The following is a 72,089-nucleotide window of genomic DNA, read 5'->3' as shown; positions in this document are numbered from 1 at the left end:
GTTTGGCTTTTTTTTAATATTCTACATACAAATAGGATTGAACGGTATTTGTCTTTCTGACTTATTTCACTTAGCACAATGCCCTCAAGGCCCATGTTGTTGCAAAAGGCAGGATTTCGTTTTTCTTATGGTTGACTAATATTCCATTGTTTATATATATACCACCTTTTCTTTCTTTTTTTTTTTTAGATTTTATCCATTTATTTGACACACAGAGATCACAAGCAGGCAGAGAGGCAGGCAGAGAGAGAGGAGGAAGCAGGCTCCCTGCGGAGCAGAGAGCCCGATGCGGGGCTCGATCCCAGGACCCTGAGATCATGAGCTGGGCTGAAGGCAGAGGCTTTAACCCACTGAACCACCCAGGCGCCCCCCACCTTTTCTTTATCTGTTCATCCACTGACAGAAACTTAGGTGTCTTGGCTACTGAGAATAATACTGCAGTGAATATGGTAATGCAAAACCTCTTTGACATCTTGCTTTCATTTCCCTTGGACATACACACCGAAGTGAGACTGCCGGATCATATGACAATTCTATTTTTAAATTCCTGAGGAACTTCCATACTTTTTCCATAACAGTTGCACCGACTCACATGCCCACCAAGAGTGCGAAAGGGTTCCCTTTTTCTCCACATCCTACCAAAGCTTTCTCCGTGTTTTTGAGGACAGCTGTCCTAACAGGTGTGAGGTGATAATTCACTGAAGTTTTGATTTGCACCTGACGACCAGTGAGGTTGAACATCTTTTCATGTAGGTCTTCTTTTGGTACATATTTCTTGATGCCGGCTCAACAGTCTTGAAGTCTACAGAGTCTCTGCCTAAATGATCCCCTTTTCTGCAATACTGAGTATCTAGGGAAGAGTCCTCCCCTTCTCTAAATCCCTAGACCATTTTCATACCTCTTCAGGGCCTAATTATTCCAACCACTGTCCTACAAGTTATATAAGACACAAAAATAGTGTAAGACACGTGGTTCCTGACCTTGTGGAGTTTACTTCAGATCTCATTTTATGTGAGAATCATAGAGGCTCAAAATTAACCACCCACTTCTGTGACAAGTGATCTAAGAGGTCTCTCTTCATCTTGAGATGGACTTTCTGCATGTCCTTGTCAATAGGAAGATTTGAGAAAAGATTAATAGCATTAATAAGGGAACAATGACCTCTGTCAGGGGTGACTCAAGGGCACATGAGACCTCTGAGCATCAGTGATGCGGTTGAACCTGTGGCTTAACGAGAAACACGGCAGGTCTTGCATTCCTGTGGGTCTCTATAAATAACAGCTTCCTCACATTCACCCAAAACGTGCTGTGCTTCCAAAGGTTGAGGAGAAAACAGTTTTTTGACACGGTCTAGAAACCAGCTGTGCAATTAACTGGAAATTTTTAGTTTGGGGCAGTTTGAAGAGAGTTTGGGGCGGTCAAGATGGAGTCTGGGGCACTTGTTATTTAGGTCAACCTACGAGACTTCCAGTGGTACGTGTGTGACTTTGGGGGCTGGGAGTATGCGGGTGCGGGAAGGTTCACGCCTGACTTACAGAGCAGTTGTGACCCCTGAAAGTGAGCACACGCCACAACAGCCCTTCAGGGTGTCACGATGCAATGACCGGTCCTGTAGTCTCCATCCCTGGGAAAGCTGGGCTGAGCCCGGGCAAGCCCAGAATGAGAACGCTCGGGACTCGGCCAGTTCCTGTGGGACAATTATTACATCAACATTTGCAAAGGTGCCGCACAGATTATGAACCAGTATCACACACACGGTTTAACTCCCCAGTTTCCTGTGAGTGGCGATCCCTGTCTCCATTCTATGGATGCAGAAACCACAGCTCAGAGGCGGAGGGAGAGTGGTTTCCCCAAGATCCTATAGTTCATAAACGGCAGAACAGGGTCCCCAACACATATCCTCCTTGATTCAAATTCCATGTTCTTCTCTTCCTCCTAACACTCAATCCCCCTGGCTCCCATAAGTGGTAGTAAAGAAGTTCCAGTCAAAAATTAAAGGTGGAAAACACAGTGAAGGTTTTCCAGGTTGGCTAAACCACTGCAGCAAGTGACATTATAGTGTCAGCAACCCAGCAGGCCATCCTCCAAGTCCGCCCTGTTGGGTGTGACATGCCTTGTCCCGGAGGGTAAACCCAGCATCACGAATTCCTATCAGAAGAGCACATCCGGACACGGGAACAGGACTCAGCACCAAAGAGAAATGAGCTATTAGGCCATGAAAAGACACAGAGGAATCCTAAATGCATATTATTACGTGAGAGAAGCCCGTGAGAAAAGGATTCCAACCACGTGACGTTTGGAAGAGGCAAAACGATGGAAGCAATGAAAAGACCATTGGTTGCCAGGGGTTGGTTCCCCTTTGGGGGAAGGAGGGATAAAGATGGCAGAGCACAGAGAGGCACCTGGGTGGCTCAGTGGGTTAAGCATCTGCCTTCAGCTCAGGTCATGATCCCAGGGTCCTGGGATCGAGCCCCGCATCGGGCTCTCTGCTCAGAAGGGAGCCTGCTTCCTCCTCTCTCTCTGCCTGCCTCTCTGCCTACTTGTGATCTCTCTCTCTGTGAAATAAATAAATAAAATCTTTAAAAAAAAAAAAAAAGAAGGCAGAGCACAGAGGATTTGTAGGGCAGTGAAAGTATTCTCTGTGCTATGATAAAGGTGGATATGTATCATGATATCTTTGTCCAAGAACACAGAATGAACCACACCATTCATGTAAACCACGGACTGAGGGTGATAATGGTTGTCCACATGGGTTCATCAACCAGAACAGATCCATCACTTTGGTTGGGGGGAGGGGGGTACTGACGGCGGGGGAGGGAGCACGGGGGCAGGCAGGAGACATAAGGGAAATCTTGGTACCTTCCTGTTACATTTTATCTAAGAAAATAAAGCCTATTTAAAAAAAAATAGGTTCATATACCTTCATTATTCCAAACATAGTTAAAAAATTCTCCAATGACTGACTTGTATAGCAGTTTTTAAATTCATAAACTTTTAAATTCAAAACAGAATCATATAGGAGTCACCCCAGAACCTCATCCTGGCTTTTTTTCTAACTGGAAACCTTCTACTGTCCCATCTTCTCAGGAGCAAGGGGCCATTTTGAGAATCTGTTCCCGGGATTTGGAAAGTCTTTCCCCGGTCCAGAAGTTGTATGTGAACCTCCTAGCCGAAGTGAGTTGCTGCTGTTGGAACATCACCCCAGTAGGGAACCATTCAGAGGTCCAAGCTCCGCCTTCACAACCCCACGCCCCAAGATGAGTAGGAGAGAGTCTGCGGGACTGTCTCTTGGAAGTGGAAGCACATTGCCAGTTGCATGACTCATCCCGGCCCAGCAGGCATCTGCTTCTCCCGCCAGAATATGGATTCTTCTCCTCCTCCCTCCCCATCCACTCCTGAAAAACACCTCCTAATGACCGTGGATGGTGCCCAAGAGAGGAGGAGGAGGGAGTCACCTTCCTGACCCGACAAGCAATCTGTTCACACCTGGCAGCGTGAGCCTTGATTATCCTCAAGTCAGGTTGTAGAACGACACATGTCTCTAATTTTCACAAAGCAAAGGAGCTCTTGTCTGGAATAAATGAGATAGATAAATTAGAGGGGGAAGGGAAAGAGTCAAAGGTGTCTCTCCCTACTTTTCATCTGTGGCGATCTGGCGCTCTAATCTATTGTACAAATGTCTGCACACAGCATGCCAGCACTTGCTTGTAAACTCACAGGAGCACTATCACCTGGAGACAATGAATAATGTCTGTTTCATGCCTTTCGCCCCTAATATACTTTTTGTTTTGAAGGCATCATATGGATTAAGTTAGTAACACCCATCCTCACGTTTTCAAGACACTATCTCCCCCTAAATCATCTCTTTTTGGAGCTTGACAGGTTATCGCACCTTGTCTCATTTCATGCTGCAGCTTCCCACGAGAAGATTAGTCTTGCTTCACAAATCACAGGCTCCTTTCCGGAGTGAAACACCTTCAAAATTAGAGCAACTTTCCCCAGGGGGTATCAGAGTTCCTTCTGCCCTGGTCTGGGGTGCTCTGCCACGGGCCCTCACCGCTCTGAAGCACCACGCCTTGGATCGCCTCCTTGGTGGAGGCTCCGGACCAACAGCCAGAGGAGGATTCACCCAGCGCATGATAACTTTATCTCCCCTTTCCACGGGGTGTGCTTGGGGTTGCCTCGGCGTCCTGAGCCTGAGAGTTAAAAAACAGATCGTCGGCATCTTCCCACTGGCTCTGTGGTTCACGGAGTTCGAGCACAATTGCTTGCACCTTGCCCACTCATTCCAAGCCATGGTTAGACCAAACACAACCAGATGCAGAAACACCCGTGTAAACACACACCCCGGAAGAGTCACAGAATTTGACTGCTGCTCCGCACTGTTCCTAGGACACACTTTGTACTGGTAGCCGCTATCGCTTTTGCCTGCTCAATATCCATCCCTTTGTCTTGTGGAATCGCCACCTCGGTTTCTCCTGGGGAATCTCATCCTAATTGATACAATTTGCTTGGAGCCCACCCACCTCTTGATCCTCGCACTGACGGTGAGCATTTGAGCAGACCCAGCCAGTAAGAGGACTCCATCATCCTGGCCACGGTGATTCATTCGGTGACAGACACGTGTCTGAGAACTTCTTCAGGAACCATCAGGAAAGAGATGTTCCCTTTCCACAGGGGTGGCTAAGCTGGTAAAATGCAGGTCTGGACCTACCGGTAGACATCTTGCCACCACAGGGCTGGGCGGAGGAGATGCTATGCGAGAACGGTGTGGTTGACACAAGTGAGAGACATAGAGGACGGCACCTGGATCCAGCCTTATCTGAAGTCAGTACCACATTTGCATCACAAGAACCAGTAAACTTCCTTTCTTTCTAAAAGGTTTTAGCTGGATTTCTCTCTGGAGCCAGGAGAGTTCTGATAAACTCACTACCCAATAACTTGAAGGAAATAAAAGATATCAGTTGTAGATATCAGTTGTCCTAAATAATTCATGGATCACTTATTCAAAAGCATGTACTGAACACCTGTGTCAAGTTCTATGCTTGATGTTAGGGACCCAGAGACATGACACAATCCTTGCCTTAAAGATTTCACAATCTAGTACCCGATTTGGCAACAAAATCCAGTCTCAAGACCTCAAATGGCAGTGGGGACTCTTGAGTTTATTTTTATTAAGAAATTCAATAGCGGGGCAGCTGGGTGGCTCAGCGGGTTGAGCCGCAGCCTTCGGCTCGGGTCATGATCTCGGGGTCCTGGGATCGAGTCCCGCATCGGGCTCTCTGCTCAGCAGCGAGCCTGCTTCCCTCTCTCTCTCTCTGCCTGCCTCTCTGTCTACTTGTGATCTCAGTCTGTCAAATAAATAAATAAAATCTTTAAAAAAAAAAAAAAGAAAGAAATTCAATAGCATGGATGGGCATAAGGATCTAGCAAATTTATGGAACCTGGCTGGGTGTGCCAGTATACAACCTGCATTTATTACATGCTATTGTGATAAGAGATAAATGCCTATCTAATAAATTCTGGAAAGACGTCTCTGGTGACCACAGGTTGCTTATGTGTACAAAGGGTCCTTTCCTTCCGATACTGACTTTGCAGAACCATGTCCACCGTTGCTTACAGTCTTGGGTGTTCTTTTCCACAATAGAGTAAGGATATACCTGCAAAAATCATTGCTTATAACTTCAAATCACACAAAAATAATAATAACAAATGACTTCTGTCTGGGTCTTTCCTGAAATGAACATGGTGTTGTTTATTTTAAACCAATCAGAATTTTGTCAATTTATGAAATGCTTTCCCTCATATAACAAAGATGTGTGCACAAATACTCTAAAACTGTTTCATAACATAATAATAAGCAGATTCATGAAGAGAGCAGAGTACCTTTAGCTCCACAGTAGCAATGAGAACTCGAACATCATTAGGTCTGACAGGACAAAACATGAAGGGTATGAAAAACAGCATTCCTGTCATTAAGCAGACTGATTCCAATTTTATGAAAAGAGAAAGAAGAAGGATATATACCAGAACATTAGCAATGGTTCTCTCCAGGTAGAGGAATGGAGATCATTTCTGTTTTCTTATTTATCCTTTCCTGAATTTTTACAAGTTCTATAGTTAACAGCATTATCTTTAATAAAGGAATCAACAGTATTCATTTAGAGTGTGAAAACACAAAAAATTTTTTAAAGATAGGAAAAAAAAATCTGGGAAATAGTGTGTGCGATGGTGAAACCTCCCGACTACTAACACAAAGTCATCAAAATTAAATGAGATCCTCACCTTCTGAAACACCTGCCCTTCTGGAAAGCACCAGAACACTGGCACAGGGAAGGAGAGGAAATAAGAAAGGAGAACAGACGACAGGTCAGCACTTTTCAAATGACAGTCTGCAACAGAATCACCAGGGCACTTGAAAGGGAAGATTTGTGACAATCACCCCAGACCTGTTGGACCAGGTCTCTGAGGGTCAAACCCAGGAACCTGCACTGCACAAATGCCCCCCCGCCTCGTAAATCGGATGCCTGCTAACACCTAAGAACCACTGGAAAGATAAAGGAGGCTCCTTCAGGCTCCTTAAGGATTCACCAAGCCTCTGCTTTAGTGATTTCAAAACTGAAATATAAAGCTTAACTCAGTAGAAGGAGAAAAATTCAATCAATCAGAACCATCACCAGGTTCCCACTTTGCTCTCTATTGTGTCGACATAATCTACACCATATGCCAAAGACGTAACATTTGCTATCCCAGCCCCCATAAATCCATCAGCCCCTCATTGGATGATAGAGTGGAATCTTCCTTATGAAAGCGTATTTGACAAGTTCTAATAATTGATGGTTAACATGTTTCCCGGAACAAGACTATCATCAGTGAGTGTTCGATCCAACCCAATTAGTTCTGAACATATTTGTTAGTCCTCTTTCCAGCATTTTCAAAGGATAGCACTATAACGTTTAGTCATTTCAATACTTTGCCTATTCTTTCCCATCTTTTCAGTGGACGTTTTCCACCAAAATAAATGACTCTCCACACTGGTCCGTGCCTTGCTCCCTAGACTTGGTACATACACTCCCATCTCTTGCTTCCCGTGGATGGCCCCACGTTCCTCCGTTCTGGATATGCTCTTTCAAGGCTCTCTCCATTCAGACTTGGCCACCTGGAGCAGAAACCCAATGACAGTGGCTTAACCCAAGAGGCAATGTCTTTTCTCGCCCAGCGAGAAGTCCAGAAGTACACCTCCCGGGGCTGGTCCAGATACTCAAGGACGTCACTTAGGATGCAGACCCCTTCCCTCCTCCTGCTGCAGCCTGCCTGGCGTATAGCTCTCGTCCTCTTAGCTGTAAGGCAGCTAGTTCACCTCTGAACACACTATGTGCTTTTCAGACAAAAAGATGGAGGCAGGAAAACGTCTTTTATGCTAGCTAAACCTGATCTTTTTAAATTTTTTATTTTTTTACTTTTCAGTGTACTAGAATTTGTTGTTTATACACCACACCCAGTGCTCCATGCAGTACGTGCCCTCCACAATACCCACCACCAGACTGGCCCAACCTCCCACCCACCCCGGCCCTTCACAACCCTCAGATTGTTTTTCAGAGTCCATAGTCTCTCATGGTTCATCTCCCCCTCCAATTTCCCTCATATTTTTTAGATTGTTAATATTTTCTTTTGCTTTTAGATTTTATTTATACTCATGTTAGTTAAAATACGGTGTTATTATTATTCATTATTATTAGTTTATTTTTATTATTATTGTTATTAGTTATTATTAGTTTCAGGGGTAGAATTTAGGGATTCACCAGTTGCGTGTAACTCTGGAAAACAATATGAAGGTTTCTTTTTATCTTTGTTAAAAAGGAAACAAAAAAGGTATGATCCAGCAACTCTGCTTCTGAGGATATATCCAAAGGAAACACAGTCACTATGTCTTAATTACAATAGCCAAGACACGCACACAACCTAAGTGCCCACCGACAAACGAACAGATGAAGAAAGTGTGGTGTATATGTACAATGGATTATTATTCAGCCATAAGAAGGGGAAATCCTGCCACCTACGCCAACACGGATGGACTCTGGGGGCGTTACGTTAAGTGAAGTAAGTCAGCCAGGGCAAGACAAATAGTGAACAATTTCACCTACATGTGAATTCTAAGCAAACTCACAGAAAGAAGCTAGATTTGTGGTTGCCAGCGGCAGGGGTCAGAGGTCAGGAAACTGGGCGAAGGTGTTCAAAAGGTTCAGAACTTTAGTTAAAAGAAAAGTAAGTCCTCGGGATGTAATGTACAACATGATAACTAGAATTAACCCTGCTGCATGGTATGTTGAAGGTTGCTAAGAGTAGATCCTGAAAGTTTTCATCACAAGGGGGGAAACACATTTGCAACTCTAAGAGGTAATGGACGGTAAGAAAACCTATGGTGGTCATCGTTTTGCTAGGTATACACACGTCAAGTCACTGTATGACACATCTTAAACTCATACGGTGCTGTACCTCAGATAGACTTCTATAAAAAGTAGGGGAGAAACCTCCTGGGAGAACTTTGTTTTCCATCTAATGGCCAGGAATATACAACCCTGCTATCCAAGCTGCAAGGGACTAATTTGTTAGCTGGAGTTGACTAATAACAAAACCAGGGAGGAAGGATAGAGAGGTGGCAACCAGCCGTTTCTGCCACAATGTCATACTCACATCGGCAATGACATCTTTTTGGACTCCTTTTGCACAAAGATCTGCCCCACTGCAAAAATTCCTCAGCATTCACTCTCTGCTCCTTTCCCAATTGCTGCCCATCCATGATACTGAATCCGATACAGAGTTTTACCTACGTCCACAAACAGTAGGCCTGAACGTCAACCTAAAAACCTGATATATAAAATAATCTTCTTCCATTTTCTTTAACTCTGATTCAGTCCAACTCTTGACTTCATCCATGGGTATCAGTCATGAATGGAAGCAAAGGATATTCCTAGGTCACACCCAAAGACACAAGATGTTCTCATGAGTCACTCAGCACATCACAGTCCCTACCGACAGCCGTATTGTCCAATCCTAGTCTACTCCACTGGGTTTGGGAGCTCTGGATGCTAGTCACACATGGCTTCTGGAATTCTCACAGAAGTAAGAGCACAGAGCCAGCCTCACTAAGGGTGCTAAGCAGTTACTTCCTCTGACATCATGCACCAGAACAGAACAGGAGATAGGGCCCACTGTTCTTTTACCCACCGCTCATTTTTTGGTGGGAGCGGGGAGGGAGGAGAACCAAGAGTCTCACAAAAATCCCTTTCTGTTTTCTTCAAAGTAATACAGCAGAAAGTTCTTTCCCATCCACTCTGACTCCCTGAGCCTAGCACTTAGGAAAAGTAAAGGAAGAAATAGATGTGTCTTCAAGTTAGCTTCTGCGTTAAGACATGTAGGGGGCTGAGAGGGGCTTAACTACCTCTGCAGATTAGGTGAAGGAAAAATACAGGAGGGGGATGAAAATATATCTCTTACCATAGTTTCCTGAGACATTGGTATGACTTACATCCACAACCAAGGAGAAGTTCCCAACGCCCTTACAAGACACACTTTGGTCTTTCACACCCAACATGATGTCATGAGCATAGTAACTCCATCCATGTTTATCCTGTAATAACTAGTCACTCTAAGTTCTGCTCGGTCACGTGAGCAAGAAATGAGGAGTATTTTTATAGTGTCTGAAGATGGTGTAGACCTCTACTAATCTAACATGGTTAGGCCTCAGATGTACATTTTCCCAGATTCAGTTGAGAGTATCAAGCAATGTCATAAAGAGAGGCTGGAAGTCTTAAACTCAGTGAGCAATGATTAAGAGGGCCATGAATAGGAAGGTCATGAAAACGAAAACAAAGATAGGCCCGGCCAGTTGTGTAATACAGAGAAAGCATGTAGATTTCAGACATCAGAAAGACTTGGCTTAAAATTAGCAAGACAGGAAACAACGTGTGTTGGCGAGGATGTGGAGAAAGGGGAACTCTCTTATACTGTTGGTGGGAATGCAAGTTGGTGAAGTCAAGCAGAGAGAGTCAAGTATCATATGGTCTCACTTACTTGTAGAGCATAACAAAGAACATGGAGGACATGGGGAGATGGAGAGGAGAAGGGAGTTGAGGGAAATTGGAAGGGGAGATGAACCATGAGAGACTATGGACTCTGAAAAACAATCTGAGGGTTTTGAAGGGGCGGGGGGTTGGGGAACAAGGTGGTGGGTAATAGGGAGGGCACGTATTGCATGGAGCACTGGGTGTGGTGCAAAAACAATGAATACTGTTACGCTGAAAATTAAAAAAAAAAAAAGAAAGACCTGGCTTTAAATTTCAGCCCATGAATGAATTACTGAACCTCTCTGATCCTGTTTTCTCAACTGTGAAGTCAGGACAAAACTTTGAGCACTTTTAACCAGCATGTGTTACCTATCGCAAAGGAGGATGAATGTCATGAAGACTAAAATAAGAAAGCATGTAATAACACATGGCCCATTGCCCAGGAGTTGGTAGACTCTACAGGAAATATTTGCTTCCCCTTCTGCTTTTCCTCCTCCTGTGATCTACTCTGAGTTTGGGCTCCTAAGCAGGTCGTGACACTGTCAAAACGACTGCCTTTTGATTCAGTATCCTGTCTGATTAACATTATAAGCATCAAAACTAGGATTCCCATGGAGACGAACCCCAGGGTCATCGATGGTGTAATTCCTCCTCCCTCTGGGCACTTCCCTTTGCGTGTTCCAGAACCTTCTCAAAAACCACCTCTGAAATTAAGCTTAGCTAACATCTTCATCCAAACCCTCTCCTTGGATTCCCCCTATTTCTCTTGGTCTTACAAACAGAGTCACCTGGGCTTCTGCCCAGCCCCAGGCACTAGACCTGCCAATTTTTCCTTCCTAGAACGTCTCCTAGTTACCCATTCTGTTCATTTCCTTCTGCCACTTCCTGAGGGCTCGCTCCCTCCACCTCACAACTAAAGTGTTGCCAAAGCTTCTTTGCTGCTTTGCTCACGGTGATGCTTGATTCGAGAACCATCTTTCCACCGTGTTCAAGTCGCTGAGCCTTGCCAGAGGAAAGAAGACGCGTCTTTCACGTCTCATGTGCATCTAGCAAGTGCGGGGACACGTGGTGCCTGGAGCAGTACCTGAGCCATTTGCACGTCGCCCAGTGTGCGTGACGCCAGCCGCGCGTTGCAACGGGGAGCCATGCAGGCAGGAAGCCGTGCTTTCCGTTTCTATCGCATTTGTTCTAGCAGTTTGTTCACTAGACCACAAGCACACCTTCCAAAAACACATTCTTTAAAAATAGGTGTACTTTTTTTTATTTGAGAAAAAAAAAATTTTTTTTAATCTCTTGGCATTTCTGTTCTGATTTCAACTGGTAAGGTTTTATTTGAATCTCCTTAAAAGTTAGGTCCAAATACATTCTCCCCCTCACAGTCCTATCTTTCGCTCTTCACTGGTAAGTTTTGTTGATCCTGCCTAAGAACCAACACGGTCAACATCTTTTCCCTTTGAGCAACTTAACGAGCCAGGACAACAGCCTCGGTCTAAAATGGGAGCGTGTGTATTTTCTGATGCTTCTAGCAGACCTCATGCTGAGGTTTCCTTTTCCCTGATCTAACATGTGAAAATGGTGCTGGTGAAAAAGTCAGGCTCGCCCAGAAGCATAGCCAAAGGATGGCTTGTTCATCTCCTCTCGCTTCTCAGTACAAAGTCTGCCCAGCCTTGTTACCGGCTTTATGTAATGTTTCAGAGACAAATAAAATATTTGGGGACGTTTGCTCTGTAAACAGCACTTTGCGAACAACTTAAAAAAGAGCTTCGTGTCTATCCATAAACACCTCCTCTGTGATTGCAACAAGGGTCATGGTTGTAAACAGTTTATGCTCAATTACTTGATCAAAAGTCATTGAAATAAAGTGTATTCTGGTCTCTCTTTGTGCCTGTGCACACCACGCAATGTTCCCTTCCCTAGCAGAAAAGGGCCTTTTAACCCACTGCAGAGAGACTTGTTCCCAAATGTTTCTAATTCAGCTAAACATCTTGATAGGAAATATCATAAATTATATGTATAGGCCTGTCAGTACAATTTTCAACAGGAGTAACGTGAGTTCAGTTTGAAATAAAATGAAAACTTCAGACCAATTTTTGAACTTGCTACCCCGAGTTTTAATCCAAAACCCATTTGTGCAGAAAGAAAAGGCAAAATTTTAGTCCTCTTGGAAAAAAAAAAACCTACCATTGAGAAAGATGCTCACAGTGCAGTCAATCTAGGTTTCGTACTTCTCTGGTTGGTAGAGGAAAAGTAGGCACAGGCACGTAAATGTTCCGGGAGAAAACCAGACCTAGCAAGACCTCTGGCAGTACTTAAATACCCACTGTACTCCAAGTTCTTGCTTGACTTCTCCCATCCTCGGTAATTAAAAAGCGTCACCAAAGGGCAGAAGTGTGTGACCCTAGGGGACACTAAATTTGGGAAAAGGAAGGGACAGGCAGGATGAGGGCCGATGATCTTGAATATTAATTCCTTTTCCAGGTTTATTTGCAGGAACATAGTACAGTCAGCATACAGGATCTCTCCTTGTCGCACGACTGTCTGGAAAGAGAGTGAGCTTATCAGCAGCTACTTCTCTAGAACACATTCACCTTACGGAAAGGTAGTGCAGTAAGGACACACATGCCTTTTTCTGCTCCGAGTGCAAGTTCACATGTCTTCCGCCCCCTTTTATTTATGCAGGTGGTGAACAAGACTTCCTTCAACTCCCTATTCCTAAAGAATAAACCTATACAAATAAATGGTTTTCGGGGGGGGTTGGGGTTTTTTTATTATTCAAGTTAATTTAGTTAACTTCAGTTAATATTATTAGTTTCAGGGGTAGAATTTAGTGATTCATCAGTTGTGTAAACACCCAGCACCCATTACGTCACTTGCCCTCCTGAATGCCCATCCCCCAGTCACCCCATCCCCCACCCGCCTCCCCTCCAGCAGCCCTCAGTGTGTTTCCTATGGTTTAGAGTCTCTTATGGTTTGTCCCTCTCTCTGCTTTTACCTTATTTTTCCTTCCCTTCCCCTAGGTTCATCTGTGTTGTTTCTTAAATTCCAGATATGAGTGAAATCATGTGGTGTTTGTCTTTCTCTGACTTACTTGTTTTGTTTAGCATAATACCCTCTAGTTCTGAGATATAATATATGAAGTGAAGAGAAAGGTTTAGATGAAACAGGTTATGGCCATATAAACAGAGGTGCTTTTCCATTTTTACTCACAGCAAACCTACCTTAGGACTCATTTTGGGGCCATTAAACTAAAAGGCTAAGATTATATAATCCAAAAAATCCATCCAAGAAGATTCCGTATAATTGACACCAATATTTTCTTTCCTCAAAAGAACATTTCATATTAACTTCAGAATTCCAGTCCCACAAGTTTAATGTGTCCATATGGACAATAGTACAACTTGCCATTCCTCATCTAAATAACCAAGGAAATTAGATTTGATCTTAATTATATAATGTTTGTTGCATGCATAGTAAAAACTCATCAATTGAAAGTTCACTGACATTTAATCTGCAGTTGGAGGAAAATGAAATGTACTTTAAAATATCTATTACACCCTGTATGATTCTATTTCTGTGACATTCTTATAAAGGCAAAACCAAAGGAACAGAAAACACATCAGTTGCAGCCGGGGCTAGGGAGGTGGAAAGGCAACGGACCACAAAGGGCCATGAGGGAAGTTTCTGGGGGGCATGGGAACCGTTCTGTATCTCGGTGGTGACGCTCAGGATCATAGACACCTGTGTCAAAACCCTTGGATCGCTAAACCTACATAACGTATGAAAATGATACTCAATAAACCAGGCTTTTGAGATTATCTATTGAGAAAACAACTGAATGATTTTTAATACAACAGATGGTACAGTGAAAAATTTCTCAAAATTGTCAAGCAGATTAGAAGCAGTGTTGCTCACCAGCGGAGCGACCCACTGCCGAGGGAATGCAAGGAACAGCCATGAGCCTGGTCCTGATAGATGCTAACGACAATGCTTCCTTGAAGAAGGAAGTCTGCCAACAACCAGCACTTAACATACTTTCCCTTAGTGCGCATAACTGCAAGTTAAGATAAGTTCAACTTAGAAAGCACCGCGATCAAGTTTAGCTTTTCCTCACTTGCATGAATGGGTGGGGTGTTTTTGTCTAAGTCAGAAGTCGGCAAACTTTTTCTGTGTGGGCTAAATGGGTAAGTTTGCAACTACCCACCCAAAAAGCCAGAGAAAATAATTAAAGAACAGGCGTGGCTGGGTTCTAAGACTTTATTTATGGAGGCTGAAATTTGCGTTTCACCTCATTTTCATGGACCACAAAAACAGTCTCCTTCTTTTGGTTCTCTGCAGCCATTGGAAAATGGGAAAACTGTTCTGAGTTCCCAGGACGTACAAAAACAGGCAAGTACTGTAGTTTGTCAAGGCTATCGGTGCTAACGGTAAGGTCTTCTTAGACGTGCAGGTCTCTCTCCTGTGCTACGACTCCTTTTCACTAAGGCCACCGCTTTAAAGTCACAGAGAGGTGACCCCCCCCCCCCACACACAAAACTACCCAGATTGCCTTGGCTTAAATATCAGAGAAGAGGAAAGGTGGCGAGCCTATATATAGACCATGATAAAGAAATTCTGCCTGTAATAAAAAGACGCAAAAGAAAAACAGTGGGTCCACACGTTCCTAACTAAGGTTTTTCAGACTCCAGACTCATACTGCCTAAGGAAAGCAAGTCTGGTTTGGCCCCCCAGGGGTAAGGGCTTATTGTCACCTGTTCCGGTAATGAATGGCTGATAAGAGCGTTCTTTCAAACAGTGTTTCGACTGACTGTAACTTACAAACACGTATTTTTAGATATACAAGATGGTTTGGGGGGGCGGGTTAGGGGAGAGGGAGGTTCTGTCTTAGTGAGGACAGGAACGGGGCACATTTATCTGAAACACATTTGTGTGATGGAAACATTTCCAGCTGCACCGACGCTGTAACATCTACACCCAAATTAGCTCAGGAGTCAACAGATCTCGTTCGGTTATTACATTTATTGCATCTATTATCTACAAATGAAATACAGCTGCGTTGTCAGTATCCCCACATCCAAGCATCTGCTTAATGAGCTTGCAAGGTAGGACCCATCGGGAGGACTTGCTGACAACAAATAAAGAGGAAACCCAATCCTCCCGCCCCGGACAGACACAGCCCAGCTGAAATTCCTTTCCTTTATGGGCAGCAGTAGTCATATTTTAAGAGACTCTAATCAGGTATTTATCCTACACACAAGCAGCAGTACACTCAGTTTATTTGCTAAATAGAGATTGGGTAAATCTGGCATCCAAATCACAGTCACGGCTTTGCCTGTACAGTCCAAGGTCACTTGGGTCGCCTTGGGGCACCGGAGGGTTGGTAGGGGAAGAAGGAGGGGGACACAAGGCAGGGGACGAGAGCCATTTCCAGCTGCGCAATGCCCAGTCTGACATTTTGACAGAGTCTCTAATCTTTTTCACATTTCTTTCTACACAACAGGATGGTGGAACCATATGCTCCCAGTTTCCCTGCAAGTTTTTTGGATTAGGTTTTTTAAGAGAGATGAGGCTGGAGGCCTGGATCTAGGCAGAGTCAGAGCTGGGAATTGTCTCCATATTTCTACCAGTCGAAAGAATCTCCAAGGATCTCCCTCGTTGCCAGTATATATTTTATAGGCACTGGGCAGACACCTGTTTTCAATCGCACCTTCACATCAGAGGAGCCCTCTAGGAACAGCCTGCGAGCACAGGCCTGGCTGAGAGCACAAGGAGCAGTTGCCCGCCCGGGGCTGTCTTCTCTGTTTGCTTTGTAAATGATTTCTGAGCCACGTGTGGGAGAAAGGCCTGCCCGGGCTCTCGCTGACATCACGCCTGTGGAACTCCAGCCTCGCCATAGGAATGCTACAGAGGCGGACACGTGTTCAAGCGGCTGGTCAGCCAGGGTCTTCCTCATTGCAAACGGATTTGGGCTCATAAACTACAGGAGATTACTTTTAAGCCCTCACGGTCGACCTTGCTGAGCGGGCTCCAGGTGACATGAAAGGCAGAGGAGGGGCAGCGAGGCGAGCCCAGCCCCTAACCCCGTTCCAGATGTCTGGACTCAGAAGCCGGGGCACGGAGAGGGATGTCCAGGGCCGCTGGAGCCCACTGCTGCAGCCCGCGCAGTCTCCGCCGCCCGGCACCATGGGTCACATGCCTCCCCGCAAAATGATTCCCCGGAAAACGAAAGCTTTCATCTCAAGCTATGCATGGGGTTGTCCTTAAGGCCAGGCCTCCTCCTCTGGTGGGATCTGAACGCCAAGAAACTCCTTGGCCATCCAGCCCCGTAGCATCAGGGAAGAGGATTAAGATAGCTTTTCCCAGGTTTAGAGAAATCTGGGTTCCAATCTCACCTTCTAGGTCTGTGACTAAAGACAAGCCTCTTTCGTGATCTCTGAACCAGTGCACTGATGTTGATTACTCACGGCAGACCCTGCATAAATCTGGAATCCGCTGCAAAAAGACAGCTGTCTGTGAACCGGGTATTGCCGCTGGAGGCCTCCGATTCCCTTACGCCAAGCAGATCCCAGCCAAAGGTGGGCTTCCATGACCTCCCGTGACATGTGGGAGCTTGTGGCCTTCTTCCTTCCCATCTTCCAACCTTTCCAGTTGCCTAACGCTGGACTTGACTCTCCCTGTCCCCCACAGCCACACTCGGCTCCTCGGCTTTGGTTAGGTTTTATACGGGAAAGGATCACACGAGCCAGCTGCGCATGTGACTAGGAAAAGCCGAATACAATGTTTGAGGTAGACTGAGGGAGGCGCTCGGGCCCCAAAACGAACAAAGTCATAGCTTCAGTCTTCAACCAACAGTGGAAGGGGACATAGAGAGGGAGTCCAGAGGCCTTCCTGATAGCTTTCTGCAGGTCCACTAAGTCCTGTTTTCATTAGGTCAAGGACAAAACACCAGAAACTCAGTTTGAGAGTGGTCAAGACAGAGACACACATTCACGCTACAAACCCCAGCACCAGGCCATCTTCACCACATCCAGGCCTCCCTCTTGTAATCCTTCCAGAGTCAGGACGGCTGTGTCGTCAGCGGGTGGTGGTGGTGGAAGGGGCAAAGGAGACAGCGGTGTCCTAACTCCCCCAATCCTGACGCGACAGCCGCAGCGACCACTTCTGCCGCCTCCTTTGTGCCCTGCTTTTTCAGACGCTTCAGAATGCTTCAGGCGTTGCATGTTCTGGGCCATGCTTCCTTCCCCAACCCAATCCCAGCCTTTCATCTCTCTTCCCTCCCCCCCGTTAGGAAGGATGAGGGCCTGTGCTTGGGATGGGCGTACCACAGATGCCGTGTCTGTGTCCTCCCAGAATTGCTGTGTTGAACCCTACCACCCAGTGTGACAGGACTTGGGGATGGGGCCTTCAGGATGGGATTGAATCAGGAAGGTAGAGTCTTCGTGAATGTGACTAGTGCCCTTAGAAACGAGACCCCGGCGAGGTCACTGCCCACAGACAGTTGTCTGTGAACCCAAAATGGCAGCTTCACCAGACGCTGAATCGGCCAGCACCTTTCCCTCGGACTTCCCCTTCAGAAGCGTGAGAAATTAGTTTGTTGTTTGTGCATCACCTAGTCTACGGCATTTCTGTCACAGCAGCCTGAACGACTCAACGACTAAAACAGGAGGCAAATGGTCACCGAGCCACTAGCATCAGAAGCTGTCACCTCTGTCCAAGCTTCCCCCGGGCTCTCCTGGCAAGATTTCACTTTGCTTTTGCCTAAGAAAGAATAACAGTAGTGAGGAAGGAAATGCTCCAGGCCGGAGTCTGGGTAAACCTGAGGGGCCGTGGCTCCGAGGACAGTCTGTAACTTGGCTTTCTCGGACGCCCATACTCAGGTGTCAGTTACCCGTATCCTCACACCCACACACTTACATTCCTGTTCCCGAAGTTTCGCCCATGAAACCCGTGTTGCTTTCCTTCCTATTATCAGCATTTCATAGCTTGTCATCCCAGTCAACTTTAAGGAAAAAAAAAGGTTGTTTTTCCTTCATTCGATCTGTCATCATGGGGTGGTTTTCTTACTCTCTCCCACACCAAAGCACCCCCCTTTCCCACATGCACGTGCTCACACACACACTTCAATGTGGGCCTGCCCTTCGAAAGCCAAAAACAACAAGATCAAAAAGTTGTTAGAGGAGCAGATGTCAAGTGGTCCCCCTGGACGCCTACTTAACCCCTTCCGGAGACCTGACTGGACCCTGACAAGGAACTGATTTGGTGAGGAAAGCAGAAGTCTTGGTAAACAGGGCCCCACCTCTCCTTATAAATCTCCCAAAGGAAGGACGGTGCAATGATTCCACACATTTGCCATCTGCCCCCAGGGAAATGTGCCCACGACTGCTTTTCAAAAGGAGATTTTAACTGGGAATGTGCTTTGCTAATTGGGGTTGTTTATGACCCAATGTAATAAAATTTGATGTTGCAAAATAGAAGCATTTTCCTTGTTTTGTTTCTTTAGACCTTCCTCTCTTCCGACTCTAGAACTGTTACCGAAAACCAGGTGTGTGACATGTCTGAGCAGAAGTTAAGGAATCGGGGCCTTTTATCTACATGACAGAGATTTATGGAGGATTTCAAGACCTAATGATTACAAATGGGCAGGAAATTAGCATGAAGGAACTTTTCCTTATCTTACCTCTAAACACAGCATGAATCACGAATTTATCATATTAGACCAGGACCATATTAGGATGACCTGACCTGCAACTCTTCCGTAAGTAAAAAAAAAAAAAAAAAATTGCCAACTATTTTTAAAGTCCTCACAGGCAGCATCTCAAATTGCAGCTTTTTTTTTTTTTTTTGGATTTATTTATCTATTTTAGAGAGAGAGGGCAAGAGAGAGCAAGTGGGAGGGACAGAGGATGAGGAAGAGAGAATTTCCAGAAAATTCCACACGGAGCATGGAGCCCGACTGCAGGGCTCGATCTCACAACCCGGAGCTGAAACCAAGACTCAGGTGTTTAGCCAGCTGCGCCACCCAGGTGCCCCTCAAACTGCAGCTTTTTCCAAAACCAGGGGATTATTACCCAAATTGTATATATACGATAAGATGAAAAGATGGACATTTCTGAAAGTGCTTGGCTGGAACAAGTTTCCAAAACACTGACAGTAATCAGAACGATCAAGATATTTTCCTGTCATCAGATAACTTTGACTTCAAATGAGTGGCCACTTGGTAAAGGAGCAACTGTGTTTGCAAATCAAATATAGATTGTGACGTAGCATTGAACCCATTTCCAACTCCCTGAACCGAGATTCTACAGTCATTAAATAGCCCTCAAAGATATTAGCAAACTCCTTGCCTTAAAAAAAAACTAGAGAAAGTCACTCCATGTGGCTTCAGACTCATGCTCTTTTTAATCAAAAGCATTTGATGGTCATTAATTACATGTTTGTCAGAAACTCTAGGCTGTTTCGAACATTGTTCTTTGAACTGGAGTATCACGTTCAAGTGCACTGCCCGTCAACAGCGGGTTTTAGTGCATTTTTACTTCACCTCTTCCCCCGTGTCAAGCGATTCAGGTTGCATAGGAGCTGACGAGCGCCAGCAATGGAAAGTCTGTGGGGGATGATAGACAGTGGGGTTTGTAACTTTCAAAGATGCGGGCTGCCATATTTCAGGGGGGAGGCCCCAGTGACAGGTCTGCTTTCATTTACTTGTGCATGAACGCTTTGGTCCCAGGGCTCAGTTATGGACTTTGACATCTCCCCCAAGGTGCTCCAGAAAGCCATATCCAGGCAAAAATGTGCCCAACAACAGCTTAATCACAACCAGGAGATGCAGCATTGTGTGGCTGGCCACGGTGAGCTCCTCACTCTGGAAACCCACTCTGCCACTGCTGCTGTTTGCAGGAGGCAGAAAGTCAGCCCCCCCAGGCGCAGGCCTAACGGGAAGGAGGCCACAAAGATGCCTGTTCCAAGTGCAAGAGAAAGATAAGAACTATCTGAGTGTGAGGAAGGCTTCAGGGGACCTAGAATCCTAGGTTGTGCCCTAACTATATGGTTTCAAGTTCAGCCAGTCTCTGCTCCCTTAGCTGGCCCCGTGGAAAACAGTAAGCCCGGTCCCTGAAGATGCTGCCAACAGCTCCTGGCATCTCCCGGCCTCTACGCCTTTGCCCGAGCTCCTCCCTCTTCTTGGAATATGTTCTTCTTTCTTCTGTTTAAGTCCAAGCCATATTTCTAGGTCCCAGAGCTCTCCCAGCGCTCTCCCCAGAGCTTTCTTAGCATCACTCAGATGTCATCTGGTCTTTCTCCTCAGAGATGTAGTTAAACCTGACCCAGTCTCTAGCTATCCCGGGCCGGGATGAAGTTCTCCTCATCGCCATGAGTTCCCATCACTTCCATCTTTCCATTTCATTCTCTTAATCATGCCCTGCATCCAGTATCTGTCCAGTCCACCTCCTGAGAGCCAGAACATACAACTCAGTCCAGTAAATGTATTTTTATTACGCATTCAGTCATCTTTGTAGGCATTATTGAAGATTTAGCAATTCCTGAGGAACTACATTGAGAGGCATGCAACTTTTCATTACCTCCTGGCTCCCAAGCCAAGCTTTCTCTCCCTCCCTCCTTCCTTCCCTCCCTCATTCTTTCCCTTCCCTTTCTCCTTCCCTCCCTCTTCCTCTGTCCCACAACCAACACATTTTTTGCTCTATCCTAAGTAGGGCAATTCATTCAGGACACTAATGATCCCCATTTGCACCCACAATTATTTTCCAAGAAACCTGAAAAAGTAACATTCTTGAAAATGAAAACATTTACCCTGACCAAAATTCCTCTGAAAACCATTTTTGACCATTGTGTTGCCTTCAGAACTAATATCCCTTCCAAAATTCTATGTTATATGTCTGTATGCCACTGGCCCTTACATTGTCACATAAGATCTATTTTTTATCTGAACTTTTTAGGTTTGTGTCTTACTTTTCCATTATTTCGAGGGTTCTGGGAAGTATAAACCATGTATATTCATTTTTGTATTCCTTTAAAGTAACTCGCACATTGTTTTGGCCCTAGATGATCCTCAAAAATTTCTGAACTTGTACCAGAGGATGTGTGAAATGGTGCATCATTCCTCCAAGTAACATCAAGTGGTTGAGTTTTCTTGAAGTGGCGTTCTTAGCCCACATACCACCTCTCACTGGTGCCGTATAACTAAAATGACTAGACACAGATGTGCTTCGGAAAGACTAGTCAAGTCTGCTCTTAAACACAGTAGTACAGTTTTTTTTATTTCAGATAATTCATCTTCCTTCCCTGGTGGTCTAGTTGTTAGGACTCGGCGCTCTCTCAAGTACTTCATCTTCTAGATGAAACCCAAACCGTATTGTTCTTTGTACTTTAATATTCCCTCCACAAGCTTTTAAGTTGGGTCTTTTTTTTTTTTCTTTAGAATAAACACTATTACATTGTATGCCTAAAAAAAACAGTATCTCAAGTTTTTCTGGTTCCGTTTCTGCTGTATGTTGTTTCTGCTCATTCTTACTTAGGATGACTTTCTTCTTAAAATGTTAATGAATCACGGCAGTTAGGTTGCTTATTTTCCTGAATGGAATGAAATGGTTTCTTCCAGAAGAGACTTACCTTTGCTTCCGTCAGGAACTTGAGGGTAAAGGGGCCTATTACCCTGGTCCCACTTTAAACTAAATTCTTAGGTTTTTGTCAGACCATGCAAACAGTGTCAATTCAGGCTGAAAATACAAGTAAGGGGCACTATGGTTATAACTTTTCAGGAACTTTTATCTTTCTTCTTCTGCTAAGCAACTGAGAAATTTCCTTCCAGTTCTCAAGGGAGGGATGGGAAGTGGATTGGGAACAAGGTTTATTTTGAGTTCATCCTTACACTGAAGGTCAACAAATCCCAAGCGGGATAATTAAAAAAGAAACCATACTTAGTACAGAACAACGAAGCCTACAAGAAGATCTTAAAAGCACTCAGAGATGAAAGACCAACTATATTCAAAGGGGTAGCTGTTAGGCTGAAAGCTATAATGGAAGCCAGACAAAGGTAACCTATCTTCAATGTGCTGAAAGCAAACAATTGCCAACTGCAAATTCCATACCCAAGAAAATATCCATTGGGATGAAAGTGAAGTAAAGACACTTTTAGACAAAAAAAAAACTTAGAGAGTTTGCCATCAGCCTAAGTAAATCCTAAAGGATATACTTCAGGGAGAAGAAAAGTGATTCCAGATGGCAGATTAGAAGTCCAGAAAAAATAAAGAGCAAAAAATACAACAAATAACATGAGTAAAGTTAAATGAACATGAACCATATTAAATTAAAAAATGATAATATCTGTTGACAAAAATAAAATATACAACCAGAGTATATAATTCAGGGATAGGGTAAATGGAGTCCATGTATTCTAAAGGCCTTGTCTTGTTTGAAAAGAATACAGGCTGACTTACCTTATTAAATGAGATATGCATGTACTAATTGCACAACTAATCACTGAAGGAGTAGAAACAGGGTCCAGTAAAAGAAAAAGACAATGCAAAGAAAATATGAACTCAAAAAAAGTCAGTAAACTGGGGCACCTGGGTGTCTGAGTCGGTTAAGCATCTGCCTTCAGTTCAGATCATGACGTCAGGATTCTGGGATCAAGCCCCAACAGCATCAGGCTCCCTGCTCTGGGGGTAGCCTGCTTCTCCCTTTCCCTCTGCTCCTTACCCACAAACCCTCTCCCAGCTCATGCTCTCTCCCTCCCTCTCTCTCTCTCAAATAAAGTCTTTTTTAAAAAGTCAAAGCAAGGAATGCGTGGGTGGCTCAGTAGGTTAAGGCCTCTGCCTTCTGCTCAGGTCATGATCCCAGGGTCCTGGGATCGAGCCCCACATCGGGCTCTCTGCTCAGCAGGGAGTCTGCTTCCCTTCCTCTCTCTCTGCCTGCCTCTCTGCCTACTTGTGATCTCTGTCTGTCAAATAAATAAATAAAATCTTAAAAAATAAATAAATAAATAAATAGTCAAAGCAAATACAAAAACCAAAGATCAGACTAATAGATTAAATAAAGTCTATAAAATGTGATATAAATTCAAATATATCAGTAATTACAATAAATATAAGTGAAATATGATTCAACTGAAAAACAGATTTGCAGATTAGATTTTTAAAGCAACAAGATAATAAAGGATTTTTTTTTTCTTTTTCTTTTCTTTTTTAAGTAGACTCCACGTCCAGTGTGGGGCTTGAACTCACAGCCCTGAGGTCAACAGTCAGATGCTCAACCGACTGAGCCAGTCAGGCACCCCAACAAAGAAATTTTCTCACCCATTATATTATCAAAAAAAAAAAAAAAAGGAACTAAAATTGATCTATGATTACACTTTTCAGAGGAACCACACTCAAATTTTTGTTTATCCTTTTAGCTGTTATCACAAGGGCAAACCTACATCTTTCTATAAAAAGTGTAATCTAGGGTACCTGGGTGACTCAGTGGGTTAAGCCTCTGCCTTCTGCTCAGGTCATGATCCCAGGGTCCTGGGATCGAGCCCCACATCAGGCTCTCTGCTCAGCAGGAAGCCTGCTTCCCCCTCTCTCTCTGCCTGCCTCTCTGCCTACTTGTGATCTCTCTGTGTGTCAAATAAATAAATAAAATCTTTTTTAAAAAATGTAATCTATACGTGTTTTCTAACTTATTTCTCTAAAAAGCATCCTGACTATATTTTCATACAGTTAAAACTTTCTTGAAAGTTTTATACTGAGATTAAGATAACACATGTAGGGGCACCTGGGTGGTTCAGTGGGTTAAACCTCTGCCTTTGGCTCAGGTCATGATCTCAGGGTCTTGGGATCCAGCCCCGCATTGGGTTCTCTGCACAGCAGGGAGCCTGCTTCCTCCTCTCTCTCTCTCTCTCTGCCTGCCTCTTTGCCTACTTGTGATCTCTGTCTGTCAAACAAATAAATAAAATCTTTAAAAAAAAAAAGATAACACATGTAAAAAATACAGAAAGCCTGTACATTTATTGTCATATGCATAATATTTCACTGTATAGTTATTTTAAGCAGTCTATCACTGGATATTTTGTTTGTTTCAAAAAGCAGCAAAACCCCTTTCTCCTTCACAAAAAAAACTTTTGAAAGATGATCCCCAACTCTACTTTCCTGCTGCTGCTTCTGCTGTCACCTCAAATTAAACATAATTTTGCATTTTAAAAATCAAGAGAAGTTTACGTTTATTGGTGTGTTAGAGTCCTGTCTAAAGCGAAGCCAAGAAGACAAATTTCAAAAACTGATAGTTTCTCATAGTTGCATGGACAAACTCCAACTGGCATAATCCCTTTGCCCTGATGGTTACCTTTCCTTTCCTTTCTATTTGTCACTCTATCCTGTGAGATGATCTGTCAGGAACACGTTTTTAAGTTACAGGAGAAATTTAAGTCCTTGCTCTACCATTTTCTAGTTGAGAAATCTTGAATAACTTAACCTCTCTACCCCAGTTTGTTCCATATAATGTATGTTCCATACAACATACTGCTTACAAGCAGACTCCAGAGTCAAAGACACAGATCCATAATCACAGGTCTATCACCTAACAGCAGTGTGTCTTTGAGCAAGATTCATTATTCTACAGCTTCTTCATCTGTAAAATGAGTTTATCATGAGGTTTATTTGAAATCAATTTCTTAATGCAATACTTGGTTCCCAATCAAGCACCCAGTAAATGCTATACAATTGATCTTCATTATTGTAGATTTTGTATTTGCAAATTCCTTCACTCAAACTTCAAAATCACTCACTTCAAACTTTTGTACCATGTTTTTCATGAAATCAATTTCTTAATGCAGTACTTGGTTCCCAATCAAGCACCCAGTAAATGCTATACAATTGATCTTCATTACTGTAGATTTTGTATTTGCAAATTCCCTCACTCAAACTTCAAGATCAATACTCATACTTCATACTCAAACTTCAAAATCAATACTCATGGTACCTTCACAGTCATTCATACACATGTGCAGACCAGTGAAAAACTTGAGTCAAAGTACTGTTCTCAGCTGAGGTCATGCTCAGCTTTCTTGTTTTAGCTCTTACATTGTGGAAAAGAGTCCTTTCACCGTCTATTTTGTACCATGTTTTTCACTGGATGCTTTTTTTTGGTGATTTCACTATACAAAACTTCCCCCAAGCACAGTGCGTAAGTGCTGTTGGGGAAAATGCAAACTGGTACAGCCAGTAAAGAAAGCAGTATGGAAGTTCTTCAGAAAGTAGAAATAGTACCATCATATATGAGCCGCCAAGTCCACATCTGGGTACTTACATGAAGAAAATGAAAACCCTAACTCAAAAAGATATATGCGCCCACATGTTCACTGCAGCATTATTTACAATAGTCAAGGTATGGAAACAACCTAAATGTCCATCTAGGGATGGATGGATAAAGAAAGTGTGGCGTATATACAATGAGATATTTCTCAACCCTTAAAAAGAATGAAATCTTGTCATTTGGAACAACATGGATGGACCTTGAAGGCATTATGCTAAGTAAAATAAGTCAGACACAGAAAGACAAATATCATAGGATCTCGCTTGTACATGAAATCTAAAAGAAATTTTTTAATTAATTTTTTTAAATCTCAGAGATACAGCTTGATGATTGCCCAGGGCAGGGTAGGGAGTGGGCAAAATGGATGCAGTGGGTCAAAGACCTAAACTTCCGGTTATAAAATAAATGAGTCGCGGGCATGTAATGCAGGGTCGACGACACCAGTAATGACACAGTACTGCATATCTGAACTTGCCGGCAGGCAACGTGTAGACGGACATACTACGACTTCCACATTTAAAAGGAGTCCATCCTTCATCTTGTGTCGACGTTTCACGGTGATGCTAAGAAAAGAACTTTTATTCTACTCCCGAAGAATTTAATGTAAGAGAAAAAGGGTAAGCTGGGGTCCAGAAATAATAATACTGTAAAACAGAGGACAATGGCAAAAATCAGTTGCCTTTATCATACATACCCTTTGGATCAAGCTTTTATGGTCAGCTCCTTTGACAGACATCACTGTGCCCAGTGTCTGACTTATTGCTTCAACACACCAGGAAATAAGTCATTGATTACGTGTTAATGAAATACATCAACTTAAGAAAAACTCTGTTTTCACTCTTATCATCACTTTCCTCTGCCTAAATGATAAAATCCAGACTTGATGGTTTAAGCTGACCACACCATGGTTGCAGCCCACCCATACCACAACTCCCTTGTAGGAACTCTGAACACCCACGTGACCTCATCACTGGGCCCCAGGTACATGTTCTCCCAGCCAGCCTCCGTTTAGTAATCACGCCCCCCGCCCCCACGCAGGACACACAATTACATTTCCTCTTCATCCTGCTTCCATTCTTCCCACCTATCAAGGTCAAGTTTGAGTCCCAATTTCCTCCAAAAAATACCTTTCCCAGTTCCACCAATGCCCTTACTGTCAGTAGCCCCAGGCAGGGGAAGACTGAGGCAAAAACCAAGAGGGGATCTCTAGATCTATGAAAGGAGCAAGACAGCAAAAGAGGGAGGAGAAAATCTGCCCAATTTAAATTTTCTGGTATACCTGTGTCTTGCTCCCCAACTTGGCTGTTCATTTTTTCCCTCAGTTTCTTTCTAAGAACTCCCTTAATTTCGTGTCTTGCAATGGCTTACTCTGGTCATGAGTATCTCTATTTGTTTTCTGAGTACTCAACCTCTGGCCCCACTCTCTCAATTTCTGCTCTGCGGCATACGCGCTAAGCTACGGCCTGGATCTCCCAGTCCAATATTTACAGTTCACACAGAACCAGAAATTTGGCTCATATCTTATCAGGTAGACTATAAATTCTTTCAAGGTGGCTCTTGATGTCCCCACAACTTTCAGACAGTGAATGATAATAATGGCATAATAATAGAATGTAAAATATTTGCGTTCTTACTGTGCTGCTGAAACCATGGTAAGAGTTATAAAGCGTTGTACAAGCATCACTCATTTAATTCCTACAGCTAACCCTCACAGTATTACTGTACCTTTGTTTTCTACATGAGGTAAGAAAACTGAGGCCTTAGAGCCAACAATGCCAATAAGACATTTAAATCTGGTCATAAACTAGTTAAATCTAGTTAATAAACATAAACGGTGAAATAAGAAAGAAATAATATCAATTTTTCTTTCAGGTTATCAAAGACAATAGCTGCAACCTTGTAACCTTTGTAGCTCCTTCTTGATAATTTCATAAAATTATCATAGTGCCAAAAGGAGAGGGATTAATCTCACACAGGAATTTCAAAATTTCTGAAATAAACTTTACAAAAATGTGCTAAACCCCAAAATATAAGAAAAAATGTCTCTAGTCATATAGGGATCCTTATATCATATATACATTTAAGATTTCAATACTCTCACAAGAGCTTTCTCTTGCCATTGAAATGAAGAAAGTGTGAGCCACAAAGCAGTGCAGTAATTAGTACAAAGGCTATTTTATAGAGATGTTCTCCTCATTCCTCAAAGAGTACTAAAAAGAATTGTTACAGACAGAATTGGGTCTCCCCCCACAAATTCCTAACTTGAAGCCCCAGACCCCATTATGACCGTACCTGGAGATAGGACCTTTAGGGAACAAATTAAGGTTGGACAAGGTGATCAGTGTGGGGTCCCAATCCAATAGGACTAGTGTCCTCATAAGAAGAGGGAAAGTACCGAGTGCACACAGGCACCCACAGAGGAAAGGCCATGTGGGGCACACAAGCTAGGAAGACAGACTTCACAAAAAACCAACCCAGCTGGCAATTTGATCGGGGAATTCTAGCCTCCAGAACAAACAAAAAATAAATTTCTGTTGTTTAAAGCCAAAGAAAGAGAAAGAAGAAAGAAAAAGAGGACGAAAAAGGGAAAAGAAAAAAAGGAAGGGAAGGAAGAGAGAAAGAAAAGAGGAAGACAGCAAGTTTACAAGGAAGTACATTCTGTTCTTCTGGGTAATAGTCTGTTGACAAAAAAAAGTTAGATTCTAAAGATTTTTTATTTATTCATTTGAGAGAGACTGAGAAAACGAGTGGGAGGAGTGGCAGAGGGAGAAGCCCGATGTGGACTCGATCCCAGGACCCCGTGATCATGACCTGAGCTGAAGGCAGACTTAACCGACCGAGCCACCCAGGCACCCAAACAAGTTAGTTTCTAGACCAGTACTTCAGCGCACATAAATACCGCACAAACTAAAGTCATAACACTATGATACCAGAGAGAAACTCTGTAAAAGTAAGGAACACTTACCAGGTTGCTTTTCTGGCAAAGAGAGCCAAAACAGCTATTTGGTAAGAAAGTGCTAGCTTTCAACAATGCCAGTGCAATTCGGTTTGTGAACCTAGGGAACTCCTTGCCCGGACAAAACTGGACTGCCTACCTACCTACAATACTCCTAGGTCCTCGGCAAATCGTGCTTTTCTTATGCTTGGACAATACCATTTATTTCTGGTCCAGCATGAAGCTTGGGGAAATTGAGGGGTGGGAGACACATCCATAGCTAACCAGCCCAATGGAATCAGCAACAGTGACCATCACAGTCTCACAGTGACAGTGGCTTTGCACTCGATGGTGATGACATAGTGTTCATTACTGCTGCCAAAGGGGCTACTGTCCCCATAGAATTTCGGGTAAGATGAAGATTTCTTCCAGGTTATTTCTAGAGACAGTACCACTCACTAAATCCTTGAAAAGATCACTTTCAAAATTTATAATGGAAAGACCAACAAAAATGTTTCAGAATCAAAGGTGAATATCCATTCCAGAGAACAGTCCTGACCCACCACATTGCCCCAGGTTACTCCCTTCCAGAATATAAGAGGCACGTCTTCAGTATTCAGGTGACTGCTGGGAACAGTGAGTCCTCTGTGACCCAGAATGTAACTGTAATTCTCTTCACACCCAGGAGGATGAGGGGGAAAATGGATAAAACCTGAGGAAAATCATAACAGGAAAAAAACTAAAGTTTTTGCCATCTATGTTCTAAGTTAAAAGTCACCAAGTCAATTTACTAATAGGTAAATTCAAAAATCCAATTTCAGATTTGGCACAAGCAATGTAAAGTGGACCAGTGAGCTCGGTATTTATGGGTAAGGGAGCTGTATGCTGCTCTCTCCTCTACTGAACAATCCTGGAGGGGTAGTGATTCAATCGAATGGGCCGAGCACAATAACTCAACATTTCAATCTTCTTACCAATGTGTGGAGCCATGATTCGATCACCCAGATTTGGTCATAAAATGACCAAATTAGATTTGGTCAAAAAATTGCCCAAAGGGACCCAATGACTATGTCACCATTTGCCTTTCACTACAGCTTACATTTCTGTACTACAACTAGTGACAATATCTACTTCTTGAGGATACCAATAAGCTAATCATTGGTGGTAGCAAGTATGGAACAAGCATTTCTTAACTGCAGTGTCTCAAGAAAATTACATAAATGGTAGGGCTGGCATCGGCATATTAAATTCCCACCAGATCCAGACACAGAGTTGGGATATATGTTACTGCAGATTCGAATTTGTCTATTTCAACCAACTTCTCCAGTTAGTGTGCTGTGAATAGAGTGACCACGTCCTTCCAGTTTTACCTGAGAAGTCCTTGGGTTTAGCACTGCAAGTCACACACTCTGGGTCTCCAGTTAGGGGACCAAGCTGACCCAGTTACCAGGGACCAGAGCAGTTTTAAAACTCCAACTCCCACCCCTCAGAAATCCCCTCCATCCTATGAAAACCAGGACAGCTCATGAACGTAATTGCAGAACACACAAAAAAAATGTGTGTTATAGCCCTTCATTTTATTTGTGTTGAAAAATCTGTGCTTTTAGTACTTAAAAGCATATATGACCAGAGACAGCACTAGGCAAACACAGAACACACAAGAAACCCTAACAGTCTTGTGTGTGTGTGTGTGTGTGTGTGTGTGTGTGTGTGTGTGTAATCCTCACAATAAGCTAGTAAAGAAAATAAGCAATGTAATTTCCCTGTTTTCTAGATGAGATGACTAAGGGGAAGAGAAGTAACTTTTTCAAGGTCAACTTACTAATTAGAAAACAAGCTAGAGCAAGTAATACTTGACTCAAGGATAACACAGATCCAGGCCCTCCCATTTAAAGGACAGAGAGAGCAGGTGGGCAGGGATACAGGAACGGCTCTGTGCCACGTGATGGTTCAGGGACCAGGGTTCCTGTGTTGCTCCACCATTCCCTACGTGCCAGTCCCCACCCATGTGGCAGAAGCTGGTTCCTCACGGCCGCATCAGTGTTTCAGCCCGTAGGAGCACTGTGCTTCACAGGCCAGGGGTGAAGGCCTGGTGACTGCCCTTAACGAAGTGAAGCTAGTACTTTCCGTGTCTCCTCCACTCGCATTCTAAAGGGCGAGAACTTCAGATTTGAAAGGTCTGGGAAACACAGTCCCACGGTGAAGGACACTGTGCCTCATGCTTCTCCGTACAAAAGAAAGAAGGGGAAATAAAGACTCGGGGACAGTTCATGATCTCCAGGGATTAAACAGCTGGTGTTTGGGATCACTGGGATCAGGACCCGATTCCGGCAGACTCTGAAGATCACCACACATCTTCCCCCATGCCTGGCTACCCCCACTGCTATTTCTTGTTGTTGTTGTTTTGCCAGGAAATATGTCTTCCAAGTAAAGTGCTTCTCCGAGCTTATCTGAAGGAAAGCAAGACATTTTAAGCACCTTGAGACCACCTTTCCTCCCAAATTATCCTGAATAAAGCTTAACGATCTATACCTTTTCACTTAAAACTTGACAGAGCTCTGCATCTTGAGTGTGAAGTGGAAACCGAGGCCTGTCAACTTTCACGTGTGATGTTTACACAAAGATGTGGACAGCAGAGGACACAGAGCGTCTGCTGGAGAAAAAGCAAAACATGGTAGATAGTTTCTGTAGCCAAGTCACTCAGAAATGAGGAGGTAGGCATGCTGGTGGGGCATGCCCCAGGAAACAAAGCTGGCCGATACCACCAAAAAAGGACAGTTTAGGACTCAGCTCTCATTGGGTGTGCTACCAGGAAGAAAATTCCTGCTTAGAAAGTGTATTAGGTTACTTTCTCTTTTCTTCAATTGCTTTTGAAGGTAACTTGAGCCTGAAGTTGGAAGTTCACTCTGAGTTTATCGCAGCTTCTGTTGTTCAGACAAACCTAATTAACACAAGACAAAGCTTTCTGTTGTCACTGTTGGTCTCATCCGACATGGTGTTCTCATTATTCCTAACAGCTTCCAGCTCCTCCCCACACTCTGGACTCATTACTGAACCCCTTAGAGCGCCAGCCTCTAACACTCCAGCCTTGTAAGGGTGCTGTAAAGAAGCAAGGACTCAATAAGAACAAACCTCCAAAACAAACACTTCTTTAAAAAACACAAAGAAAATCAGGTTTGTTGTTGAAAAAGTTAACAGGAAAGAGTGTCACCAGCTGAATTTTTTTTTCCACTTAAAAATAGCATTGGTTTCTTGGGGCGCCTGGGTGGCTCAGTGGGTTAAGCCTCTGCCTTTGGCTCAGGTCATGATATCAGGGTCCTGAGATCCAGCCCCGCATCGGTCTCTCTGCTCAGCAGGGAGCCTGCTTTCACCTCCCCCTCTTTCTGCCTGCCTCTCTGTCTACTTATAATCTCTGTCAAATAAATAAATAAAATATTTAAAAATAATAATAATAAATAAAAATAGCATCGGTTTCTAGAGCCCCATGGAATAAATGTGCATTCTTTAGACTATAAACACACAAATGCACACACAGCATACACCAAGCCAATGACAGTCACACTACAGACCAGTAAAGGGAGAGCAACAGCACAGAGGAAACCTATAAGACAAAAGAAGTGCTCACCCATCCTTACTCAACGACCTTAATTGGAACTGTTATTTAAGATATCTTATTTTTATTTGCTTATTTTTCATAATAGGAGAAAATGAGAAATCTCTGAGCCATTCATTTAACATTATTAATAGTAACAAACATTTCCAATAAATGGGATTCCCTTTATTGGCACTCATGCCGGTCTGGATGTGTTTATAGTTTCTGTAGATGTCACAAATATTCACAATCATCTCTTCGTCATTCAAAGCCACATTCAGATTTTTCACACTTGCTCCCAAGACCGATAAGCTATCTTCTGATTAATCTATTAGACAGATTAAATTCCTCTGCGCCTATCATGCTTTAAAGTTGTAGGCTTTTGAAGTCATGAAAAAAGCAAAAAAAGTTTTGGCATCCCTTCAACAAGTGTCTGAGACCCTGTGCCCATGTTTTGGGACTGGAGAAATTTGTTTTGCTCTAGTGAAGGTATTTAAGAGCTTAAAAATGGAGCAGCAGAGCAGGGAGACGGCAGCAGGGTAGGAGGACCTTAAGCTCATCTCATCCCACAAACACGACCAGAGAACTAGCAATTCATCCTAAGGAGCTATGAACGGTGGTCATAGAGACAGGTGAGAGATAAAGAGGGAACACAAAAGTACAACGTTTCCCCAAAGTCATTGGCTTGGAAAAAGAAAGGAGCTGAAATTCTTGAGTTCTTGCAACCAGCAGGACTCAAGGCCTATACTTTCAAAGGTCAGCAGGGCTTGGCTAGGATAGAGCCCAGAGGGTACTATGCTGCTCCTGGAAAGAAAGCAGGCAAACAACCCTGGAGGCAGACAGTGTGGAAACAGCTATCAGAAGAGTGCCTGGGGGCACAGAAAGATCCGGGGTGTCTGGGTGTCGCAGAGCTCCCAGGTGTCAGAGTGAGGAAGCTGACTACAGAGATGGAGCCGAGGAGGGGGGTCTCAGCTTGGGGTTACCTTAAACCATGATCCGAGGCACAGTCAGGCCACAGCACTTCAAGCGGGAACCCCACAAGTGGCAGATCCGGGGGGGAACTCCCTCCTTCCTCCTTTGGGAGGAGCGGGTAGAAATCTGCTGGGCTTGGAGACTCCAAATGGGGTCATGCGCCAGAGACAGAAATGCTCAGTAACAGGCCGGGTGAGCCAGGAGCACAGCCAGAGACCAGGGAGATGGGAGGGACTGACTGCTTTTCTCCCAGGGCGCACTGAGGAGTGGGGCCCGAGCTCTCAGCTCCCACAGGCTGGAGATTGGGGGGCCGCCATCTTCATTCCCATCCTCCAAAGCTCTACAGAAAGCGTTCAGGGAACAAAAGCTCCTAGAGCTAATGGGAGCAGATTGCTTAGCCCCTGGCAAGGGCAGTACAATTCCCACCTCCAGCAAAGACATCTGAGAATCACTGCAACAGGCCCCTCCCACAAAAGATCAGCAAGAACATCCAGCCAACACCAAGTCTACAGGTCAATGAGAATGTAGGAACTCCAGAGATAGGGGAAAGTAACACATAGAATTCATAGTGTATTTCCCATGATTCTCTAGTCTTTCAAAGTTTAATTTTTTTAATTTTCTTTATTTTTTCTTCTCTTTTTTTAACTTTTCTTCTTTCCTATTTTAACCAATACATTTTTTTTTTAAATATTTTATTTATTTGACAGAGAGAAATCACAACTAGGCAGAGAGGCAGGCAGAGAGACAGGAGGAAGCAGGCTCCCCACGGAGCAGAGAGCCCGACGCGGGGCTCGATCCCAGGACCCTGGGATCATGACCCGAGCCGAAGGCAGCGGCTCAACCCACTGAGCCACCCAGGCGCCCCAACCAATACATTTTTTAAATCCTCTTTAATTTTCATTTTTATAGTCATATTCTATCCCTTCATTATATTTAATCTTATTTTTTGTATACATATAAGTTTTCCTTCTTTAAAACTTTGGGATACGGTCTCTTCTGACAGACTAAAATATACCCTAAATCTAGTGTATGGCTTTGTTCTAGTCTCCCACCTGATCACATTATTTCTCTCTCTTTTTTTAAATTTTTTTTCTTTTTTCAACCAACTTCTTCTCAATGTGTTTTTTAAAATCTTTTTTAATTTTCGTCTGTACTGTCATATTCCATCCCTTCATTGTACTTGCCCTTATGTGTGTCTGTGTGTGTGTGTGTGTGTGTGTGTGTGTGTGTGTGTGTATTTTTCATTCTTTAAAATTTTGGAGGCAGTTTCTTCTAACAGACAAAAATATTCCCAAAATCAAGTGAGTGGCTCTGTTCTGTTTTCCAGCCTGATCATATCTGTTTTCCTTTCTTTTCCCCCTGGATTTGGGTACCTTATGATTTGTTTAGTGTATATTTTTCTGGGGTCATCATTACCCTTTTAGCATTTTGTTCTCTCTTTCATATATTCTTCTCTGGACAAAATGACAAGGCAGAAATCTCACCTCGAAAAAAGAACAAGAGGCAGTATGGATGGCTAGGGACCTAATCAATATGGACATTAGTAATATGTCAGAACTAGAGTTCAGAATGACGATTATAAAGATACTAGCTGGGTTTGAAAAAAGCATAGAAGATTCTAGAGAATCCCTTTCTAGAGAAATAAAAACTAAAATCTAACCAAGTTGAAATTTTAAAAAGCTATTAATGAGGTGCAATTAAAAATGGAGGCTTTTACTGCCAGGATAAATGAGGCAGAAGAGAGAATTAGTGATATAGAAGACCAAATGATGGAGAATAAAGAAGCGGAGCAAAAGAGAGACAAACACTACTGGACCTTCAGGAGAGAATATGAGAGATAAGTGAGACCATAAGATGAAACATATTAGAATAATTGGGATCCCAGAAGAAGAAAAAAGAGAGGGGGAGCAGAAGGTATATTGCAGCAAATTATAGTAGAAAATTTCCCTAATTTGGTGAAGGGAACAAGCATCAAAATCCAGGAGACACAGAGAATCCCCCTCAAAATCAATAAAAATAGGTCTACACCCATCATCTAATAGTAAAAGTTACAAGTTTCAGTGGCAAAGAGAAAATTCTGAAAGCAGCTCAGGACAAGCAGTCTGTAACATACACAGTTGAAATATTAGATTGGCCTCAGACTTATCCACAGAGACCTGGCAGGCCAGAAAGGACTGGCATGATATATTCAGAGCAGTAAACAAGAAAAATATGCAGCCAAGAATACTATATCCAGCTAGGCTGTCACTGAAAATAGAAGGAGAGAGTAAAAGCTTCCAGGACAAACAAAAACTAAAAGAATTTGCAAACACCAAACCAGCCCTACAGGAAATATTGAAAGAGGTCTCTAAGCAGAGAGCACCTAAAAGTAACAGGCCAGAAATGAACAGACACAATATACAGTAACAATCACCTTACAGGCAATACAATGGCACTAAATTCATATCTTTCAATAGTTACCATGAATGTAAATGGGTTAAATGCCTCAATTAAAAGACACAAGGTGTCAGAATGGATAAAAAAAAAAAAAAAAAAGCAAGACCCATCAATATGCTGTCTACAAGAAACTCATTTTAGACCCAAAGACACCTCCAGATTTAAAGTGAGGGGGTGGAAAACCATTTACCATGCTAATGGACATCAAAAGAAAGCTGGGGTGGCAAATCTTATATCCAACAAATTGGATTTTAAGCCAAAGATTATAATAAGAGATGAGGAATAACACTATAGATCTAACAATTTTAAATATCTATGCCCCTAACATGGGAGTAGCCAATTATATAAGGCAATTAATAACAAAATCAAAGAAACACATCGATAATAATATAACAATAGTAGGGAACTTTAAAACCCCACTCACTGAAATCCACAGATCATCTGAGCAAAAGATCAACAAGGAAATAAAGTCTTTAAATGACACACTGGACAAGATGGACATCACAGATATATTCAGAAAATTCCATACCAAAGCAACTCTCACTCTTGGCAGATGATAAGATACTTTATGTGGAAACCCCAAAAGACTCCATTCCAAAACTGCTAGAACACATAGAGGAATTTAGTAAAATGTCAGGATATAAAATCAATGCACACAAATCAGTTGCATTTCTATACAGCAACAGCAAGACAGAAGAAAGAGAAGGACTCAATCCCATTTACAATTGCACCCAAAACCATAAAATACCTAGGAATAAATCTAACCAAAGAGACAAAGAATCTGTACTTAGAAAACTATAAAGTACTCATGTAAGAAATTGAGGAAGACAAAAAGAAATGGAAAAATATTCCATGCTCATGGATTGGAAGAACAAATATTGTGAAAATGTCTATCCTATCTAGAACAATCTACACATTTAATGCAATCCCTATCAAAATACCATCAACTTTTTCAAAGAAATGGAACAAATAATATTAAATTTGTATGGAACCAGAAAAGACCCCAAATGTTGAATGTTGAAAAGAAAACTAAAGTTGGAGACATCACAATTCCAGACTTTAAGCTCTATTACAAAGCTGTAATCATCAAGACATTATGGTACTAGCACAAAAAACAACACATAGATCAGTAGTACAGAATAGAGAGCCCAAAAATAGACCCTCAACTCTATGGTCAACTAATTTTCAACCAAGCAGGAAATAATGCCCAATAGAAAATAGACAGCCTCCTCAACAAACGGCGTTGGGAAAATTGAACAGCCACATGCAGAAAAATGAAACTGGACCATTTCCTTACATCACACACAAAAATAGACTCAAAATGGATGAAAGACCTCAATGTGAGACAGGAATCAATCAAAATCCTTAAGGAGAACACAAGCAGCAACCTCTTTGACCTCAGCCACAGCAACTTCTTCCTAGAAACATCGCCAAAGGCAAGGGAAGCAAGGACAAAAATGAACTATTGGGACTTCATCAAGATTAATTGCTTTTGCACACAAAAGGAAACAGTCAACAAAACCAAAGACAACTGACAGAATGGGAGAAGATATTTGCAAATGGCATACCAAATAAAGTGCTAGTATCCAAAATCTATGAAGAATTTATCAAACTCAACACTCAAAGAACAAATAATCCAATCAAGAAATGGGCAGAGCACATGAACAGACATTTCTGCAAAGAAGACATCCAAGTGGCCAACAAACACATGAAAATGTGCTCAACAGCACTCAGCGTCAGGGAAATACAAATCAAAACCACAGTGAGATACCACCTCACACCAGTCAGAATGGCTAAAATTAATGAGTCAGGAAATGACAGGTGTTGGAGAGGATGTGGAGAAAGGGGAACCCTCCTACACTGTTGGTGGGAACACAAGCTGGTACAGCCACTTTGGAAAACAGTATGGAGGTTCCTCAAAAAGTTGAAAATACAGCTACCCTACAACCCACCAATCACAACATTGGATATTTACCCTGAAGATAAAAATGTAGTGATCCGAAGGAGCACATGCACCTAAATGTTTATAACAGCAATGTCCACAATAGCCAAACTATGGAAAGAACCTAGATGTCCATCAACAGATGAATGGATAAAGAAGAAGTGGTATATATATATACAATGGAATACTATGCAGCCATCAAAAGAAATGAAATCTTGCTATTTGCAATGATGTGGATGGAATTAGAGGGTATTATGCTGAGTGAAATAAGTCAATCAGAGAAAGACAATTATCATATGATCTCACTGATATGAAGGAATCTGAGAAATATAGAGGATCATAGGGGAAGAGAAGGAAAAATGAAACAAGATGAAACCAGAGAGGGAGACAGACCATAAGAGACTCTTAATCTCAGGAAACAAACTGAGGGTTGCTGGAGGGGAAGGAGGTAGGAAGGAATGAGTTCCTGGGGGGATGGACATTGGGGAGAGTATGTGCTATGGTGAGTTCTGTGAATTGCATAAGACTGATGAATCACAGACCTGTGCCCTTGAAACAAGTGATACATTATATGTTAATAAAAGAAAAAATGGACAAAAAAAAAAAAAAAGACTGGGGGTGCCTGATGACTCTTGATTTCAGAACTGTGGATTTAGGCACAGGCTAAGTGTACACACTTAAAAAAAAGTCTTTATAGTACATAAAACACTGTAACAAGTGACAAAGAAAGACACTACATAATCAAAAAGGGAATAATCCAACAGGAAGATAAAACAATTTTAAATATTACTGCATACAACGTGGGAGCACCCAAATATATAAAACAATTAATAAGAAACAGAGGAACTAATTGCTGATAATACAGTAATAGTGGGAGACTTTAATACTTCATGCATACCAACAAGTAGATCATCTAAATAGAAAATAAGTGAGGAAACAATGGCTTTGAGTGACACACTGGACTAGATGGATTCAACAGTTAAGTTCAGAATATTCCCTCTTATAACAGCAGAATACACATCCTTTTCAAATGCACATGGAACATTCTCCAGAATAGATCATATTTTAGGTCACAAAACAGGCTTCAATAAATACGAAAGGAATGAACTCGTACCATGTACTTTTCTGACCATGGTACTGTAACACTGAAGTCAACCACGAGAAAAAAAATCTGGAAAGACCACAAGTTAAGGTTAAACAACATGCTACCAAACAATGAGTGGGTAAACCAAAGAAGAAAGTAAAAGAAACCAGGAAACCAAAGAAGAAAGTAAAAAATACATGACAGCAAATGAAAATAAGAACACAACTGTTCAAAACATTTAGGATGCAACAAAAGTGTCCTAAGAGGAAGGTATACAGCAATACAGGCCTGCCTCAAGAAGCAGAAAAATCTCAGATAACCTACTCTTACACTAAAAGGAGCTAGAATAAGAACAACAAAGCCTAAAGCCAGCAGAAGGAAGGAAATAATAAAGATTAGATCAGAAATAAAAGATACAGAAATGGGGGGAGGGGAAGGAAGGAAAAATGGAACTGATCAATGAAATCAGGAGCAGGTTCTTTGAAAAAAATAAATAAAATTTATAAACCCCTAGCCAGACTTATCAAAAAGAAAAAGAAACCAAATAAATCACAAATGAGAGAGGAGAATTAACAACCAACACCACAGAAATAAAAATAATTTTAAGAGAATATTATGAAAAACTATATGTCAATGAATTTGATAACCTACAAGAAATGGATAAATTCCTAGAAACATTTAAATTACCAAAATTGAAACAAGGAGTAATAGAAAACTTCAACAGACCAATAACCAGCAAAGAAATTGAATCACTAATCAAAAACTCCCAGCAAACAAAAGTCCAGGGTCAGAATGCTTCACAGACAAATTATAATGAACATTTAAAGAAGAGTTAATAGCTATTCTTCTCAAACTATTCCAAAAAAGAGAAAAGGAAGGAAAACTTTCCAATTCATTCTATCAGGCCAGCATTATGATGATAACAAAACCAGATAAAGAACCACCAAAAAAAAGACCTACAGACCAATAACCCTAATGAACACAGATGTAAAAATTCTCAATAAAATAGTAACAAACCAAATCCAAAAATACATTAAAAACATCATTCCCCATGACCAAGCATGGGTTGTAAGGGTGTTTCAATACTCACAAATCAATCAATGTGATACATCTCATGAATAAAAGAAAGGATAAGAATTCTTATCATTTCAATAGTTGCAGAAAAATCATCTGACAAAGTGCAACGTCCTTTCATGATTTAAAAAAAAAAAAAAAAAACCTTCAACAGAATAGGTTTAGAGGGTACATGCCTCAACATAATTAAGGCCATATATGAAAAACCCACAGCTAACATCATTCTCAATGAGAAAAAAATTGAGAGCTTTTCCTCTACGTCAGGAATGAGATAGGGATCCACTCTCACCATTGTTATTTAACATAGTACTGAAAGTCCTAATCACAGCAATCAGACAACAAAAAGAAATAAAAGGTATACAAATAAGCAAGGAAGAAGGCAAACTTCCACTATTTGCACAGGGCATGATATTATATATAGAAAATCCAAAACACTCCACCAAAAAAACTGCTACAACTCATAAATTCAGTAAAGTTGCAAGATACAAAATAAACTTACAGAAATCTGTTGCATTTCTATACACCAAGAATGAAAAAATAGAAAAAGAAATGAAGGAAACAATTCCATTTACAATTACACCAAAAACAATAAGATACCTAGGAATGAACTTAACCAAAAAGATGAAAGACGTGTACTCTGAAAACTATAAAATACTGATAAAAGAAACTGAAGATGACCCAAAGAAATAGAAAGACATCCCATGTTCATGGATTGGAAAAATCAGTATTGCTAAAATGTCTATACTACCCAACGCAGTCTACACATTTATTGCAATCCCTATGAAAATACCAATAGCATTTTTCACAGAGTAGAACAAAAATCCTCAAATTTATATGGAACCACAGAAGACTCTGAACAGCAAAAGCAATCTTGAAAGCTGAAGGCATCACAATTCTGGACTTCAAGTTACATTACAAAGCTATAGCATTCAAAATAGTATGGTATTGGCACAAAAATAGACACAGATCAACAGAACAGGATGAAAAACCCAGAAATGAACCTATAATTATATGGTCCATTAATCTTAAACAAAGCAGAAAGGAATATCCAGTGGGAAAAGCAATGTCTCTTCCACAAATGGTATTTGGAAAACTGAACATCTATCTGCAAAAGAATAAAACTTGACCACTTTCTTATATCATACACAAAAATAAATTCAAAATGGATTGAAGACCTAAACGTGAGACCTGAAACCATAAAAATCCTACAACAGGACACAAGCAGTAACTTCCTTATTATCAGCTGTAGCAACTTCTTTGTGACGTATCTCCTGAACCAAGGGAAATCAGAGCAAAAATAAATGATTGGGACAACAACAACTGCAACAGAAAGATTTGCCAACTCCTCCTCCAAGAGATTATTGGAATTTCACAGAGTCACACATTAGCAATTCTCCTTGAGCCTGATAAATTTCCTAGAGAAAGTTAAATAACATCTCCACCTCAACACACCTGACTCTTTCCATTATGCCACACTGCCCTTTCAGGAGCTGGTCAGTCTTTAGAGAACTCAGTAGCTGGGCCAGTGGAACCACAGGTCAAATCATCATTACGGGGCATCACACAGAGGAAACATCCAGGACTGTACACATAGAGTACACAGTGAAGAAAGAAGTATTAACACACCCAATTATAAAGTTCTTCCTTGCAAGTTGTAGCCCACATGCACATATCCAAGACTCTTCAAAACAGCACCCGTGACCTTAGTCTGTAGATTTGAGGGACCTTCGCTGGTTCAGTCCTTGAAGGAGTGACCTCTGTAGGTGATCTCACACAAGCCATTCCTTTTCATTCTTAGAGCTTGGAGTGTTTGGTCTCCTGTGTTTTTACTCTCATTGCTTCTACTGCTGTTGGTTTGGTTTGGTTAATTTTTATGGCTTTTAAGTCTACTTAGTAAATTGAGTCCTGCATTTGTAGAAAAATGTGATGTCTGTGTATTTAGTAGCTGGATGACATTGGAAGGTGGAAAAGACTATGGGAACTGAAAACTGCCTTTTTAAAAGTCCTATAATGCCCATTTAAGCACTAGTAGCATTGTTTCCTTGGTGGTGGGGGTGCTTCATTTTTAAGGAGATAGGGGAGAAACAAGTGGGAACAGGGAGTACTAGACTAACCACTTTAGAATAGATCCATGTTCTCCTAAAGAAAACAACCCTCTATCTGACAAAGCCAGGCATCCCCCAGGAACTTAAAAACATACGCAATACTGCAAAGAACCTAATTCTAGGTCTTGGAGACATGACCAGAAAAATATGTACTCAAGGATATATTGTTCTTGAAAGACTTCTGCAGCAGACACAAACTTATACTCATTCAGGTAACGGTAAAAGTATTTGAAAGATGCCAGGAATTTCTGTGTTGCAATTTTTGTTTGATTTTGAAGGTCTGGGGTTTGCAGCCTTTTCAAGCATCTTTTTGACTATGACATAGTTACTCATGTTATATTGGAGTATTTTTGAAGAAATACCCTTTGGTAAGTGTGGTGAAGTGAGAGAGAAGGAAAACACAGTTTTCTCAGTCTCATAAGGCTATCCGGGACATCCTGGTGATGTGGCTTCCTCCCAGAGCTACGTCTCCCCCAAGCATTTAAAATTAAAACCCTGGCACCGTTACCTGGTAAGAGAACAGCCAACAAGAGTGTTAGGTCGTGGTTCTTTTGGGCTGAGAGTCTCAGTGCCCTGGGATTCATCCCCTTTTTCTGCCATAACTCTCCCAACACACATTATCTGACATATTAGCAGACAAGGGACCTTATACCTCCAGGGAAACAAGAGATCCCAGGTACTGCTGCAGAACAAATCTGTAACATACAAATTGAGCAACTCTCCCAGGAGAGGCAGGAGAAAAGACTAAAGAGAAGGAGAATATAAAAGAGCATTTTAGAAACTAAAAATGGAATTACCATATGATCCAGTAATGCCAATACTGGGTATTTACCCAAAGAAAACAGAAGCACTAACTCAAAAAGATATATTGCCCCTATGTTTATTACAGCATTATTTACAATACCCTAATTATGGAAGCAGCCCAAGTGTCCATCCACTGATGAATGCATAAAGATATGGTTTATATAGACAATGGAATATTATTCAGTCATAATAAAAGGATTATATCTTGCCATTTGTAACAACATGGATGGACCCAGAGGGTATTATGTTAAGGGAAATGAGTCAGACAGAGAAAGACAAATATCATGTGATTTCACTCATGTGTGGAATTTAAGAAACAAAACAAATGAGCAAGGGAAAAAAAGCTAGACAAACCAAGAAACAGACTCCTAACTGTAGAGAACAAAGAGATGGTTACCAGAGGGGTGGTGGGTGGGCGGGGAGTTGGGTGAAACACAGGATGGGGATTAAAGTGTACACTTACCGAGATGAACCCTGAGTAATGTATGGAGTTGCTCAATCACTATACTCTACATCTGAAACTAATAACACTGTATGTTGCTGATGCTAAATTTTTCTTAAATATAGGGCCAGAAAAGAGCATTTTAGATATATAAGAGGGAAAAAAATACTGCTTTTATCTGAATAGTGGGACTTTTTGGAAGAAAGACAAAAAATAAAGAGAAATATTTGAATAAATAATAGAGATAAATTTCCTACAAATAAAGCTACAAGATCTGAAATTTAAAAATCCTCTAGCATATGCCATTCAGAAGACACAAGTAAAGGTATTCCTCTGCCTAGAGGTGAAATTTTTGATTATTGAAGACAAAGCAAAACTTCTAAAATCTTCTAGGAAGAAGCAAATCGTCTCTAAAGGAATTAGTCATATTGTAATTATACCTCTCAACCCTAATGCTAGATATAAGAAATCAGTGGAGTGGTATTTTTAAAAAATTAAAGAAAGATATATTTAAAACCAGATTTCTCTAGACAAACTGTCATTCCAATGTGAGAACATGATAAAATATTTTTGGGCACATGAGTTCCAGAAAGGTTTGCTGCACAAAAACCCACACGATAAGGAAACACATGCAGAATTTCAAAGGGTACAGGAAGTAATGGGGTATCACATTTCCCAATAATGTATCTCATTGTCCAAACAACCATAAAAGACTAAAAAAGAGAAAGTAGGGGTGCCTGGGTGGCTCAGTCGGTTGGGCGTCTGCCCTCGGCTCAGGTCATGATCCGGGTCCTGAATCAAGCCCCACATCAGGCTCTCTGCTCAGCAAGAAGCCTGCTTCTCCCTGAACCTCTGCTGCTCCCCCTGCTTGTGCTCTTGCTCTGTCAAATAAATAAATAATCTTAAAAAAGAGAGAGAGAGAAATGAACTAGAAATAAAATTCTAGAAAATATGAAGATGATGCAGCCAGTGGGGAAGACAAAGCATAGGAACAAACGTGAATGTGCTTCTCTTATTAAGGGTTGTATATAAACACTGATCCATTTCAGGAGTTGATGGAGGTAAATAAACATCAACCTTGTGATAACGGCAACCATCAATAAGACCAAAAATAGAATATGTAACTTTTCGACATTGACAAAAACAAAAATTCCATCTATTCACTGGGAAATAGTAAAGAGGGAGGAAATAAATAAAAAATGGAGAATCCAAACCCATTGTCTTTTTTTTTCTATTTTATTTATTTATTTGACAGACGGAGATCACAAGTAGGCAGAGAGGCAGGCAGAGAGAGGGGGAAGCAGCCTCCCTGCTGAACGGAGAGTCCGATGTGGGGCTTGATTCCACCACCCTGGGATCATGACCTGACCAAAGGCAGAGGCTTTAACCCACTGAGCCACCCAGGTGCCCCACCCATTGCTTTTTTGAGTTTACCTATCAGTAAGTCACATAATACTCCAAGGCCATGAATACATTCTGTTCAGTTAACTTCTAGTAGCTTTTTTGCTTCACACTTAGGACTTTAATCCACCAAAAAGTAATATTTGTATATGGAGTGTGGCAAGCATCAAGCATATTTTTTACATGAAAAAAAGGACTAATAATTGAAAAGATCATTTGATCCCCACTGCTCTTCAGTGCTACCTTCATGGTAAATCAGATGACCCCATGTAAGCGTGTTACCTGGATGTTCTATTCTGTTCCAGTGGTCTATGTCTATCCTCGCACCAGTACCGTACTGCCTTAATACTGCAGTTGTATACAGCAACTTTGATACCTGATAGAGCTAATCCTCCCAACATTACTCTTGAAGAATGTCTTGATTGTTTATGGGCTTTAGCCTGTATTTTTTTTTTTAATTAGCTTGTCAAGGAGCTCCTGGTTGGCTCAGCAGGAAAAGCATGCAACCCTTGATTTTGGGGTCATGAGCTTGAGTAGAACTTTGAGTTCTACACCACATTGAGTAGAAAGGTTACTAAAAAATAAACTTTAAAAAAAATCTTTAGAAATAAAATTAATTTGTCAGGGCGCCTGGGTGGCGCAGTGGGTTAAAGCCTCTGCCTTTGGTGCAGGTCATGATCTCAGGGTCCTGGGATGGAGCCCCTCATTGGGCTCTCTGCTCAGCATGGAGCCTGCTTCTCCCTCTCTCTCTGCCTGCCTCTATGCCTACTTGTGACCTCTGTCTGTTAAACAAATAAATAAAATCTTTTAAAAATAAATAAATAAATAAATAAAATTAACTTGTCAGTGTCTACACACACACCCCCACGCACACAAACCTACTAGCATATTGATAAGATTCTTTAATTATTGAGACTCCTAATACATCAATATGCTATATCGCCCCATTATTTAAAGCTTCTCTAATTTCTCTTAATGTTCTTAGTTCTCTGGGAAAGGGTCTCACAAATTTTGGTTAGGTGTATATCTAGATAATTTGTTTTGAAAATTAAATATTTTATTTTATTATTGTCAATACATACAATATGCAATTGATTCTTTACATTCACCTTGTATTTGGCAAATACATGTATTCATCTAAATAATCCATATACTTTGAATTGGCTGGCTAGGCTCTCCAGAATGGAAATACTGAATCAGGAAATGGTGATAATGGATACACTTGTCTTTCTCATTTCAAAAAGGAGAAGGCAATTTTAATATTTTAGCACTGAATATAATGTTTACTGGATGTTAAATCTGTGGGTACTTGATCAGATTAAGATGGTTTCCTTTGGGGGAGGATGGTTAGAGGGAGAGGGAAAGAGAGAATCTTAGCACAGAACCCAATGTGGGTCTCCATCTCATGACCCTGAGATCATGACCTGACCCAAAGTCAAGAGTCCGACACTTAATCAACTGAGCCACCCAGGCACCCCAAGTTTGTTTCCTTCTATCTCCATTTTTTAAATTTTATTATCTAAATGGATATTAATTTTTATGTGCTTTTCACATTTGTGGAGATAACCCTAGGACTTCCCTCCTTTGTCCTTTCACATAATGATTTAGAGTTGGTTGATTTTTGAATGTTCAGCCAGCCTTCCATTTCTAGTTCCAAAAAAACTGGGTCCTGATATAGTATCTCTTCTCTGCATTGCTAGATTTGGTTTTCCAATACTTATTTTGGATTTTTTAATCTGTATTCATGAGTGAGACTGGACTGTAATTTTACTTTTCTATATATCTGTATCAACCCATGTTATCAAGATCAGGCAGCCGTGTAAAATGAGTTCGGCTGATTACAGGGAAAATGCTTCATGCCCCATGGTGGGGCCAATCGCCGTGAAGCTGAGGCGGCCTGATGGCCTGAGCCAGAGGAACATCCAGCCGTGCAGCAAACTGCCTGACTGTTGGGCCTGCTGGTGGCAGCGAGCGGCCGGCCACAGAGGTAGGTGTGGGCTGCAGCCGTGGGGAGGGCAGCTGGGCCAGGGAAGCTGGCTGCGGACTGCTGAGCACTCCCTGGGACACTCCTCTCCCCTTTTCTGGATAGAAAAGGCCATGCACCCTTCAGAAGAACAGCTCCGCCTACTATTCCAGGAATCCTTTTGTCACAGAATCCGGCACCGTTGCAATTCTTCAGGTGCCGGTCCTGAGCTAAGAAACTTCCAGCAGAGGCTGTAAAAAATGACAAATTCTGAAACCTTCCAATCGTTACTAAATTCCCTGCTTTATCCACAGCAAGGCTCACTGAGCAAACCATGCTGTACTGATATCCAAGTCCTACCGTGTTCCTCAACACCAAGCCCACATCTTCAACTCGGGGTGAATGTGGGCTCTAGCCCAGCAGACAATAGCCCCTCTGCCTAGTCAACACGCTGCAGCAGACATCTATTGTGAAAACTACGTAATCCCTCCTGGCTGGAAATACGAACCTGCCTTTGAGCGCAGCCAGCAATATAAGAGCTGAAAGTTTCTCATAGAACTAGCTCACATGTTCCAAGACAATGGTTGGGAGCCAAAATGTTCCATTCTACTTTGAATACCATTCTTGTGAAGGAGACTCTAAACAAGATGCAAACAAAGGAGAGCGCTGCTTGACAGTGTTTCCTAAAGTATAACCCCACAGGCTAGCACCAAAGCTAGGACATTCTGCATGGTTTCTCTGGTTCATCTTGAGTCAGGTGTCCCCTCCTATACCTATCTCCTCGTTAACAAAGTTATTTCTGAAATCCCCAGTGACCTTTTTCAAAACATTGATGTTTTAGAGAAGTAATGATCCAACTGATGCTTCACCTCAACGACATTTACTCAAGTTGGGCACCAAAATGAAAATTTCTAAAGAATATATGGAGCCTCTCATATAAAAAGGTCTACCACCATCTTGTGTTAAGAGGGAAGACAATGGAAGATGGGCAGTTCAAATTATAAATTAAATAGGCATTCATCTGTAGATGATGAACTGCTTAAGTTACAGTGCTCATTTAACTATCTTCCAGAAGCTATCACTAGATTAATACATCAACGGTGTTTTTTGCTAAAAAAACAGAGAATCTCACAATTTTATATAGGTTTTAAATGAAGAAATAGGTCTAATGTTAGTAGCTTGTCTATTTGAGCAATGAAGTGTCTTATCTGAAAAGTGAACTAGTTGTCATAAATGACTGCTCACCTAGAGGCAGAAAGATGCATTCATTATTTTTATTTATTTGTTTATTTTCAGCGTAACAGTACTCATTGTTTTTGCACCACACCCAGTGCTCCATGCAGTATGTGCCCTCCCTATTACCCACCACCTGGTTCCCCAACTTCCCACCCACCACCCCTTCAAAACCCTCAGGTTGTTTTTCAGAGTCCATAGTCTCTCATGGTTCATCTCCCCTTCCAATTTCCCTCAACTCCCTTCTCCTCTCCATCTCCCCATGTCCTCCATGTTATTTGTTATGCTCCACAACTAAGTGAAACCATATGATACTTGACTCTCTCTGCTTGACTTATTTCACTCAGCATAATCTCTTCCAGTCCCGTCCATGTTGCTACAAAAGTTGGGTATTCATCCTTTCTGATGGAGGCATAATCCTCCATCGTGTATATGGACCACATCTTCCTTATCCATTCGTCCGTTGAAGGGTATCTTGGTTCTTTCCACAGTTTTGGCGACCGTGGCCATTGCAGATGCATTCATTATTAAAGAAATATTTGTCTCTTATTCAGTTCCTGAAACTTAAATCATACTTTTAATGGTGCAAGTAACTTTATGGCTATTTCAATGAAGAAAAAAGTTCCTAGACTACTATCAGTTTACTTGAAGAAAGGTAATTTTTTTGCAAATCAAAGTGGCTAGAACCAAAAAGAAAGTTAAAACTTGAGGGGCGCCTGGTTGGCTGCTCAGTTGGTTGAGCGAGTGTCTACCTTTGGCTTAGATCACGGTCCCTGGGTCCTGGTATTGAACCCCATGTCAGGCTCCCTGCTCAGGGAGCCTGCTTCTCCCTCTCCACCTGCCCCCTCCCTCATCCTCTCTCTTTCAAATAAATAAATAAAATCTTTTTAAAAAAAAACAAACCTGAAATGACAGGCTTTATTAGATATTTTCTGAAGGCTAAAATTATAAGGTAATGTTAAGTTTTTTAAGTTAATTGATTTTATTTGCTGGATTTTTTTTAGAACTGGAAGTATAAATTTTCTTTTTCTGTGTATTAGAAGAGACCATATAGAACTGGTATTTTTTCTTAAGGAACTGGTGAAACTCAGCCGAGAAGCCAGCAGAGCCAAGAGTTTTGAATGAGGGTTTTTAATCATCGATATAATTCTTGTTCTTAATCTCACAGAATTCCTCAGATTTTCTTCTTGTTTCACTAAGTTGCATTTTTCCTATGGTATTTTCTTTTCATCTGAATTTGGCACTTTTGTATTTTTAGTAGTTTGCACATTTCATCTAAACTTCCCAATGTATTGCCATAAAGTTGTTCATACCATTTTTATAATTTCATTTCATGTCTCTAGGATATACAGTCAAGTCCTATTTTTCATCTGTCCCTTTTTGTTGCTCAGTTTCCCCAATGTTTTTATTCACTATCAATTACTCTTATAAGGAACCCGTTTGGGGCTCCAATAATCTTCTCTATTGTCCACTAGGAAATCTTTTCATTAATTTCTTTACATTGTGATTTCCTTTCTGACCTACAGATTTTTAGAGGTATCATACTTAACGTCCACTCACATTTGAGGAGTTTTCTACTTATCTTTTTCTTATTGATTTCTTTCCCCTGGCTTAAATGACACAGTTATACAGTTTTGATCCTTTGAAATTTGTTAAGAATCATTTATTTTAATGACTCCATCAGAAAGGATGAATACCCAACTTTTGTAGCAACATGGACGGGACTGGAAGAGATTATGCTGAGTGAAATAAGTCAAGCAGAGAGAGTCAATTATCATATGATTTCACTTATTTGTGGAGCATAACAAATAACATGGAGGACATGGGGAGATGGAGAGGAGAAGGAAGTTGTGGGAAATTGGAAGGGGAGATGAACCATGAGAGACTATGGCCTCTGAAAAACAATCTGAGGGTTTTGAAGGGGCGGGAGGTGGGAGTTTGGGGGAGCCAGGTGGTGGGTATTATGGAGGGCACGTATTGCATGGAGCACTGGGTGTGGTGCAAAAACAATGAATTCTGTTACACTGAAAAGAAATTTTAAAAAATAATAAATAAAAAAATTAAATTAAAAATTTTTTTAAAAGAATCATTTATTTTATAACATAGCAGATGTTCAACTTCATTGAATTTTTCATGTGTATTCAGGAAAGAAAATGTGGATTTTACAGCCATAGGGTACAGTGCAATGTATATGCCTATCAAGGTTTTTGTTGTGTTGCTCAAATCCTTTGTATTTTTGTTTAATACTTTTTCAGAAGTTGTATCAGTTACTGAGAAAAAGTAAGATACTAAAAATCTCCTACTATGATGGTAGATTTGACTCTTTTAACTTTTTGATTTTTGCTCTATATATTTTGAAGCTAAGTTATTAGGTACATGTAAGTTTAAAACTACCATATCTTCCTGTTAAATAAAACTTTTATCATTAATGTTCTTCTTTTTAGCAGTACATTATGCTTTAAAATGACCTTTGTCTGTTTGCATTTTATTAGTTCCCTTGTTCCATGTTCTGATTTCTATCCTTTCTTATCTTTTATTAAATTACATAGTTTTATTATTCCAATTCTCTTCTCCAGTAACTGATTATATATTCTCTTGCTATTATTTTAGTGATTGCTTTGGAGATTACAATGCATCTTTTCTTAAAATCTTTTACCACTTCCCCAATGCAAGAACAACACTTTACCTCTAATTTACTGCCCACTTGACATTTACTTTAACGGCATATATTATCTTCATATCTCCAATTTTGAAAGACATTTTTAATGAACATAAAATTTTAAGTTGGCATTTTCCTTCAGTACTTTGAAGGGATCATTCTGTTCTCCTGATATCTACCATTTCTGTTGAAAAAAAAATCAACTGTTAGCATCATTATTACTCCTCTGATAATAATACAACTTTTTTCCTTTGCCTGCCTTTCAGGGTTGTTTTTTTTTTTTTTTTCTTTGTCTTTTGTTTCCAGCAGTTTTTAATAAGCCAAGATGTGGTTTTCTTTTTACTTATCCTGCTTAATGTTCATACTCTATCTTCAATCTGTGCTTTCCTACCTTTTATCAGACTTGGAAAGTTCACAGCCATTATCTGTTAAATGCTTCTCCTGATGCATTCACTCTTTCTTCTCCTTTTGGAATTTTAATTCCAGGTGTAATACATCTTTTCACAGGAATTCATTTAATTCATCTCATATTTTCCATCTTTTTCTCTCTCCATGTTTTATCTGGATGATCTTTCTGACCTGTCAGTTCACTGAAGTTCTTCCTGAGCTTGGTATAAGCTGATGCTAAATTCAATTCACTGCATCATTAATTTCAATTATCTTATTTTTTCATGCCTAGAATTTATTTGGCACTTTTCCATAGTTTCTAATTTTCTGCTAAAATTTTCAATTCTATCTTATTTCCTTAGGTATGGTTACTTGCAAGTCTATGTCTGATAATTCCATTACCCATCCCCAGGAGGCTCTTTCTATTACCTATTGATTCCCTTCATTTATAGTCAAGACTTGTCTACTTTTATGCCTGGTTGTTTTTGCTTGATTTTTGATTACTAAGAAAGAGAGAGATGACTTGAACCTTTGAATAAATTAGCTTCCTAAAGAACATTTAACTTTCTCTGGCTAGCAAGGAAACTGGAACATTAACAATCCCAAATCACTATAATCCAATCAGGGATTGAGATTACTCAAAGCTAAACTTCCGTTTCTGTGAGGCCTGGTCTATTTCTGATGCACCCTTACTCATGTAGTACTGTTCAACTCTGTGGTTTTAACCCAAACACTGCAGTTTACTTGTATTCCTTCCTTTCAAAGGGCACTAAAATCCAATTTTTGGCATTATAAACCCATGAATCTGTTGAAAGTTCTGTTCAGCTCTTTATCAGCAAGTGAAATAAGCAAATGCTCTAGGGTAAAATTAGTCCCAAATGCTGGACTCGTCTTCATGGCTTCTTTCCCAGATCATGGCCCTGGAATATTACCTTGCCTTTCTTACAGATTTATATGGCCTCTAAAAAGGTTTGTAGAAAATATTTGCCCAGACGTTCTAGTTGTCCTAATGGGAAAGTAGGTTGAAAACAGATTGTATGTCATTGTATGCCAGAAACAGAAGTCTCCCCACTGTATTTTTTTAAACCTCGAATCTCTCAATAATGTCCTTTGATGCCACTGATCTTTTAAAAGATTTTACAGATTTCATGATTCTATTTCTTCACCTCATACTCACAACTCAACCCAATGTAATCCTTTGCCTCAATGATCCACCAAAAAAAATAGGTCTAAAGTCATCAATGACCTCTCTTTTGCTAAGCCAACATGAGGCTATTCAGTTCTCGTCTCCTTTGACTTCTCATCAACATTTGTTCTTACCAGTATCCCCTTTTCCCTTCCTGAGACATTCTTTCCCCTTTTTTCCATGTTAATTTTCTCCTCTTGCTAGCTCAGCCTCCTCCGCCTGGAAAGTGTTTCATTGCTTAAGTGTTTAAATACAGACCTCTCTTGCTCACACTTCAAACTGAGAGAGTCCCATTCATCTAAGCAGAGTATCTATTTGCAAATAGCTCCTATGTTTTTATGTCTAACTCGGACCTCTCTTCTGCGCTCGATGCATAAATCCAAGCAACTACTTGAAAGTTCTTGAGGATCATAATGGTACTTCATCCAAAGGAACAAAATCAACCTCATAACTACCCACAATTTAAAAAAAAAAAAAAAAAGAGGCATCTTCTGTCCAGCTGCTCAAGCATCAAGTCTAGTAGTCTCTTTATACCTTTCTCTCTTGCCCCATATACTGAGTCTGTTGCCACATACGAACTTCTCACTCAACTCCATCTACCTGTCTTCTCTACCATCATCAGCATAGTTCAGACTACCATCCTTTCTCACCTAGACCATTTCGGCCCACTTTGAACCCATCTACTCATATCCCCTCCTACCTCCACTATTCCAAATGGTTATCCACACTGCAGCTGGGGAGACCTATTTTACTGACACTTATCTACCTGGTAACGTGTCACACACTTCGCTCCTTAAATTGTTTAATGGCATCCCATTTCTCTTAGGAAAAAAAGTACCGTATGTTGGTTACTTGAACATACTAAAAAAGAGAGAGAGAGAGAGAGAAAAGGAAAGAAAAAAAAAACACATACCCTTTACCATGTCTGTAAAGTCAGAAACTTGCTTGCCTGTCCAATCTCATCTTCTGTCCTTTGCCCCTTCACTGTCTGTCCCCCAGCACACTAGCATCCCTTCAGTCTGCCTCTCTCCCACTAGAGGAACTTTGTTTTGCCTCTTTGCAGGGAATGCTCTTTCTTCCCTCTCTTCAATGGATTAATTACTGTTCATCGTTCAGATCTGTTTCATCTTCCTCAGGGAAACCATGGACGAGCTCACTAAGTCAAGTCATCCTAATGTAGGCTCTCATAGTAGTTATTATCTGTCCTTCATAGAATGTGTCATAGTTCCAAGTTTACGTTTATTGTTATTAATCTGTCATTGTCTGTCCCCTGAAGTGGATTAGAAATACCGTAAGGGCAAAAGACATGTCTGTTTTTACTCATTACATTGTCCTAACACTCAGCTCTATGTCTGGCATTTTTAAAAAATATTTTATTTATTATTTGACAGAGAAAGGGACAGTGAGAGAGGGAACACAAGCAGGGGGAGTGGGAGAGGGAGAAGCAGGGACTTCTGCTGAGCAGAAGGGAACACTTCTGCTGAGCAGGGAGCCTGATGCAGGGCTCAATCCCAGGATCCTGGGATCATGACCTGAGCCGAAGGCAGATGGTTAATGACTGAGCCAGCGAGGTACCCCTATGTCTGGCATGTTTTACAGACCCTCAACAGTATTTGCTGGATGGATGAATGAGTCTGATGAGGTCCAAAGAAGACAGGAGGAGAAAAATCCACTGAAACAAAATTGTTTATATGTGCATAAAACATCTCTGAAAAAAAACACCTAAAAAACAGGTAATCCTTGGTTCCATTGGTGAGAACTGGGTAGCTGAGTGAAAGAGGGGAGAAAGGGGCTTTTTATGGTCTACTTTGCAAATTTTAAAATAAGTAACTACATCACTTATTCAAAAATAAATAGGTTTTATAAGAAGTAACAAGTTCCACAGTTACAATTCTTTTTTTTTTTTTTAAGAGAGGGAGAGGAAGAGAGAGAATCTTTTTTTTTAATCTTTTTTTTTCCATATGGAATAATTATTCTTTTATTTAGAAATCCTGGTGAGAAATATCTGTGTTAGGAAATATGGTTGAAAACAATTCAAGGGGCTACTTTATTGTATCATGATTTCATCTTTGGGTTTCTTTTATTTTAATTTTTTTTATTAACATATAATGTATTATTAGCCCCAGGGGTACAGGCCTGTGAATCGCCAGGTTTACATACTTCTCAGCACTCACTATAGCACATACCCTCCCCAATGTCCATAACCCAACCACCCTCTCCCTAACCCCCTCCCCCCGGCAACCCTCAGTTTGTTTTGTGAGATTAAGAGTCCAAGAGAGGGAATCTTGAGCAGGCTCCACACCCAGCATGGAGCCCAACACATGGCTCAGCCTCACAACCCCAAGATCATGACCTGCGCCAAAATCGAGTCGGACTCTTAACCAACTAAGCCACCCAGCGCCCCAGAGGATAGTTCTTTTAGCTCTAGATTTTGAGTGGTATGAACGCAAACATCCCAGGAAAGGTATAGCAGGTTTATGCACCTTCTTGGTTATACTATTTCAAATTACTTGTTACTGAGACAAAAAGAAGCAATTTTCAAAGTTCAATTCTGGGGGCGCCTGGGTGGCTCAGTGGGTTAAAGCCTCTGCCTTCGGCTCAGGTCATGATCTCAGGGTCCTGGGATCAAGCCCCGCATCGGGCTCTCTGCTCTGCAGGGAACTTGCTTCCTCCTCTCTCTCTGCCTGCCTCTCTCCCTAGTTGTGATTTCTCTCTGTCAAATTAAAAAAAAAAAAAAAAAAGTTCAATTCTGTCTACAACTTCTTTCACGGACATGTCCTAGAATAAGAATGCAAACGTGAGATGGAGATCTGCTGTTGCTTCCTCAGTTCCATATGTTTCTCCTGGTACCAGTGTACCACTCCACGTGTAATCCTTGTGTTTGAAGACACACCACCTAGGCTCTGGACAAGTATCTCTAAAATAAAAACACACGAATCCATTTTGTTCCAAGAATTGTTCTAACTCAGGGGATAAAATGTACCTGTGCTCCATTTTCTGTGGGACAGTGTCTCCTTTTATGTATTTGATGATGCCATTAATGATTTAAGGGATTTTTGCTCACTTAAGGATCATATCCCACAGTATGGTGCAAATATACTATATAATTACCAGCAATTTGTACATTCAGGCCAAGAAATACTAAGTGCTTAATATTTGTTAGGAACTTTCTGGTACTAGGGACCCAGGAAGCACAAAGATTTAATATGAAGCTCAGATATAAAATAGAAGTTATAAACCAATGCAACTGGTGCTACGGGTAGTCTGTAGAAGGCTTTCGGAGATGGAGTCACCCCTGCTGCTGACAGCTTTTGTTTCCCATCATAGTGAAGCAGCTCACGGCCTTCAAAGATCAAGAAATCAGTCACACTTGCCTTCTAAGTTTGGGGAAACCCAACGCTGCATTCCAACACATCTAAGAGCCATTGAAATGGGAGACTCACAGAGTAGTACCTGGATTCTGGAGCACTTAAACCACATGTCAAAGAGCTGCATGAAATACTCTCCTTGAGCTCTCCTGCCATGTGAGTCTACAGTGACCAATTTCCTGTTCGAGCCCCCCAAATAAGAGGCCCAGTGGGAAGTCTGCGCTCTCCTAGAAGTCTCATAAAATGCCTGTTTAATTGCCTTCTTTCTCGATGTCTGCCAGCCACCAAATGGCTATCATGAAGTTACACTTTTATTTCCCCTTTCCCTATCCACTCTCCAAGAGGGGGTCCTGGACATTCCTGGGACAGAGGCAGAGGCAGCCGATTTTCAGGCAGGTACTTTGAGAGTCATCTCTGCCCTCACATCATCACTGTGTGGGTCCCTGATGCTGGACAGATTGAAACAGACCCAAGTTAACTGGCTCATATTCTTAATGTCAGTATAATCCTAATAGTTGTGCCCTGCAAGGAAGTACAGAAAAGAAGGAAGTAACTAAATCTATGGAAAGAGGAGGGGGTATTTAAGACTCTGAGAGAAGAGGTTGTCTCAGATGATTTTAAAGATGATTAAGAGTTCCCAAAGCAAATGCAGGCTGGGGAAACGACACGTGGACAAAGTCTAAGTCATGGACAAAAGGCACAGAAGTGTGGTAGAAAGGAAAAATATAGATTTTTAAAGTATATTTGTATTTTACTTATATTTGTATTATTTTGTATTATTTTATTTTTATCAAGAGGTGACCCAGGGTAGAGGGTAGGCAGATGAGCAGATACTTTAGAGGAGAAGGTATTGAACAGGGATGCCAATGTTCCTGTCATCCACTCTTCCATTTTCCCAACGTTCTGCCTGTTCCCCACCCAGGAAGTTCAGCCACATTCCTGAGCTGCCCAGGACTGACTTGTTTCGGGGACATGGGACGGTCAGTGCTAAAACTGGGGCAGTCCTAGGAAAATCAAGACACCTGGCCGCCCACCCTTCCAGCCAAAGCCCAAGAGCGAATTTCCCACTCAACTTTTCAAATTTTCTCAACCAGCCTTCTAGGAGCAGCTTTAAGGAAAAACAAAAAAGTAAACCAGGACGAAGATGCAGAGATAGGAGGATGTCTAGCAGAACAAAGACAGAAGGAGGCATTTGGGAAGTCTCCAGGCTAAGTCTTTCTGAACATTATTAATAGTTTTATTATTAATAATAATTATGACTATTACCATGATTGATTTTGAGCACTTTCATGTTCTCCCTGATCCCTTCTTAAGGGGAGAAGAGGGAGCAGGAGTAATTATTTCATTTTCCCATTAAAAAGTTGTCATGAATAGGGGTGGCTGGGGGGCTCAGTCATTAAGCATCTGCCTTCAGCTCAGGTCATGATCTCAGGGTCCTGGGATGGAGCCCCGTATTGGGCTCTCTGCTCAGCGGGAAGCCTGCTTCTCCCTCTCCCATTCCCCCTGCTTCTGTTCTCTCTCTCTCTCTGTGTCTCTGTCTGACAAATAAATAAATAAAATCTTAAAAAAAGTTATCATGAACAAGCCATTTAGTCATGAGCCAGTCCCATTTTCCAAAGCAATAATGCTCCCCCACCTGCGGTTCGAACTACCGCCTCTAACACATGGCCCTGCCCCTCACACAGACTTGGGTCTCTCCCCGGTATCTTTGAAGGGGATAAGAAGGTACTTGTTTCTTTTCAGCAGTGCTCTAGAGAAACAGACCATACAGTACCACTCCTGCTCTCCAGTTCACGATCTCATTGGGAAGGCATGGCAAAAATCCCTTCAAGGTTTGAACAACCCAAAGCAGCATAAACACAAACACATACTTTGCTTGCTCTGCTATTTAACGTCTAGCTTCATGGAGCCCTGTCCACGCTGGCCCGCACTGTACTTCAGAAGACGGCGATGACAGTTAATTTTAGAAAGTGTCACTTGGAAAAACAGAAGTTGAACATTCCAAGGACAAGGGACCTCAAGTTCTCGTCTATCATTCTACCAGTTTCCCCAGCTGGGGGGGAAAAAAGTGACAATTACCTACAATCACAGGCATTTGACGATGATTTCAAATATAACAAGAAAATCCGAGCATCTTCTCGGTCCCTTCCTGTGACTCAGAGGGACATGAAAAGCTAAGTGCACTGGTTCAAAGCAAAGAAAAATATTGTCAATGTAATAGAAACAGACCCAGTTTCAGAAAGTTCAGCCTGATCAATGGAATACAGTAAGCTCTGAATCTAGCAGGTATGCAGGATAAACAGAAGAGGAACTGCTAGCTCTCACTCAGCAAAGGCTCTGGTAAGGTAAGCAGGTAAACAGGTAAGCAGGTAGATTCTGCAAGCAAACACAAGGCCCTTGGGGCGCCTGGGTGGCTCAGTGGGTCAAAGCCTCTGCCTTCGGCTCAGGTCATGATCCCAGGGTCCTGGGAACAAGACTGACATCAGTCTCTCTGCTCCATTGTGAGCCTGCTTCCTCCCCTCTCTCTGCCAGCCTCTCTGCCTACATGTGATCTCTGTCTGTCAAATCAATAAATAAAATCATAAAAAAAAAAATACATGGCCCAGCCACCAAAGTTTAGCTAAGTGACAAAACTCCAGGTTTGGGGAGGAGTGTGATAAAAACAAGTGCTGATTCATTCGTTTATCCAGAAATTGGAGCCAATTCTGTACAGGGCCATGCGCCAGGACCCCCAGTACTACAGTAAATACCACATGCCTGGCCCCCTTAAAAGAAATTTATGCTAAGAAAGGGAGAGCAAAATTAAGAAACAAAATAATTATCATTTTTCTTTAGTTTTTTTGGAAAACAACTAATAGGCACAGAGGTAGAGAATATGGTGGGAAGAAAACTACTTTAGAAACAGAAGTCAGGGGGCACCTGGGGGCTCAGTTAAGCATCTGCCTTCAGCTCAGGTCATGATTTCAGGGTCCCCAGATTGAACTCTGCGTCCGGCTCCTCACTCAGCAGGGAGTCTGCTTGTTCCTCTGCCCCTCCCCTGGTTTGTAATCTCTCTCTCCCTCCCTCTCTCTCAAATAAATAAAATCTTTAAAAAAAGAAAGAGCATGGTTGGGTGGGTTACACCATTTAAGCCGCAGCACAGGAGATGAGAAAGAGCTAGCCAGCCGGGTAGAAGGAAGGCATGGCAGACAGAGGTGCCCCACGCACCAAAGTCATGAAGCAGGTGGTAGGTTTTCAGAGCTCAAACAAGATCCGCGTGGGTAGGGCAGAATAAAACTGGAAGAACGGCTGCAAGGGCCCAGCAGGGACCAGTTCAGGAAGGGTGTTAGGTCTAAGGAACTCAGACTGTATTCCAAATTCACTGCAGGACTTGCCAATGAAGAATGTTATGCAAAAGAGGCAGTGATGTAATCCACAATATGAGAACATCACCTTGGAGGCTGGGCAGACCACTGGCTGGAGGAGAACAAGAATGAATGTGGAAAACCAACTGGGAGAACGACGGTGGGAGACTGGAGTCAAGAAAATGCTGGAGACGGAATGGGAGAAGATATTTGCAAATGACAGTACAGACAAAAGGTTGATATCCAGGATCTATAAAGAACTCATCAAACTCAACACACACAAAACAGATAACCATATCAAACAATGGGCAGAAGATATGAACAGACACTTCTCCAATGAAGACATACAAATGGCTATCAGACACATAAAAAATGCTCATCATCACTAGCCATCAGGGAGATTCAAATTAAAACCACATTGAGATACCACCTAACACCAGTTAGAATGGCCAAAATTAGCAAGACAGGAAACAACGTGTGCTGGAGAGGTTGTGGAGAAAGGGGAACCCTCTTACACTGTTGGTGGGAATGCAAGTTAGTGCAGCCACTTTGGAGAACAGTGTGGAGATTCCTCAAGAAATTAAGAATAGAGCTTCCCTATGACCCTGCAATTGCACTGCTGGGTATTTACCCCAAAGATACAGATGTAGTGAAAAGAAGGGCCATCTGTACCCCAATGTTTATTGCAGCAATGGCCACGGTCGCCAAACTGTGGAAAGAACCAAGATGCCCTTCAACGGACAAATGGATAAGGAAGATGTGGTCCATGTACACGATGGAGTATTATGCCTCCATCAGAAAGGATGAATACCCAACTTTTGTAGCAACATGGACGGGACTGGAAGAGATTATACTGAGCGAAATAAGTCAAGCAGAGAGAGTCAAGTATCATATGGTCTCACTTATTTGTGGAGCATAACAAATAACATGGAGGACAAGGGGAGATGGAGAGGAGAAGGGAGTTGAGGGAAACTGGAAGGGGAGATGAACCATGAGAGACTATGGACTCTGAAAAACAACCTGAGGGTTTTGAAGGGGCGGGGGGTGGGAGGTTGGGGGAACCAGGTGGTGGGTAATAGGGAGGGCACGTACTGCATGGAGCACTGAGTGTGATGCAAAAACAATGAATACTGTTATGCTGAAAATAAATTTAAAAAAAAAAGAAAGGGGAAAAAATTCTTATTAAATTGCTTTATAACACCAGATTTCTAGAAAATAAAAAGGCAAGTACAAAAAAAAAAAAAAAAGAATCTTCTCTCTTCTCTACCAGAAAACTTAGAATAATACATTCAGTGACAATATTAAGGCAACTCCAACTGAATCTTTGTTCTGGTATCTATGCCATGTCGAATAATTGTCAAAGGCAAAAGAGAAGATTCCTGGGCTGGCTAATGCAGGTTTTTTCCTGTTGCCTGTCAATAGCCACCTGCTTGATGACCCATGCTGCAGGTTTCTGAGATAGTAAGTGTAGTCTATAGCCTTGGGACAGAAGCAAGCATGAGGGGCACCTGGGTGGCTCAGTGGGTTAAAGCCTCTGCCTTCAGTTCAGGTCTTGATCCCGGGGTCCTGGGTTAGAGCCCCGCAGAGGGCTCTCTGCTGGGGGGGGGGGGGGAGCCTGCTTCCCCCTCTCTCTCTGCCTGCCTCTCTGCCCGCTTGTGATCTCTGTCAAATAAATAAAATCTTTAAAAAAAAAAAAAAAGAAAAGAAAAGAAAATGCTGGAGATGCACATGAAGGGTTAGATTTAGGGTGTCTTTTGCAGTTTGAACTGAGACCTTGCCACAGGATAGACTTAGGGATGTAGGGAATTAAGGATGAGTTTTGGATTTCAGGCCAGAGAGACCAGATCACGGTCAGTATCTGTTTCCAGGTTGGAGAACATTAGCAGAATGAGAGCGACTTGGAGGACAGAACTGATAGGTTACCTTTGAAATCTTTGTAAGACCTCCAAACAGAGACACCAAATCAGTTTGTAAATATGGAGCTTGGATGACAGCTGGCCAGTGATACAAATTCAAGGGTCAGTAATCTGAAATGACAGGAACAAGAATACCACGGTGGGACAAATAGGGGCAGCGGGAAGAATTAAAGATGAAACTCTGAGCCATCCCAGAAGGTGAAGCACATTTCTCAGCCTGACTCCACCTGACTCTAGGAAGCCCTGATGGTCCTGCAGCCATCAGTGTCCACCCGGTCCCTGTTTTCCAGTTCTTCTGGTCTCTTCTAAATCCATCAAGGTCCCAATAATTTATTCCCAAAACAAATGAAGTTGGAGAATGGCTATTTGGAAACGTGATTATTTATAATGGCTTTTGCAAGAATTTCTGTCCTTGGCTTTAGAGGATCTGGGGGTATTGGGTGGGTGACTGCCAGATCATCCACTTAATTAACTTCCGTGGCCTGCGAGCCTGACTTGGTCCCAGCACTTCCCTGTAGCGCCGGCGGCTCTTTAAACTCCCCAGTCCTAAGCGGGCTCAGGCTCTAGTTCTGGGAGCTGGAGAGGTGCCTCCAGTATGAGAGAAGAAAGACTGTAAGGACTAGGAAAGAGAAATCAACAGGCTTAGAAGAAAACACAGATGTGCAAATTGGTATTAAAGCGTATCACATGAGAATGGAATCAAAGCGCAGACGAAACAAAATTATTCTGCCCAAAATGGGTTTTATGGATTCATTAATTCAACCAATACTTGATTTTCTGAGTAAGCTGCAGATTAGAAAGTCAGGCTGCTCAGTTTAGCAAGCAAACATACAGGACCCTGGGGAGCTGGTAGGTCACCTCTCTAGAGAGAGAAACTTAAAACGAGCCTCACGGCCAAGTGGCTGTCCTCCTTCTCTGTATTAACTACATATTCTTGTTTTCTGCATTCTTGATGCTCTGACATCCATTGCCTCAAAACAGAAGAGAACTATGGCTCCCAGGGCCAGTTAATCCCTAGAGAGAGCCACAGCTCCCCACGGAGCACACCTTTCATATGCAAACTAACCAATCCAGCGCCCCACCTAGAACAAGCCACTCTCTACTGTACCCCCATCACCCCAGGGGCAGGGGTAAGAAGGAGCAGCTCCTCGGCCCAGGAGCTCACGGAAATTATTCTACCTAAGCCCATCTTTAACCTGCTTAGCCTGCCTTGCCCTTCCAATGTCAACTACAGTAAAGACTGTTGCTTCCCTGCTCTTTTCTAGCCCCTGGCCAGCTCTGGTGCCCCCAAAGTATCCCGGCAGGGAGCAGTGTGCTTCCTCCCTTTGGGAACAGTGGGAAACCATCTCTTCAATGATCTCCTGATCTGAATAAGCACCTGAATAATAAAACCTACATCTTAAAAAAATCTTCCTCTGGACACCTGGGGCGCTCAGTTGGATAAGAATCTGCTTTCTGCTCAGGTCATGATCCCAGGGTGCTGGGATCAAATCCAAATGGGGGGAGTCCTTGCTCAGCAGGGAGCCTGCTTCTCCATCTCCCTGCCACCCCCCCTGCTTGTGTACATGCGCTCTCTGCTCTCTCTCTGACAAATAAATAAAATCTTTTTAAAAATAACATAAAACACTCTTCCTCTAGAAGTGTTCAAAAACTACCCTGGAGGGGCGCCTGGGTGGCCCAGTAGGTTAAGCAGTTCAGTATCTGCCTTCATGATCTGGGGTCATGATCCAGGGTCCTGGATCCAGCCTTGCATCAGGCTCCCTGCTCTCCCTCTGTCCCTACCTCCTTTGTGCACGCACACAGGTGTTCTCTCTCTCTCTCTCTCTCAAATAAATAAAATCTTAAAAACAAACAAGCAAGCAAACAAAAAACCCTACCCTGGAGTGATTTTAAAACAATAAAATGTTTTCTTATCCAAAATAGTCAACAAATTAGAAAAATTTTTAACATCAGCTGAAGTTGAAAAGTAGTTCCTTAGACGCTGAGCAGACACACCGAAGGCAAAGGATTCTCAAAGGGAAAATGATTTTGGAAGATGGAGAATCTGTACAAACCTGCCCCCAGGAGGGTTTCGGAAAGGTTTGCAGACTGCCCCTTTAAGATCATCGGTGGTCCTGCAGCTCCGTTTTACCCACCAAGAGATGAAGATGACCCAGAGGAATCAAGCTGATGTCCGCAAGTGCAGCCAGCTGGTGAGGGTCAGAGCCAAGAGCTGACCCTAGACTGTCTGAACGTGCACATCCAGCCGTGAACTGCCTTTCTGTCGTTGGTAAGGAAGATGCTGAGCTGACTGCCTATGATCCTCGCAGCACATTATTTAAAACTGACTCTGAAGAGAAAAAAAAATCCGTCTTCTCTTTGAGACAGCTTGCCCAAAAGCCTCCACTTCTCCAAGTGTGGTTCTCAGACCAGCAGCATCAGTATTCCTCCAGGACTTGTTCTAATGCCAACTCTGCATCCTAACCTAGAGCTACTGAATCAGAAAGTGGGGGCATGGAGCCTGGCACTGAGAATCCGGATTCCCCGGGTGATCCGATGCATGCTGAGAGCAGTTCCCCTAGGTGTGCTTCGCTCACGGTGTCACGAACGACTTGCACCCTTACCACAAGGTTCCTGAGAATCTTTTTTTTTTACTGACTCCGTGTGTTTGTTTCAAAAGCGATTTCTAGGTAAATCCTAGGGATGACAGTGGGGACAGTTACAGGCGTTCTAGAAAGGGCTAGAGTAGCTGAAGCTCGGTACCCATCAGTGCTCAAAGACCTCGTATGGTACCTACAGTTCCAATCAAACCCTCAGAAAAGGAATAATACCTCAACAGGGACAATGTCATTCTAGTATTTTAATTCCAGAAAGCCATAAAATACACAATTAAAATCAAATTCTTGTATTGTAAGCTAGCAGACTTCTTCCTTAAAGCCCACACTCTCTGCCAGCCCTCTGACTTGCCCCAAATAGATAGTTTCTTTCTCTTGGGTCTTTGAGCTCCCTGAAGACAGTAACCATGCTTTGTTTCTTGATGTACCTCTGCACCAAGGCCAGTGCCTGGCTCCCATTTGGTGCTCAACAAGGACCTCTCAAACGTAATTGCAGCCTCCAGTCCCAGATGTTCCACAGCCTGTTGTAAATCAAGCCATGAAATTAGCATTTTTTAAAACCCACATTTACCTTTGGTTACTTTCTGTCCCTAGGGAAGGGAGTAACTGTAGAATTCACAATTTAACTTGGGGAGGAGACCATTCCTTCACAGGACACAAGCAAAGTTCTGGCCAAAGACCTTGATTTATTGGGCACTAGGAGAATCTGATCACTACATATTTATAGCAGTAGCTAGAGATAAGTACATTCGGGAAAGTGCTACTGAAATGTGTTTCCTTCATTTCCTTGACAGCAAAAGGAAGCGATGAATGCTTTAAATCACAGAAAATATTTAGAGTATAAAAGACAAATGCAAGTCACATCTCTCTCAACCCACAGAACAGCCACTATTTTATGAGGTTCACCAAGAGTTTGTGGGAAACTTTGATCCCTCTTCCCGGTGCTTCTAGAAGAATCCATGAAGACCCAATTCATTTACCAGGTACTGGTAAGAAGTTGTCAACTAAAGAGATAAATCTCTTACCAAATGGATGGTCACTGCTTAAAGACAGGTTTATTCTTCATACTTCTCTTATTCTTTAAGGACTTAAGATTCTTAAAAGGAACTAGCTCCCTGTTCATTTTATTCTCCTTGATTCACCTGTCCAACCTTTGAAACCACATATGTTAAACATAAAATGGGACTTCACTCTGAGTTCCACTGTTTTTACGACAAAAAATTCAAACAATATTGAAATATACAAAAAAAAAAATTCCAGATACTACCACTTTAAACTCTTAAACTCTTAAAAACTTTCAACAAGTTAGAATGTACCTTCTAGTTTTTTCCTACAAACTGTGCATGTAGGCTTTTTCAGACACTGTATATATTTATGTACACTTATTTTTCAAATGCCACTATACTTGTCAACAGCATCGTGCTTTTTTCTTCACACATTTTATTTTAAAAACAACATTTTTTTACACTGAGGTTTTTCCCAACTTTCACATATAATTGAAAAAAAGCATTACATAAGTTTAAGGCACATGGCAAGATAGTTTGATCCATGTATTAGCTTATGCAATGACTACAGTAAGGTTAGTTAACACATCATTCTTCTCAAAGAATTACCATTTTTTGTGGACAGAACATACAAAATCTACTCTTACCAACTTTTAAGTATTCAGTACAGTATTAACACCAGTCACCATACTGTGTATCAGACCCCCAAAACTTACTCATCTCATGGCTGAAAGTTTGTACCGTGTGACCAACATCTCCCCATATCTCCCAGCCCTTGGGCCATGGTGATCGTCGCTGTACTGTTTGTATCAGCTTGTCATTGTCATTAAAGAATAAGACAAGTAACCACCATTATTTGTGGTGGGAATTATATGTGGAACCCCCATATTCCACATATAAATGAGATCATATAGTACTTGCCTTTCTCTAACATCTCACCTAACATGACATCTCCAAGGTCCATCTTTTGTGTTGTCCCAAAAGGTAGATTTCATTTGTTATGCCTGAATAATATTCCACAGTATACAATCACCACACCTTAACCATTCATCTGTTGATGGACGCTAATGGTGTTTCTGTATCTTGGCTGCTGTGGGTGATGCCACAATGAAATAGGCGTACAGATCTCTTCAAGGTCTAGTTTTCATTTCCTCTGGATTTTTATACAGAAAGTGGGGCTGCTGGGTCATATGGTAGTTGTATTTTAATTTTTTTTGAGGATCCTCAACACTGTTTTCCATAATGGCTGCACCAGTTTCCATTCTCAACAGAGCGCAAGGATTCCCTGTTCTCCTACACTTGCCAACACTCATCTGTAGTCTTTCTCTTCGTCATCCTAACAGGTGTGAGGTGGTATCTCACTGCGATTTTGATTTCCACTTCCTGATGACTTGGGATGTTGAGCACCTTTTTGTGTACATGGTGGTGATCTGTCTTTTGGCGGGGGGAATGTCTATGCAAGTCTTCTGCTCACTTTTATTTTAATTACTTGGGTTAGTTTTTGTTTGGCTATTGTGTACATGAGTTCCTTACATATTTTGGATATTAACCCTTTACCAGATAAATATTTTCTCCCATTCTGCAGGTTGCCTCTTTATCGTTGACTGTTTCTCTTGCTGTGCAGATGCTTTTTGGTTTGATACAGTCCGCCTCTTTATTTGCACTTTTGGTGGCCCATCCAAGAGATCATTACCAAGAACAATGTCAAGGAGCTTTTGTCCTATGTTTTCTGAGGTTTCATTTGTTCAGGTATCACCTTTAAGTTTTTAACTGATTTTAAGTTAATTTTTTGGTGTAAGATAGGGATCCAATTCCCTTCTTTTGTCTAAGAATATCCAGTTTTGCTCATACATTTAAATCTTAATAGCCCCAGTCAAGTTGAACTCCAAAAAAGTCATATACCAACTTAAAGCTCCATGGACTGTGGGTAATACCTCCTTTCCTCCACACTGTCATAGCTGATAGACACATGAGAGGTAACTTACTGGTACTTTTTTTAAATATATAAACATATAATGTATTTTCTTACTGGTACTTTTAATTCACATTATCACCTGAGCTATTGGTTTATTTTTCCCATTAATTTGTAGAAATTTTCTTATATCAGCTCATGGTGTTACATGAACCCTCTTGGGGTTTTTGTTGGCATTTTAAGGCTTATTCAGACCAGAAACATCTGTATCTACATAATATTCTCATCTGGAAATGTAGGCATCTTTTATTCAGGATTGTTTTTTTCTATCTTTCTAGAAAACTATCATTTTCCTCATGTAAGCCTTACATCCTCTAGTTTATTTCAAGATATTTGAGGGATTTTGCTTGTTTTTCCTGTTTTAAATGGGTTTTTTTTTCTGTTTTCTTATTAGTCTGTGTTCAAATGTAAGAATGCCATCAGTTTGTATATATTAATCTTCTACTTGGACCTCTCGAACTCTCTCTTATTAGTTCTAGCAATTGCTAATTGGTTGTCCAGGATCTTCTTGCTATACTGTCCGCTGATATGTAAATGTAATTTTAATCTTACCTTTACTCCCCACCCACTGCATTGACAGGTACCTCCAGAAAAATGTTGAATCCTTGTCTTACTCTTTCATGACAAGATTTCTAGTATTTCCTTAACTGTGTTGCTGACTATGGATTTCTTATATATTCTTTTTTCCAAATAACATTCCTTCTACTCTTAGTTACTTGGTGTTTGTTTTAATGGGAATACATGTTGAATTTTAACAAATGCTTATTTTATGTCTAGTGTGGGATCAAACAGTGAAGTACATCAAGAAGTGTCCTAATGGCGAAACCTCTCTGTATTCTTAGAACATGTTTGCATTGGCTTCTGACTCACTGAGGATGTCAGTACAGGGTAGACTTGAAAAGAGGAGATAAGGAGAAAATTCTCCATCCCACATTTGGAAAAGTGCATTCCTCGAGACTCAAGAAAGGATCAGAGTCTGCAATTAGTCTTCCTAATTATACTGATTTCGGCTATACTGACTCTCCCATCTCCATGTCTTAGAGTAAAGCTGAAATAATAGGTCATGGGTCTACTTTACCATTAAATAGTGTGATCTTGGGAAAAACAAGGGGGAAAGTAATTGCCACTAGAAAACTTGCAACAACAGAAATCATACCAAGGAAAAAAAATCACTCAACTTAGAACATTGCTTGCTCAGCTCTCCTTGGTACCATAACCAGTACCTGTGAAATCTGACCCCCAGAAAGATTCTATGCCATCTTACTCCCTATCACATCTCTTCTCAGCATGACGCTCCCAATGTAAGTAGATTAATTTCTAACCTTAAGTAATCAGAATGTGAACTAGTGACAAAAGGATGCTGTTAATTTCAAGAGGAGATGGGCTCAGAAATGTAGGCAGAAAAATGACCCTAGGGTACTTCTTCTCCAAAGTCAAGGAGATGAAACAACCATGGGATATAGCACCTTCGGACAGGTTGGGCTAAAGTAGCCATATGCAGCAAATTAAAACACAGAATGTTCTATTTTGATTGACCCATGCACTATTTGGCTCATACTACTTATACTAAAAAGAAAAAAATTACATTGTTCATGTGCAACTCAAATTTATCTCAGTGCCCTATGTACTCTAGCTTATGCTAGAGTAATTAACTTGTGTGAATTTCTTTTTTTTTTTTAAGATTTTATTTATTTATTTGACAGAGAGAGATCACAAGTGGGCAGAGAGGCAGGCAGAGAGAGTGAGAGGGAAGCAGGCTCCCCGTGGAGCAGAGAGCCCAATGCGGGACTCGATCCCAAGACCCTGAGATCATGACCTGAGCCGAAGGCAGCGGCTTAACCCACTAAGCCACCCAGGTGCCCCATAACTTGTGTGAATTTCTACCCTGGTCCTACCACTTAGTAGCCATATGACCCTAACATGTTAGAAACCCATTCTAAGCCCAGTTTCCTCAATGCTAAAATACTTTATATTGAGTATTAAATGATTTGAAACACAAGAAATACTCAGCACATCCCTTAGCATTTAGGAAACACTCGATGGCAGAAAAGCCTTAAGGTTTAAGCAATGGTTGCACTAGGATGTTCAGGATGTAGACACAAAAGTACTAGAAGAGCGGGGCGCCTGGGTGGCTCAGTGGGTTAGAGCCTCTGCCTTCGGCTCAGGTCATGATCTCAGGGTCCTGGGATCGAGCCCCGCATCAGGCTCTCTGCTCAGTGGGGAGCCTGCTTCCCTTCCTCCCTCTCTGCCTGCCTCTCCGTCTACTTGTGATCTCCATCTGTCAAATAAATAGATAAAATCTTAAAAAAAAAAAGTACTAGAAGAGGGGGTGTCTGGGTGGCTCAGCTGGCCAAGCAGCTGACTCTTGATTTCAGTCTTAGGGTTGTGGGATCGAGCCCCGTGTCAGGCTCTGTGTTTAGCCTGTAGTCAGCTTGTCCCTCTCCTTCTACTCCTCCTCCACTACCCATACTTGCTCACTCTCTCTCAAATAAATAAATCTTAAAAAAAAAAAAAAAAAAAGTATTAGAGGAAGGGGTTGGGAGATGTGTTTTAGTCCTATGTTTCAAATTGGCTGTGTGCCCTTAAGCAAGTCCTTTAACCTCCCTGGGTCTCCATTTTCTCATCTATAAAATAAGAAGGTTGAATTAAATGGTCTCTTCCCACTCATAAGAGTCTCTGATTCCTGAACCCCTATAGCTTGGACTTTGGAGAAGTATCAATGTTGTCAATTCCCTTTAAATGAATTCTTCCCATGGAGCCATATGTGATTAATATCTTTTGAATACCACTGAGAGTAAAAATATGCTGAGTTGTTATTTTAGTAGCGTTTGCTTTGAGGAATACAGGTGCAATTGGTCATACTTGTTCGCAGACAAAAGTCCATGTGGTTTCATGGACTTAAGGCTTCCCCTTAAGTAATAAATCAATTCCTGGAGCCTGAGCCTTATTCGACACCCTGAATGCAAGTTACATTATCTTCAGCACTAGAGCAATAAGGTATCTTGGTTGTCACTGTATAGTGGTTTATGGCAGACAGAGGAATAAGTTGTGGGGTTTCCAAATAAAGAGTCACAGTTTCTAACAAAGCCAGTATTTCTAACAAATACTACCCAGAACTTTTACTTCAATTTAGAGTTCATTTTTCCCTCTTTAAGCCACTGAAAAGCTTTTGATGTTTATGGTGGTATTGTTATTGTTGTTCAATAGGCCAACAAGAAACGATTGACTTATACAACTGAGGAGCCATTTAAACCCATGTGCTTCTGATTTTCAGAACTAAAAACCACCTTCCCATATATCATGTCTGTAGAGGACGCCAAACATACACGTGTACAATGTCTCCATCAAAATTATTATGGAAACGTTTTCCATTTTTTTGAATCGTGTGATTTAGCACAAGAAGGGATCTAGTCCACTGTTATTTTATAGATAATGAAAATTAGGTTCAGAGCATTTTGATGAATTCTCTAGTATCAAAAAGCACAAAATCCACCTTGTCTCTGATGTGCTCCTTAATCTCATACACTCTGATCAGCAGCATTGAAGTTGTTAGTCACCAGATGACAAGTAGGAGTTTCTGCTGACCTACCCCAGAAGCCTCTGAGTAGCTACTCTATGCTGGTCCTGTGCTGGGCACTGGGATATTGATAACGAATAACCCAAGGTCCTGGACTACTTCCTATTAAATGGAAAAAATCACTAAATCAAACCACTTGTCCAGTTCACATCCACGGCAGTCCCATGACATGGCCTCCAAGGGTACTGTGGCTGTGAGTTCCCAGAGTTCACAGGAAACCACTGGAAACAGCCTTCAAAGCATTATTTGAAATCCTATTCCTGAATGCCAAGTTTACTCTTTCAATCGTTTCTCCTGAAACCATCACTTATGTTGTGGGCATGTGTCTAGGCAGCCAGCAGAGTAGGAACAAACATGGCTTCCACTCCCAAACTTGTCGCCAACGAAGTGGGTCAGTCGGACTAAAGGACTCCGCTTCTTTGGTTACCAGCTTCCTCATCTATAAAATGAAGAACTTGACCAACAGGACCCCAAGTCTCCTGCAAATTACAATAGTCTAAATTTTTCCACAAAATGCAACAGATACAGTCAGCACAAGGATCAGGAAGCAGTCAGTGGGGCTCTGAATGGAACTAGACAACCCCGAAACTCCTACTTGGGACACTGAGGGTATGTCATGTAATTCCTTCCAGATCTCATCCCAGAAAGGAGTTCCACAATTAAAGAATGTTCTCAGGTCTAAGCAAGTATGTGTACCTCCTTCAAGACCCCAGAAGTAGGGGCACCTGGGTGGCTCAGTGGGTCAAGCCTCTGCCTTCGGCTCAGGTCATGATCTCGGGGTCCTGGGATCGAGCCCCGCATCGGGGTCTCCGCTTTGCGGGGAGCCTGCTTCCTCCTCTCTCTCTGCCTGCCTCTCTGCCTACTTGTGATCTCTCTCTCTCTGTCAAATAAATAAATAAAATCTTAAAAAAAAAAAGACCCCAGAAGTAGTTAGGGACTTATTAATGGCACAGGTGGTGGGGAGAAGGCCACTCTCTAGACAAGCCACACTTTACATCTCACGTCAGCACCTAGCCAACTGTGCTGAACTTCCGTATCATCCACTCTCTTCAGCTGGGGTTTTTAAAGCTGTTTTCATTGTTCCAAAGATTAATTTTAACCTAATGGGGGAAAACATTGCTCCTGGACAGCAAGCAACACCACCCCAGATTACAATAACCATACCACAGTGGAAGGGCACAAATTTGCCGGAACATTTTCCTCCTTGCCTTACTATTCCCGGAAGGCATGTGATGTTCTCAGCTCTTACTGGCCCGGACCAACGAGTTCTTTGCATCCTACTCCAAGCAACAGCCAGTTTCATTGTGTCAGCAGAGCGCTGCCTCTGCCAACCTGAGACAATCATACTTCACAATGAGGAGGCTGGATTTCTTGCTGGCTGTTCTTAATTAGATCCAGGCTCGGAATCCCTGCTGATGGGGAACCAACTGTCTGTGCTTCATCAGAAATGTCATCCTCAAAAACATTGGTCTAATCGCAAAACACACACTCTGAAGCCGCCAATATCAGGTGTTATTTTGTTTTATTTTTTTAAAGATTTTATTTATTTATTTGACAGAGACAGAGATCACAAGTAGGCAGAGAGGCAGGCAGAGAGAGAGGGGGAAGCAGGCTCTCCACTGAGCAGAGACCCCGATGCGGGGCTCGATCCCAGGACCCTGAGATCATGACCTGAGCCGAAGGCAGAGGCTTAACCCACTGAGCCACCCAGGCACCCCTATCAGGTGTTACTTTAATAACAAACCAAGTCTTTGCCACAAGATTGACAGTCCACTTTTCTTAGTTACGGGGCTCACAGGCAAGAGAGACGCGTCTTGGCCTTGAGGTCAGGGAAGCTGATTCGAGGCCAGCTCTAGAAGCAAGTCGCTTTGTGACTTTGCAGGAGTCATTTCACATCTCAGGTCTCAGTCTCAGTGTTAAGAGTCGGGTGACATGATCTCAAGGACTCCCCCCACCACCTGCTCCGGCACAAATGTCTTATGATCCCACATTCTTTTCTCTCTGTTCCTGGCCAATTACCTGCTTTGGAAGATGTATGAACTGTCTTAGGCCACGAGGGTACTATGTAACACACTCCTGATGAATAAATCAACAGTCCTCCTTTCCCTTTGCAATAACCTCGCATTTTTTCCTGCCCCTCTGGCCATGGAGGATTACACGGGAGCAGGTGTCTGCAGTGTACCAGCAGGGCAAATCCTGGGGCTGGGACCCTGATATTGGCATGCTCATCAGTTTTCCAGGTGAACTGGAATCGCTGTTCTGAACCTTCCTTGTTCATAAAGCCACAACTGACAGTCTTCTGTGAAGTGATGTCACTTTGCATCCCAACAGGGGACACGAGGGTGCGGTGGCTTGGGGTCTACCAAAGGGCTTGGCAGATTTTTATTCACTCATCCCTTCCCCCATGCCCAGGACTAGCTACATAATTTTTGGTACCCGGTACAAAGTGAAAATGTTGTGTCTCCTATTTTAAAAAGTGGGGGGTGAGAAGACAAAGCATTAACATTCCCAAAATTAAAGACGTTTTCTTTCCATGGTCTTTCTCTTGACCGACCATGGTATTCTTTATTGGCTACTTGAGGTCTTGCTCCCTTGGACAGGGAGAGTTGAACCCCACATCGGCTCTGGGGGGGGACTTAGGGCAGGCACAGCCGCTGGCTGCCAGTTTCCCCTTTCCGCCAGCATAGGACCAAAGTGCCACACCACAGACCAGTTCTGGGAAGTCAGACTGG

Source organism: Meles meles, chromosome 11 (genome assembly GCF_922984935.1).
Source record: "Meles meles chromosome 11, mMelMel3.1 paternal haplotype, whole genome shotgun sequence".
Lineage (NCBI taxonomy): Eukaryota > Metazoa > Chordata > Mammalia > Carnivora > Mustelidae > Meles > Meles meles.
This window is presented reverse-complemented; position numbering follows the sequence as displayed.